Here is a 72,089-nt window from a genome sequence, read left to right as displayed (position 1 = left end):
ATATTTACATATATTCTAACAGTTATAAAAAAAGAAATATAAATAGTAATTAAAGAAGTATATCATAGTAGAACTAAATAAAAAATACAGAAATTTGAAAATGGTTTTACTATTCTTTTTCCAAAAAATATAAAATGGGAAAAGGGGTTTCTATTCATTAAATTTAAAAGCAAGAGAAATCCTTCCTATTTGTTAAAATGCATATTTAATAATGAAAAGTGAGACAAGAAAAAAGAACAAGAAAAAAGAACAAAAAAATTTCAAAGTGGGGTTTCGGATTTTTGTGGTTGATATTTGTTTAATAGAAGAAGAAGTATGATTTTGTGGTGGTTCTCTTTAATGAAAATTGTCGTTTTTATTCTTTTAAACAAACGTGTGTGTTTAAATTAGATGCAGAAACCAAATAAAAATTAAAAAAATGACGCATTAAATTATCATAGGAATCTATTTCATTATGTATAGGGTTAAATGCAAATTCATACACCAACTTTGACCTAATTTGCAATTACAACATAAACTTTGAAACTTGGCAATGTCAGTAACCAACTTTACACTTTTGGCAAATCGATACACCAAACTCAAAAAACACTAACGTGGACATTGTAATAAACCGCCATTTGTCGTTTTATGATTGGTCGGTGTACCAATTTGCCAAGAAATGAAAGTTGGTTACCGACATTGCCAAGTTTAAAAGTTTATGTTTTAATTGCAAATTAGGTCAAAGTTGGTGTATGAATTTGCATTTAACCCTTATGTATATGGATGGATGTGTAAGTATGAAATAAATGTAATAACCAAATCAAACCGATCATTTTTACTTGGTTTTGGCTTGATACTTTTATTTTGGTTTTCCAATTCATTTTTAGTTTTAACATAAAAATAATAGGCCAAAAATCACTTAAAAACCCTTCATATTGTAATTTTTTTTACTTATCCCCGACGTAGGAAAATTTTCAATTGTACCCTATTTTGGATTTTCAGGTTTTATCTTTACCCAATGAGTTAAACTTACCTCTTTTTATTTGAAAAAAAATTCAAATTAATCCTTCACTTTTAACATATATTCTAATTAAATGTTAATGTCTTCAATAGTATAAAAACGAGGAGCAGCTGCTGCTCCTCGTTTTCCAGAGGAGCAGATCTGCTCCTCAGCGAATATGTAAGTTTTTGCATAAATCGAATCGAAAGTTTAATCAAATCAACCAGTTCTATTTTCTTTTTTTGAAGAATTATAAATTCTTAAAATGTAATTTGATTTGATTTGATAAATAATTATTTGGAATCGAACCAGTGACTTGGTCTTTAGTTCTCTCCTACTATCCACATTTGAAACCAATTGAGCCAACCTGTGGTGGGTTGAGTAAGTTAGATTTTATTAATATTTTTAATATTAATTAGTAATTTAAACTTATTTATTGATAGTTTTTTTTTGTCAAAAATAGTCTACTCTAATTGTTAGCGGGGTTAGCGGGAGTTAATGTTAGACATAGGCACACTGCCCGTGAGTAATGAGGGTCGAACTCTCAACCTCATACACATATCATTAGAACTTTGAAAATAATTTTTTATAACCTAATAATTTTAAATTTAGAATAATTAATTCTTTTTATATTTTATATGAGTGAATTAAATTATTATTCTCAAAATATTAATGTTTTATAAACTATTTATAAATTCGATGTAGATGTTAACATAACTATTTAAATAGCCAAATAATTATTTTTTTAATTTTTAAAAATTTAGTTGATCTAAAAATATAAAAAACAAATAGTCAAACAATATATCATTCCGCCAAAACAATTCTACCCTCCCTGATTAAATTTTCTAGCTAAGCCATTTGTAGATACCTATTTTCCGGATATAAAAAATGTGATAAGGAACTGAAGCGTCCAATGATGATTTTCAGAAAAAATCGTCCGGATGACGAGCTTGTGGTATTCTTGTTTGAATTCAAGCTGGTTAGATCAGTGCGCACACAAGTAGCTTATAAATCCAAAGAAATGTGACTAATTGCATATGTTAGAAGTTAAGGGCGAATTTGCAACTTTGACAGATTAAATTGACCATACACAAGCCTTTAGAGTCCCAGAAACGACTTTTGATACTTCTGGGTATCAAAGTAGCCTTTCAACCCATGTTTGCATGCCAAATCTTAATTAATGCGAATTTAATTTATTAAAAATTTAGTATAGACATTCAACCTAATCTAAACTCTGATTTGCACAATCCTAACTCTAATTAGACTTCTAAGCTAATCACTATACTCACTTGTAGACATGTAACTCAACTCTAACTCTGTAAACCCTAGCCTAATCTCTATAAAAGGACCTTAGAACACACTAACCAAAGGGCCGGACTAGGAGCACGCATAACCAAAAAAAAATCATAATCAAACCCTAAAAATATTATGAACAGCCGAACCACCAAGTACACACACACCATTCGATCAAACAAGTTAGAGATGCTTCAATCAGTCAAGAACGCACTACTTCACATCAATCCTAAGTTGGACTCCACATCTGGATCGCCAGAAAACAAGCCAAGGAATCAAAACGATACTTTTGAGGACCCAATTCTTACTTCATCACTTTTGCCATGTTTAATTTTGAACTGCTAAATTTCATGTCTTAGATTGCATGTTTAGGTTGTTTTGCCAAACTGCCATGAACTGTGTTTTTGCCATAATTGCTATGCTTTTAAGATTTTGACATGATTGCCATGAAAATGACTTAGAAACATGTTTATAGGCTGTTTTAATATGTTTTAATCATCATATGTTAAAACTGTCCGATTATGATGCTTAGAACGCATGCTTAGAGCTTAAATTGCAATGATTGCTATGTTTGCCATGTACTTAGTTATTCTTCCATGATTACCATTAAATCAGCTTAGAAACAAATATTTAGGGTGTTTAATTCAGTTTTAAACATTGTATTTTGATTCCAGTACATTTGAGTATGTTTTTTTTACGTTTTAATCCGTTTTTTTAGTGTTTCTTTATGAAACCCGAACCAAAAAAAACCAACCCCACAAGAAACATATGGTGGCGCCGCCGCCGCCGCCATATGATGGTGCCACCGCCACTCCCAATAGCATCATCGTGGTCCTTTGTTCTTCGTTCCAGCTGCTTCCAGATCTTCCAAGTACGATCCAATTTTTAAGTTTGTGTTTCTAGGTTCGTTCAAACACGAAATTGGGCCCCTTTTGAGTCTATGGACATGTAATTAGTTGCAGGATTTGTTTTTAAGTTGTGATGGGTCAGAACCAATTTTGTTTGGGCCTAGAAGCCCAAATTTGTAACCTACAATGCCAATGAGGCCTGAAGCCCAAGCCCGCTAGAGACCAACACCTTCCAGAAGCTATTTTGGGTTCCTTTGAACTTGGAATCAACCCTATTTTGAACCAGTAGATCTGTATCAACGAGACGAAGAACTTCCGTGTTCTGACCAACTCTAGATTTTGATCATACAACTGCAAGACGATAGACGAGTGCCACACACTCCGGGTCTATAAGGTTAAAAAGAATTCTAACCTTGTATGTATATCAAATGCACATGTGTATGCTTGCATTATTTAAATGTAAAGCATGTCCAAATCAAAATATTAGCAGGCTAATGAACTTAATCACGTTAACTTATCATTAAATCCAGCAAGTATACAAAATCACTTGGAAATCATATAGTTGCCATGAAAATGTCATAGTGGTTATATAGGTGTAAACACCTATTTTGTGGACAGGTGAAAAATGATAAGGGACCGAAGCGTCCAATGATGATTTTCTGAGATGGGGAGAGTCAAACTCGAATTGCAGAACAACACGTTTTTTAATAATTAAAATATGAAGATCTGAGGAAGCTTTTCAGTCTCACGCTCATCCCTCGGCATAGAACCGCGATAATGCTCAAACGGCTAGGCATACTGGAGAGTGCACCCCTTTACCAGTGGTGCACACCCCAACATCTCATAGATATAATCGTCATGATGATCATACATCACCGGAATCACGGGTTTTCAAATCCTCAACACCAGAGCCACGGGTTCTCAGATCCTCAACACTAGGAATCAAATTTTGAAAATCTATAGAACACCAGAACTTGGATTTCAGATCCCAGAGGCCAGGACTACATTAATTTTCAGCCTCGGGGGAATAGGATCACCAACCATCCTAAGTGCAATCAGCATATTACACAATACTACCTCCTTAGTGGACAAAACAGAATACGTCCCCAATGGATTGTACTAAAGAAGCTTCACTAGAAGAATACACAAGAAAACCTCCTCAGTTGTCAAACCAGAATATATCCCCAGCGGATCCCATTAGAATACCTCCTTAGTGGATCAGAACGAGAAGAGCAGGATGCCCCAAAAGACGGGATCAAAATGATATTGTAGAAAGACATCAAAGTAATGGTAGAAAGACTCCAAGATATGGTAGAAAGACACTGAAACAACGGTAGAAAGACACTGAAGCAATGGTAGGAAAACACCATGATACAGTAGAAAGACACTGAAGCAGTGGTGCAAAAACACCATGATAATAGAAAGATATTGAAGAAATGATAGAAAGATAGTATAATATGGTAAAGACTCCAAGGTAACGGTAGGAAGACACCAAGATATGGTAGAAAGACGCCGAGATATGGTAGAAAGGCACCAAAACACTGTCACGACCCAATTCTCATGAGCCGAGACTGGCGCTAGGGAATGGGAGTGGTAGCTCCGAAACCCGTAGCAAGCCTTAAAACGAAAAATAATTATTTGCAAATGTCAAACGTCATGCATGACATACATAAACACGTGTCATGCAAAGCATATGCTAGGTATACATATCCTCTGGCAATCCCAATCATTCAAAACGCAGCAAGCATAAAGCATTTATACTTTAAAAATGTAAGGTAATATATACAGAAAACTATTTGATACAAAACATCTATCTATTACAGCTCTAGGAGTAAAGTACTGTTTCTTTACATACTTTCAAAAATAAAGACTTCTGGAAGTAGGATAGAAGTCTGTTGCTTCAAAAGCGTCTTTTACCTGAAAGGAAATCTGTGAGGGGTCAGCATATGGGAATATACTGAGCGAATTTGCATAGTTACTAATAAGCATTTAAATAAAACATAAAATCGATAATGTAAACGATTCGATCAAATGCAGCCGAGTAACTGATCCGGATGAAACCCTATTCCCCAAATATCTGTCGATATACGATAATAATCAAATCGATCGATCCAATTGGTAGGGTCCCGAGATAATTCAACCAAGTTCAACCTTTACCGTCACTTTATCCCAAGTTGCGGGTTCTGAGATAGTTCAACCGAGTTAAACCCACTGGATACAGGTCCCGAGATAGTTCAACCGAGTTAAACCTTGTATCCAATTCGATATATATTCCAACTTCGATACGATACGATATTCGATGTTCGATAATATGGGCCCATTTTATAATTTTTCTAATCAAAAATGGTGATCACAAAGTCCTATTACCGCCCAATAGGAAGGAACGTTTTATCGGATCTATACTGGTTTCAAATTCAGGTATGAATGCAATTTTTATATAAAAATTCACAATATAAACAAATGCGATGTAAACAAATGATATAAAGCATTTGCGATATAAAAACGATATACTTTTAAATACTTAAAAAGTAACAAACAACTCACTGAAAACGCTTATCCAAAAATACGCTGGGGCTTAGAAACGTCAAGCTTCCCGAACTCCTGGTCCAGCTGCTTCTTGCCTCGCCGGATCTAGAACAAATTTTTAAAACAGTTGACCTACATCAGAATCCGATTCTAAGATTGATTCTAGACTCGAGACACGACACGCTACACTCATTAACCGTCGTGCTTCTCACGTGATCATCCCAATAAACGGTATCAAACTCGTTTATGGATTAAATATCACTTTTAAATCAATTTTCATTTAACCTCGTTAGGTTAAATAATTCAAAATAATCGATAATTAATCGAATACTAATCGATTTCAAATCTCGATATGCGCGTACGATAAATTTTTTCGAAAACGGGTCGATCGGCGGATTCACTGTGCGTCCGCACAGTGTGACTGTGCGTCCAAGACTGTGCGCACGCACAGCTCGGCTGTGCGCACGCACAGCCACGGGCTTAGCCCGAGGGTCGATTCCGACGTGCTTCTAGGCGTAAAAACGCTCCAAACGCATCCAAAACGCTTAATCTAACATCTAAACATCCAAATTCAATCCTATAATCGATAAAATGATCAAATCGTTTTGTGGCCTAAAACTTTAACTCGATATAACTTTAATTTATCCATCCAAACGATAAAACCTCAAGCTTACCGTTATTCACCACTGAAATACGATCGTTTCGAGCTATAGAACATCGGAAACGGACGAGAAACGGAGATCGAGCGATAAACCGTAACTTAGCGTCGTGAGAATGAAAGAAATGAAAGATGAAGGAATGAAGTGTCTAGATCCTTCATCTAATTTGCACTTTGGTCCTTGAAATTTAATCCAAAACCTATCCGCGTCTAAATTTTAAACAGTCTCTGATTGACTCGAGACTTTTACCATAAATACTATAAAATATTTCGCGGACTTTAGTGAAATAAATTCCGTCATGGGATTTTTAATTTATTTTATATTAATTTCCGAAGTTATTTCTTTAATTCCCGTAAAATCGCTCAATAAAATTTATTCCAAATTCCCGATATAATTAAATTAAATTCTCCTTAATTTAATTTATCGGAAATCTCGACACGTGGCACGACTTAATTATCTTAAAATATTTTGGGTATTACATTTACCCCCCCCTTAAAATAAATTCGTCCTCAAATTTAAAACTTTAGCCACGTACCTTGAGTAAATAGATAAGGATACTTCTTCTTCATATCCTTCTCTGTTTTCCACGTGCACTCTTCTATGGACTGACTTCTCCAAAGAACTTTCACCATCAGAATTCTCTTTATCCGTAGTTGTCGTATCTGCGTGTCGACAATATCCACTGGTTGCTCTTCGTATGTTAGTTCCTCGCTCACATCTACCACTTGCAGTTGAATTATTCGAGAGGGGTCTGATACATATTTCTGAAGCATGGAAATATGGAAGACCGGATGAACTTGCGATATATCCGGTGGCAAGTCTAGTTTGTAGGCAACTGAGCCTATACGTTCTATGATCTGGTATGGTCTGACATACCTCGGAGCCAACTTGCCCTTCTTTCCGAAACGAAACACTCCCTTCATCGGCGATACTTTGAGGAAAATGTAATCTCCGATCTCTTCTGGTTCTGTCGGTGCTTGAAACAATTTTATACTCTATATCCTTCCTCTTGGGATCCGCGTAGTTCTTTTGTCGACTGGCAGCAGTATTCAATCGCTGCTTTATCAACAGTACTTTCTCTAACGTAATCTGGATGATCTCTGCTCCAGTTAGCTTCCGTTCACCAACTTCATCCCAACAGATAGAGGATTGACATTTACGCCCGCATAATGCTTCGTATGGAGCCATCTCAATGCTCGAGTGATAGCTGTTGTTGTAGGCGAACTCTACCAAAGGTAGATACGTATCCCAACTACCTCCGAAGTCTAATACACAAAGTTGAAGCATATCTTCTAACGTCTGGATCATTCGCTCAGACTGACCATCTGTCTGAGGATGAAACGCAGTGCTGAAATGTAATCGCGTTCCTAATGCTTCTTGTAGGCTCTTCCAGAAATGAGAGGTAAATACAGAACCTCTGCCAGACACGATTGATACTGGCACTCCGTGGAGGCTCACGATCTTGTTAATGTATTCTTGAGCTAACTTTGCTGCCGAATACGTCGTCTTGATAGGAATGAAGTGTGCTGACTTCGTCAAGCGATCTACGATTACCTAAATGGAATCAAAACCTTTCTGCATCTTGGGCAATCCGACTACGAAATCCATCGTGATTTGCTCCCATTTCCACTCTGGGATGGGTAATGGCTGAAGAAATCCATAGGGTAGCTGATGCTCCAACTTGACTTGCTGACAAGTCGGACATTTTGCCAAGAACTCTGCGATATCTTTCTTCATTCCACTCCACCAATACGTTGTCTTGATATCGTGGTACATCTTCGTGGAACCAGGATGAACGCTATACATCGTTCCATGCATCTCTTCCATAATCTTCTGTCTTAAACCGTCAATGTCTGGTACGCACATTCAATTGCCGTACTTCAGTATTCTGTTGACGATACCGAAATCTTGACTCTTTCCTTGCTGAACTTCCTCAATTAAATGCTTTAATTGAGGGTCATCTGTTTGCAATTCTTTAATTCGATCAATTAACGTCGATCGTATCGTTAACTGAGCCATTAGGTTTCTGAGAGATGAAATCTCGAACTCCACTCCTTGGCTAAACATCATATGAATCTCGTTAATTAATGGTCTCCGCCATGTCGTTGTAACATGCGCGAGACTTCATGCCGATTTCCTGCTTAATGCATCCGCCACAACGTTGGCTTTGCCTGGATGGTATTGTATTGTGCAGTCGTAGTCTTTTAGCAGCTCCATCCATCTTCGTTGTCTGAGGTTCAACTCTCGTTGATCGAAAATGTACTTCAAGCTTTTATGATCTGTAAAGATCTCGCACGTGGCGCCGTATAAATAATGCCTCCAAATTTTCAGCGCAAAAATCACCGCTGCAAGTTCCAGATCGTGCGTCGGATAATTCGTTTCGTGTTTCTTAAGTTGTCGAGCATACGCGATCACTCGACCATGTTGCATAAGGACGCATCCTAGTCCAACTCTTGATGCATCATAGTAGATTGTGAATCCATCAGTTCCTTCTGGTAACGCTAAGACCGGTGCCATCGTCAGACACTCTTTCAGTTTCAGAAAACTGAGCTCACACTAGTCCGTCCAGTTGAATTTAGCGTTCTTCTGAGTTAACTTTGTCAAAGGTACAACGATTTTTGAAAAGTCCTGTACGAATCGTCTGTAGTATCCTGCTAAACCAAGGAAACTTCGAACTTCTGTAACTGATTCAGGTCGTTTCCATTCTATCACGGCTTTGATCTTCTTTGGGTCAACCTTAATGCCGCTTTGTGATACCACATGACCCAAGAAAGCCACTTCTGTTAGCCAAAATTCACATTTCGAGAATTTGGCGTAAAGCTGATGCTCTCTTAGTGTTTGTAGTATTATCCGCAGATCCTGTACATGTTCTTCTTCTGTACGTGAATAGATCAAAATGTCGTCAATAAACACGATCATGAATTGATCTAAGTACGGTTTGAATATCCTATTCATCAAGTCCATGAAAGCTGCTGGCGCATTAGTCAATCCGAATGACATAACAAAAAACTCATAATGTCCGTATCGAGTTCAAAAAGCAGTCTTCTGAATGTCATCGTCACGAATCTTCAGCTGATGATAGGCTGACCTCAGATCGATCTTAGAAAAATACTTTGCTCCTTGTAAGTGATCGAATAAATCGTCGATTCTAGGTAATGGATACTTATTCTTAATCGTCAACTTATTCAGCTGTCGATAATCGATACATAGTCGAAGCAATCCATCCTTCTTTTTCACGAATAGCACTGGTGCACCCCACGGGGATACACTCGGTCTGATAAAGCCACGATCAAACAACTCTTCTAGTTGATCTTTGAGCTCTGCAGGTGCCATACGATAAGGAGGTATAGATATCGGCTTCGTGCCAGGAGCCAATTCGATACAAAACTCAATTTCACGATCTGGGGGTAATCCAGGTAATCCCTCTGAAAAAACGTCCGGATACTCAGATACTACGGGTACGTCGCTTAAGTTTACACTTTTCTTCTCTACGTCTCGTACTATCGCTAAGAATCCTTGACATCCCTTCTTTAACATACGATCAGCTTTAATAGCTGAGATAATACTCGTAGAAGATTCCGTCTTGTCACCCTAAATTGAGACTGCTTCAATTCCAGGTGTATTACACGTTACCGTCTTCTTTCGGCAATCCACATTGGCATAGTGTTGCGCTAGCCAATCCATTCCTAATATGACGTCAAAAGCTAATACCTCAAGTAAAATCAAGTCAACTAACAAATCTCGTCCTTGAACTCTCACATGACAAGACGGATAAATGATACTAACTTCCACACTCTCGCCAGCTGGGGTAGCTACGGATAAAGAATTCTTAAAATACGCTGGTTGTACCCATAACTTACTAGCAAAACTAGGCAAAACAAACGAATGCGTAGCGCCCGGATCAAACAAAATTAATGCGTCTCGAGAAGCGATAGGAAAGGTACCTTGCAACACAGCATTGGAAGCCTGAGCCTCCTTAGGATTCAGTGCAAAGACCCTGGCCTGACTCCCGCCAGCTTGCGAAGTCTGACCAGTACCACGACCTTCGCCGTTTCTTCCTCCTCGATTTGCGTAACCACGGCCTCTCTGGCCAGTGAAGGTACTTCCTGTCTAATCATATCCTGACGCTGCCTGATGCGCAGTCCTCTGCTGCTGATAGGAAGGCTGTGCCACTGTAATCATGGAGCCTTGAGGCATCTGCCTCGGACATTCTCTTGCAAAATGACCCCGTTGGCCACAGTTGAAACATGCCCCAGTAGAAATATGGCACGCGCCGTAGTGCCTCATATTACATGTCAAACAAATAGGAGCTCCACCTCCTAAACCTAGTAGATCTAGCACCAAATCCTATGCTAGTAGTTCCAGTTCGAGATCCATGTCGAGCTTTCTTACGTTCTCGCTGACGTTGTATCGGCCTTGAGTAACTCCCAACATATGACTGTGTTGGAGCGCTCTGCACGCTGCGAAACGTATCACTCCGTATATGTACAACGTTAGAAGGATCAGGAATTGTCCCAAACCGGATCAGAGAAACCTCCATCGGCCTGGCGCTATCAATCAGTTGCACTAAAGGTTTACTTATATCAGATGTCAAACTCACAAACTCGGCTCCTAAACCTTCTACAAACCTCGAGTTCACTCTGACTGGGTCTGCCGTCAGATCGAGTGCAAATCGACTCACTCTAGTGAACTCAGTCACAAACTCCTGCATGGAACGATTTCCTCTACTCAGGGTCAACCACTGGTTACGATAACTTTCCGTCACCGCAAACGGTAAGAAAAATTCTCTATAGCGATTCACGAATTCAGCCCAAGTCACAGAGTCCATTGTTGGCTGAATATGGCGTTGAAACCAATCTTTCGCAGGCCCTCACATTGACATTTCCACCATAATGATGGTCTGTTTCTCATTAGCTTGTAGGCGTCGAGCGTTACGCTCTACTTTTTCCAGGAAGTCTAGGGCATCGTCAGAGCCGTCGAACTTAGTTGTCTTAAGGCGCATATACGCCAAGACGATATCTCGATCAGTAAAAGCAACATTGCGTAGCTGTTGCTGCTGTAGTTGTTCACGAGGAATATTCTGCACCTCAGCCTGATTAGCTTGCATGGCCGCAATTCCTGTAAGGAACTGATTCAGGTCGAAACCCACAACATTAGGTTGCTGGGCTTGCGCCTGCACTCCAGGTGCCTGCGCCTGGGCCTTTTTGCCACCACCTCCTCCGTGAACAGAAGACTCATCTTGAGCTTCTGGATGAACATCATGTGCCCCTTTAATAACATTTCGTGCTATAGCGGCAGCTCGTTCTGCTTCTTGTCGTTTGTCAGACATCCTGACCAAGACAAACAGCGTTACTTAATCGCATAAACGCATATCATCGCAAATGTAATCATATATAACGCGTATCTAATCACATGCGATCACACACACTTACGACAGACTCACTAACTAGAGGGAAAGCTGAAAGTTTGAAAATCAACGAATATGTAACAAAGACAAGACTCGAGTCCTATGTGATGCAGTAGATTCCTAGGAAAATCAATCACACTTCTGACATAAGCAATGGTAACTGGACCATGCTCTGATACCAACATTGTCACGACCCAATTCTCATGAGCTGAGACCGGCGCTAGGGAATGGGAGTGGTAGCTCCGAAACCCGTAGCAAGCCTTAAAACGAAAAATAATTTTTCACAAATGTCAAACGTCATGCATGATATACATAAACACGTGTCATGCAAAGCATATGCCAGGTATACATATCCTCTGGCAATCCCAATCATTCAAAACACAGCAAGCATAAAGCATTTATACTTTAAAAACGTAAGCTAATATATACATAAAACTATTTGATACAAAACATATATCTACTGCAGCTCTAGGAGTAAAGTATTGTTTCTTTACATACTTTCAAAAATATAGACTTCTGGAAGTAGGATAGAAGTCTGTTGCTTCAAAAGCGTCGTTTACCTGAAAGGAAATCTGTGAGGGGTCAGTATATGGGAATATACTGAATGAGTTTGCATAGTTACTAATAAGCATTTAAATAAAACATAAAATCAATAATGTAAACGATTCGATCAAATGCAGCCGAGTAACTGATCCGGATGAAACCCTATTCCCCAAATATCTGTCGATATACGATAATAATCAATTCGATTGATCCAATTGGTAGGGTCCCGAGATAATTCAACCGAGTTCAACCTCTACCGTCACTTTATCCCAAGTTGTGGGTCCCGAGATAGTTCAACCGAGTTAAACCCACTGGATACAGGTCCTGAGATAGTTCAACCGAGTTAAACCTTGTATCCAATTCGATATATATTCCAACTTCGATACGATACGATATTCGATGTTCAATATTCGATAATATGGGCCCATTCTATAATTTCTCTAATCAAAACTGGTGATCACACGGTACTATTACCGCCCAATAGAAAGGCACGTTTCATCGGATCTCAGGTATGAATGCAATTGTCATATAAACATTCACAATATAAACAAATGCGATGTAAACAAATGATATAAAGCATTTGCGATATAAAAACGATATACTTTTAAATACTTAAAAAGTAACAAACAACACACTGAAAATGCTTATCCAAAAATACGTCAGGGCTTAGAAATGTCAAGCTTCCCGAACTCCTGGTCCAGCTGCTTCTTGCCTTGCCGGATCTAGAACAAGTTTTTAAAACAGTTGACTTACATCAAAATCCTATTTTAATATTGATTCTAGACTCGAGACACGACACGCTACACCCATTAACCGTCGTGCTTCTCACGTGATCATCCCAATAAACGGTATCAAACTCGTTTATGGATCAAATATCACTTTTAAATCAATTTTCATTAAACCTCTTTAGGTTAAATAATTTGAACTAATCGATAATTAATCGAATACTTATCGATTTCAAATCTCAATATACGCGTACGATAATTTTTTTCGAAAACGGGTCCATCGTCTGATTCACTGTGCGTCCGCACAGTGTGACTGTCCGTTCGCACAGTCTCTTGACTGTGCGTTCGCACAGTCTGGTTGTGCGCACGCACAGCCACGGGCTTAGCCCGGGAGTTGATTTCGATGTGCTTCTAGGCGTAAAAACGCACCAAATGCATCCAAAACGCTTAATCTAACATCTAAACATCCAAATTAAATCCTATAATCGATAAAACGATCAAATCGTTTCGTGGCCTAAAACTTTAACTCGATATAACTTTAAATTTATCCATCCAAACGATAAAACGTCAAGCTTACCGTGATTCGCCACTGAAGTTTCGAGCTATAGAACGTCGGAAACGGACGAGAAACGGAAATCGAGCGATAAACCGTAGCTTAGCGTGAGAATGAAAGAAATGAAAGATGAAGGAATGAAGTGTCTGGATCCTTCATCTGATGAAGGTATGAATATATACATATATATACGTATATATACGTATATATATGAATATGTATACGTATATATACGTATATGTATACGTATATGTATACGTATATATATACGTATATATATGTATATGTATAATGGCTAATTTGCACTTTGGTCCTTGAAACTTTTCAAAAGATTCAATTTAGTTCAAAACCTATCCGCGTCCAAATTTTAAACAGTCTCAGATTGATTCGAGACTTTTACCATAAATACTATAAAATATTTCGCGGACTTTAGCGAAATAAACTCCGTCACGGGATTTTTAATTTATTTTATATTAATTTCCGAAATTATTTCATTAATTCCCGTAAAATCGCACAATAAAATTTATTCCAAATTCCCAATATAATTAAATTAAATTCTCCTTAATTTAATTTATCGGAAATCTCGACACCTGGCACGACTTAATTATCTTAAAATATTTTGGGGTATTACAAATACCTAGAGTATGACATGGTTAAACTCTACATGCAAGACTCCCCACAAGCCCGGATTAATAAGAATTCCTTAGAAGACTTAACAGAAGGAAAAAAACACATAACATCATAATACAATACATCCCCAGAGGATCAGACTCTCTAGAAACCCGAATTAGAAAAACTCCCCAGTGGACCAAGACTCCCTAAAGCTCGAATCAATAAGAATTCCCAGGTGGATAAATCAGTAAATTTCCCCAGAGGATCAAACTAGAATGTATCCCCAGTGGATCAAAATAGAAAATGCAACCACCCTAGAGGATCAGAAAATAAATAATCCCCCGCAGAGAAACTAAAAGAGTTCCCTAGAGAATAAAATACAGAGCATAACTTCCTAGATGATCATATTAGAAACACAGCTACCCTAGAGGATCGAATCAGAAATACAACTGTCCTAGAGAACAGATTACTAGATCAAACCGGAAGACTTCCCCAGAAGACGGGATTAAAACGGCCAACGTGAAAGAGACATCGCCACGCCATCCAGTACTTGTAGAATGCAACTTCCATAATAGCATAACAGCGGTCTAACTACATATTAAACTCCGGACAAAGGAAAATCTAGTGTCAGGAAGACACCCTAGATATTATCTGCAATAGTTCAAATAAACTTCAGACACTTCCGCTAGTTGTGGAATAACTACAAAATTCAAGCACCTATGCAATAGGGTGGCCCTTGGGACGGCCAAGGGGATGTTATTCCCTCTACGAAACTAAGAGACTCCGAATATGATATTTTCCTGGAACCTAAGCAATAGGGTGGTCCTTCGGACAGCCAAGGGGATGATGTCCCTTCTGCAAACCTAAGAAGCACCGGACATGATAATTACTTGGAGTCTAAGCCATTGGATCACTCTTAGGAAGGCTGAGAGTTTATAGCTCCATTCCATGGGGCACACAATAGGCAATTCAGGCTCAATGGACGACCTTCAGGACAGTTGAGAAGACCTAATCCCGGTTAGATGCAAAGTAGACCAAAATAGGGGGCATGAAGTCAAATTCATGCATCACATAGAGTAATGCTCAGGCTAGGGCATTACTAAAACACCGGTGAGCGAGTACCTTCGATGGTGAGCAGTATCCTTATTGCTTGTCTAGCAGCAAGTTACTTCTTTAACAAGAATTGACCTACGGTGTCAATTCTCGTTAAAGAGGGGGAACATTATAGACACCTATTTTCTGGACAGGTAAAACATGATAAAGGACTAAAGAATCCAATGATGATTTCCAAATAAATTCATCCAGGTGACGAGCTATCAATTCGGTTTTTTGAATTAAAGTAGATGTGATCAGTGCATAACTGCAAACTTGAGGGATTAAAATATAATTAGCCGTAAATAGCCCATAACAGCCCAATGGAGTTGTAGGCTAAGTCTAAAAATATGACTAATTGCAATATCATAGAAGTTTATGGGTGATAACAAGCAAATAGACCGACCTCAACAAGACACAGTCCACAAATAAAACCGAATAAGATAAATAGACCGACCGAGACACGTCTACATCAAGCAACCAGTATAAAATCGAAGCAAGTCAAATCACATAAAGGTCAAGGCAAAGGCCTAAATCGGACTCACCGAATCAGTCATATCTCGGATACACCGAAGACAACCACTTTGAACACTCTGAACAAATCAGTCAGAACGTACTCTGACATTCCAGACAACTCCTACACAGACAAGGAGAATGAGGTCAGACTTGTCGGCCTAAACAAAGGGAAACAAAGACATAGTATAAAAGGCAAAAGAAAAGTAGGTAAAAAGGTTAATTCTCTTTTTCTCTCAACTCTTAGCTCACTTTCACTTCTTATTCTTTCTCTCACTAAAATACCTATTGACTAGATCGTCGGAGTGGTTTGCCAGAATCCCCTTCCGGCATCCTTCTTACGGTTGTGCTGCGCCTTTCAGGTACGGTATTGAAGCTTCCGCCGGATCAAAGTGTCGCCTCCGTTCCACGAGTTATCATTGGCGCCGTCTGTGGGAAAGAAAGTAAGAAAGTTTCCCCCTTTCTTTTCTACCGGAAAGAGATAGGATGAGCAGAGTAGAGGTAGATGATCCCGCCACCGGAGATAATAACACACTCAGCAATAGAACAGGAGAGGGGCTCAACGCTCCGCCACGAAGAGCCACGGGTGAAAGCTCGTTCTGCCCGGCCACAACATCAGGAGGAGGTATTCACCCGGGCACTACATCGGGGGTCACCACTCAATATCCATGGGGAATGCCGGGAAACATTCCCCCGGCATCATACTTCACTCCTATGCAGCAAACCGCTCAAAATTTTTCACTAAGACCGGGCGTAACCCCCATCAACCTCACATTCACTCCGAGCACCACCCCCACTCCCAGACCCACCACCACCACAGAAATTCAAAACCCCACACCAGCACAAATCCAAGAATACATCAAGTTTCATGCTCGGCAATTGGCTTTCCTTCAACAGGTACAACAAGCCCATGCTCGGCCAACGGCCGCAACCACATCTCAGGGCAACATTACCACCCCACCATACATACCGACTGCACCACCTCATCCACAAGAATTCTACCAAGGCCAGACAACACCCGAGGAAGCAAACCACGAGAAAAATCCACGAGAACAGAACCCAAAGGAAGGACAAGGAATACTAGCCGGGCACAAAGCTCCAGAGGGACCGAAGAAGACGCCCAAACGGGTGGAAATCAAAGAAAGCGTGCACAGCTCAGGAGCCGATTCACCAAAGAAAAAGAATTTGGAGCAAGAAATTACCGAGAGGGTCAGAGCTGAAATGGAAAAATTCAGGAGGAAAGAGCCGAGGAACACAAGCTTCTAAAACATTGGAAACCCACTGTTTACCGAGATACGGGATGAACCCTTCCCTTTAAACTACAAAACACCGCAGTTAGACGACTACAATGGAACAGGGGATCAGATCACACACTTGAGCTGCTTCCAAGTGGTCATGATGGTACAAAGCTTATCTGAAGCCGCCGTCTGCAAGCTCTTTCCAACAACCCTGAAAGGACCGGCTGTCATCTGGTATCAAAGCCTGAAAGAAGGCTCTATTCGGAGCTTTGACGAGTTAGCAAAAGCTTTCTGAACTCATTTTGCACCGAGTATACAGCGGAAGAAAAAGTCCAGTGACCTAAAACTTTGTTACTAGAAACCAGGAGAAATTTTGCAAAGCTATATCGGCAGATTCAATGCCGAAGCCGTCGAAGTAGGAAACTTGAATGATGATACCGTGATAGACGCAATGAAGGACAACACAACGATGATGGCCTTCAGAGATAACCTGATAACGAATCCCGTACAAACTTACTCCCAGCTCATGGACCGAGCCTGGAATTATATAAATTTGGACGAAGAACAACGACGAAAGGCCACACAAACGACAACACAGTTCCAAACACCAAGGCCTACTTTCAGTCAGACGGCTAGGCAAGACAGGTTCAGGCCAAGAAACCAACAACAAGTCGGTCCACAACGAACATAACCACAGCGACCAGTGAAAGTAGAAGACCAAGCCTTCATTCCACTCAATACACCGAGATCGCACATCCTAATGTGGATACAGAACAACAATGAGCCAGTAAGATACCCGCCAAAGCTTCAGTACGAGGGAGATAGGAAAAAATACTGCAAATTTCACGATGGCCATGGCCATGTCACCGATGAATGTGGAAGTCTGAAGAAGAAAATTGACCGATTGGTGCAAGTCGGTCGGTTAAAAGACTTTGTCGCACAAAGAAAAAATTATAACTCGGGAGGAAGTTACCGAGGCGAGCATAGTGGAAAAAGAGAAGAGGCACCACCGCCCAAAATACAAAATGTATCGGGGGTAATAAACACCATAGCGGGCGGTATGGCCGGCCCAGAATACAAACGAGGAAGACGCAAAAGGCAAAAAGTAGTGATGAATATATCGGTAGCTAAACCTCTACCCGAGGTTAGTTTCGACTCGGCCGATGGCGAAGGAATAGATTTTCCACACTAAGACCCCTTGGAAATCTTGGGACTAATCGAAATTTTTTGGGTAATGAGGCAATTGGTCGATGAAGGAAGCTCAGTTAACCTCATCACAAAGCAGGCATACCTCGGTATAGGGTGCTCCGTTCTAAATCTCAAACCAGTCAAAACTCCCCTAGTCGGCCTGGGAGGAACACCGGTACAAGCAGAAGGGGTTGCGGAACTAACGGTGGAATTAGGGAAAGAAAATGGCTCGCCAAAAGGAGGCCTGATCAGCATCACAAAGAAAATCAAAACACTATTTATGATTGTCGACATGCCACTTGTTTACAACGTCATACTCGGCAGACCAATGTTGTACAACACCGGGGCTGTCACATGCATCAAATACTTGTGAATGAAAATACCGACCGAAGAAGGAGTGGTGACGGTCAAAGGAATGCAAGACATAGCCAAACAATGCTACTTGGTATCAATGAAAGGAGTATCAGAAACCTTGGCTATTGAAACAATGGAGATACCAGACTCAGATGAGGGCAAGCTCGAACCACATGGAAAGTTAGAAAGGGTTAATCTGACAGGAATAACACCAAGATCGGTCCAAATAGGCGCAACACTGCCTAAACCAATAAAACAGGAGATAACCGACATGCTAATCAGGAACGAGGTCGAATTTGTTGACACCCCAGGCGAGATAGAAGGGGTTGACCCGACAATAATATCACATAAACTAAATGTTGATCCAAAGCACAAGCCAGTCAAACAAAAGAAAAGAGCCTTCGCAGTAGACAACAAATCGCCATCAGAGCCGAAGTAGACAAATTATTTCCAGCAGGTTTTATCAGAAGAGTGTATTACCCGGAATGGCTATCAAATGTCGTGCTCATAAAAAAGCCAAATGGGAAATGGAGATTGTGCATAGACTTCACAGATCTGAACCGAGCATGCCCCAAGGACAGCTACCCCTTGCCAAACATTGACCAACTGGTCGATTCAACCAGCGGTTACGAAGTCTACTCATTCATAGACGCGGCCCAAGGATATCACCAGATCCCAATGCACAAAGATGAGGAAGAGAAAACAAGCTTTGTAATCGACAACGGCACATACTGTTACAAACAAATGCCATTCAGATTAAAAAATGCAGGGGCAACTTATCAACGGCTAATGAATTTCGTATTCAAAGACTAGATCGGGCGTAACATGGAAGTTTATGTCGACGACATCATCGTCAAGTCCAAAAAGGTAGAAGATCATGCAAAAGACCTAGAATAAGTCTTCACCAAGCTTAAAAAGGCATTGAAGTAAACCCAGCAGGAAAATTCCTCGGTTACCTCATCTCTCAAAAAGGCATTGAAGTAAACCCGGAGAAAACAAAAGCAATTTTGGAAATGAAGGCGCCAAAATCAGCTAAAGAAGTTCAGAAGCTCAACGGAAGAATCACGGCTCTCGGTCGATTCGTGTCTAACTCGGCCAAAAGATGTCTCCCGTTCTTCAAAACATTAAGAAATGTGAAAAAATTCGAGTGAACCGAAAAATGCCAACAATCTTTTGAAGAGCTCAAGAAATTTCCTGAGTTCACCACCACTACTCGGAAGACCTGAAACCGGAGAAGTGCTATACCTATACCTAAGTGTCACTAATGAAACAGTGGCATCGGTACTAGTAAAGGAAGAGGCATCCGAGCAAAAGCCGGTATACTACACGAGCAAGGTGTTGAAAGGACCTGAGCTCAGATATAGCAAAATCGAGAAATTTGCATTAGCATTGGTCTTAACAGTCGAAAAACTAAAAAGATATTTTTGGGCTCACACAGTAATAGTCCGAACAAACCAACCTCTGAGAAAAGCGCTCGCAAGACCAGAAACATCAGGACGACTAATCAACTGGTCGGTCATGATAGGATCATACGACATCAAATACGAACCGAGAACAGCAATGAAAGCTCAAATCTTAGCCGACTTTGTAGCAGAAACAACAACCCGCGATCAACCTACCGAGGTAGACAAGGGCCTAGTCAGCTGGACGCTACAAGTAGACGGAGGATCAAACATGAGCGGAGCAGGAGCGGGCATGATACTAAGAGGACCACATAAGATCAAAATGCAAAACTCGATCCATCTAAATTTTCCAACAACCAACAATGCAGCGGAATACGAAGCTTTGATAAATGGATTAAGGATGGCAACGGTAGTCAAGACCAAGTACATCAAAATTCAGAGTGACTCTCAGCTGGTGGTTAACCAGGTACTTGGTCTATACGAGGTAAAAGATCAAGAGATGAAAAAATATGTAGACCGAGTGAAAGAGCTGCTCGCAAAAATTACCGAAGAGGGTGGAAAATGGGAGTTAGAACAAATACCCAAAGAGGAAAACACAGAAGCAGATACATTGGCAAAAGCCAGAGCAGCCAAAGAAACAATGCCGGGCATACCGTGCTCAGTTCAAAAGTTCAGCAGTATCTAGAATCCCGAAGCAACGTTCCTCATCAACCTATTGGACCAGTGAATGGAACACATCATATCTTACATTGAAAACGGGAGCCTGCCCGAAGATAACAAATAAGCAAAGAAAGTAAAACGCCGAGCACCACACTTCTCATACCGAGACGGGACTCTGTACAGAAAATCATTCTCACACCCCTTGTCCAGATGCCTCACGGTGGAGGAAGGGAAATATGTCTTAGCCGAGATAAACGAAGGTGTATGTGGAAGCCACATCTCACACCTGGCACTCTATCGTAAAGCCGTCTTACAAGGTTATTACTGGCCGACACTGGCACAAGACGTAGCAAACCTGGTACAAAAATGTGAGAAATGTCAGTACCACCAAAACGTACACCATCAACCAACGACCGAACAAAATCCAATAAAAGTCCTTGGCCATTCAGTATGTGGGGAATAGACATCGTTGGACCTTTTCCAACGACAAGTGGGCATAGAAAATTCCTAATAGTAGCAGTTGACTATTTCTCAAAATGGGTAGAAGCCGAAGCTGTATCCACTATAACAGAAGCACGAGTGCGAAGCTTTGTCCGAAGAGAAATCATCTGTCGTTTCGGAATCCCAAAGACCATCATAACCGACAATGGAAAGCAATTCGACAACAAAAACTTCAGAGAATTCTGCACTGAAAAAGGAATTGATCTAAGGTTCACATCGGTCACCCACCCACAGAGCAACAGGATGACCGAAGTAACCAACCGAACCATTGTCAATGGTTTAAAAAAGCAGCTAGACGAGGCAAAAGGTTGATGGGCCGATGAGCTACACAGTGTCCTATGGTCATACAGAACCACGCCAAAATCTGGCACAGGAAGGACCCCATATAGCTTAACCTACGGGTGCGAGGCAATGGTACCAGTAGAGATAGGTATGCCCACCATTAGAGTCCAATATTTCGATGAGGAACAAAATGAAGAAAGCACTAGACTCTGCCTCGACCTACTAGAAGAAAGAAGAGAGCAAGCCTTGCTACACATAGAAACATACAAACAGAGGATGGCAACATATCACAACAAGAGGGTCAAACCCCTAACGTTTGAAGTCGGAGACCTAGTACTACGAAGAGCCGACATAGCAAGAGGTAACGCAGGAGTATCCAAACTCGGAGCAAACTGGGAAGGACCTTACAAAGTAAAGAAAGTAGGGAAAGGAGGAGCCTATTATTTAACATATCTGTCAGGCCGAGACCTACCAAGAACCTGGAATGCCAGGGTTCTTACAAGATTCTATCAGTAGACAACATTCAGGTTAATCGAGTCAGTCAGGGGTTTTTTCACTTGCATTTTGGTCAAAGTCGGTTGTAGGCAAAAATGCAAGTTTTTCCCCTATCAATAAAAGAAAACAAAAAGAAAAAACAAAGTGTGCCAAGCCATAGCTTAAAACGACTTAAAACAATTGCTTTATCTGAACTAAGCCATAGCTTAAAACGACTTAAAGCAATTGCTTTATCCGAACTAAGCCATAGCTTAAAACGACTTAAAGCAATTGCTTTATCCGAACTAAGCCATAGCTTAAAACGACTTAAAGCAATTGCTTTATCCGAACTAAGCCATAGCTTTAAAACGACTTAAAGCAATTGCTTTATCCGAACTAAGCCATAGCTTTAAAACGACTTAAAGCAATGGCTTTATCCGAACTAAGCCATAGCTTAAAACGACTTAAAGCAATTACTTTATCCGAACTAAGACATAGCTTAAAAACGACTAAAGCAATTGCTTTATCCGAACTAAGCCATAGCTTAAAACGACTTAAAGTAATTGCTTTATCCGAACTAAGTCATAGCTTAAAACAACTTACAGCAATTGCTTTATCCGAACTAAGCCATAGCTTAAAACGACTTACAGCAATTGCTTTATCCGAACTAAAAATCCGAACAAAGAGATGAAATATCCCACAAACAATATCTACATTTTTAAACAAACACCGATGACAAAGTTGAACATATAAAAAGTAAAGAAAAGTACCAAACAAGGGAGATAAAACACACAAAAAACGATATATATATATATCACTTGTGAAAAATCCACAAACAAAATTACAAAAAAAAGAGAAGGAACAGTTCCTAATCTATTACAGCCTGCGTAACATCGTCAGGCAAATTCAAACCATTTCCTGACTTAGAACCACCACCCTCGCTAAGACCAGCCTCTTCATAGTGACTCACATCAAGCTGTCTGGGCATCATCGGAGCCGTAGGAAGGTGAACGCTCGGATCAGCAACAGATTGAGCGTTATCCCGGTTTATCTGCTCAAATTCTTTACTTAGCTCGGCCACCAACTCCTTCGCAGCATCAGATACTTCGGCCTTCTTCCGCATAAGCACTTCATACATGCTCGCCGCATCGAGATAAAGACAGTCGGGATCAACATCAGGCAACAGCAGGGGACCGACTCTCGCTCTCAGATCATCCTCCAACAAGTCAGCCAATTGACCGAACTCAGCAGCAGCCTCCGTCCGAACAGCTTTCACAGCCTTCTCAAGTTCTTCCGATGCAGCCTTCTTCTGCTCGGCCAAAAGCACATCATGCTGCTCCCTCTGCTTGATGAGATCCAACTCATGTTTTTGTTTGAGCTCAACTCGAGTCTCGGTCAGACTGGCCACTTCCTTCTTTAGCTCGGCAATCTGAGCATTATACTCCTTGATATGATTATCAAGCACAGATTGAACGTTTGCTCGAGCAATCTGCTCAGACTCCAGAGTAGCAGCAGCAGCCTCAGCTTTTTCCCGATCAGCGGGCGCCTGATTGACCAAATCATCCTGAACTGAACGAGCCCCGAGCAGATGGTTGATCAACTATCACAAATAAACCACGGTCAGAATCATAAAAAATACAGTACAATAAAAATATACAAAGACAAAGTCGTTTACCTGAAACGCCGAAGAACAACCCCCATCAATAAAGTCCCGAGGATGGACAATCTTCAGGCTATCCACGTCTTTAGGAAGAGAGCAAAGACGGGCCAACGAAAGGGTTGTAGGATAATTTTCAACAATATATGCCGACGTCTTCCTCTTCAAAAACCGAGCAATGACAGAAGAAGTCAAAGTCGGATCAGCACCAGTGTCAGTAGGGACTTCAACAGAATCCCCAACTTTACTCTTCCCCTTCCGAGACCGACCTTGGTCAGCCTGAGACACGCCAATATTAACAACTGGGATAGACCCTGTCTCAACCCCAGGACCAGCAGCCCCCATACCGGCATTCAAAGCCAAAACAACAGGCTCATTTCGCTCCTCCTCGCCAGACACATCTTGAAAGGCGTCGATCTCGGCCGACAAATGATCAGCACCCAGATCGGAGGGCCTCTTCCCAATAGTTTTCCCCCTTTTTCGTTTCTTCTCAGCGGGTTAGGGTATCGCCTCCGAGTTCACACCTTTATCACTCGGTTTAAGAACATCAGCCATCTTCGGCTGAGAGGCATCAACAGCTCGGGACGTCTACCCTTTATTGGGTCTAGCTCGCCTCCCGGCAGCAAAAGCAGCCATATCCATCGCTACACAAACACAAAAAAAAATAACACCGATCAGTAACATGACAACATAATCATACATAACAAATAAAACACACAAAAATAAAAACCGAAAACAACCTTTGCGATTGGGGTTAAACTTTACAATCCTCAACCGAGGAAGGACCTCCTCGGTACTTACAGGGCCGGTTTGTCCCAATAAAACCTGAAGACGGGCATATTCCTCTTCTTGGACCTTATCCCTCCTAATATAGGTATGCTCCGGGGAAACACAAGACCAGCAACAGGGTAACTCGGCAAACGCAGAAGGATGCCTGAGTCGGAACCAGTCTACCCTAAACCGCTTAAGGGAGGTGGTGACATTATCTACTATTCGCCTAGGTTCCGACTTAAGAATTTTAAAATATGCAAAGTCATATTCGCCATTAAAAACTAGACCATACATACTGGCGAACAATTTAACCGAGAAGGGAATTTTATTTCTTAAACAAAAAGCACAAACGGTAAAAAAGTGCCTAATACCGTTCGGATGAAATTGGCTTAAAGGCATGTTATACCACCAAAGAAGCGCAACAAGATCAGACTGAAAAGGAATCCTAACCCCGGAATGAAGGTGCTCTACACAGACAATCACATACTCCGGGTCAACGGGAGCGTTTATGGGTATACCCGGAGGAGACAACTCTAAAGTATAGCCATCCGGAATTTTAAGTTTTAACTCTAGGTAGTCTAAATAGTTCTGGGTGAGCTCGGGAAACATCGTTTCCAGCATCACTCTCCTAACAGCCGCAGTTTTGGACTTCCTAGGTCTAACTCGCTAGGCCGAGCATATGAGGTCCCTTCCGAACATATCAAGTCATCTAAATGATTTTCACCAACAATACCATCTTCGGTATTCTCGGCATGATCATTATCACTACTGCTAGGGTTCTCATCAGTATTAAGTCATAGGTCTTGCTCGAACATGTTCTGAGAATCTTCTTCACCCGACATTTATTCGCTAAATCCAAAAACAAAAAATCCAAAAGAATAAACCCTAAGTATACCAAATCAATAGACAAACAGAAAAAAGCAAAACACAAAAATCAAATGAAGGATCAAAGAAAAAAAAAGTTGAAGAACTTACGTTGATCTTGAGAAAATAACTTGAAGAAACTTGACAAAAAAGGGAAGAAATAAAAGAAGAACAGTAAGAACACCAAGAACAGCAAGAACACGAAGATTTGAGAGAGAAAAAACGAGAAAAAGGAAAATGGGAAAACAAACAAAATAAGACTTATATAGAAGCCGAACAAGGACAACTGAAGAGTCACCTCAATAAACGAGCCAAAATCAACAGACGCATCAATAAATGCGCTAGTTGGGGACAACGTCAGTTACGAAAACAGCAACTAAGTGACACGTGTAACGTGAAACGGTAGCAATAAATAAATGCAATAAAAGCAAAAAACAGGCTATCAAAATAAAAGGACATAGTCGGACATAAATATCCGACACACTAGGGGGGACTTGTGATAACAAGACAAATAGACCGACCTCAACAAGACACAGTCCACAAATAAAACCGAACAAGACAAATAGACCGACCGAGACACGTCTACATCAAGCAATCAGTATAAAACCAAAGCAAGTCAAATCACATAAAGGTCAAGGCAAAGGCCTAAATCGGACTCACCGAATCAGTCATATCTTGGATACACCGAAGACAACCACTTTGAACACTCTGAACAAATCTGTCAGAACGTACTCTGACATTCCAGACAACTCCTGCACAGACAAAGAGAATGAGGTCAGACTTGTCGGCCTAAACAAAGGGAAACAAAGGCTTAATATAAAAGGCAAAAGAAAAGTAGGTAAAAAGGTTAATTCTCTTTTTCTCTCAACTTTTAGCTCACTTTCACTTCTTATTCTTTCTCTCACTAAAATACCTATTGATTAGACCGTCGGAGTAGTTTGCCGGAATCCCCTTCCGGCATCCTTCTTACGGTTGTGCTGTGCCTTTCAGGTACGGTATTGAAGATTCCGCCGGATCAAAGTGTCGCCGCCGTTCCAAGAGTTATCAATGGGCTAATTTTCAAGTTTGACGGACTAAAATTGACCATACCCAAACCCTTAGGGCTCTAGGAACCATTTTTATACTTTTAGGCACCAAAAATGACTTTTAACCCTGTTTTACTTAGCCTATAAGAGAGAATCCAAATATAATTTAGTAAATAGGCACTTAACTCAATCCTAACACCTAAAATTGTATCACTTAATACTCTTTTAGAAGCTTGACATAACTAAACCTCTAGTAAACCCTAAACCTAATCGAACCTCTATAAATAGACCATTAAGATAGCCTAGCCTGAGGTGGCACCAGACAATAAGAAACACGCACAAACCCTAGAATTAAGAGGTCTTGGCCGAATTCTACACACCACACACACAAAATTAGTCAATACGAGTCTAGAAAACAAGATTAAAAACGCTTTAATTACTCAAGAACAAGCTACTACGCACTGGTCCGAAGCTGGATGCCACATCCGAATTGCTAGAAAATGAGCCAATTACTTAGAAGGGTACTTCCGAGGACCCAAAAATCAATCTTATCACTTTTAATGCCATTATAACCATGCTTGTTGTTTTTGGATGCATGACTAGTTTATTTTATTGATCTTTGCCATAAACTGCCTTTGTCGTGAATATAATGAAATTTCCATGAACATTTGTTTGTTAACATATTTAGGGCTGTCCTATTATGTTTTACACATAACATTTGAAAATTGAATTGATTCTGGTGCCTAGATCGCAAGCTAGATGTAAATTGTCATAGTATGTATTTTTGGTGTTCCTGATATTTTTGATTCAAAATACATTTAGAAAGCATGATTAGGATGATTAATGCATGTTCAATTGTTTTATTTCAATATCAGTATGATTAGAATGATTCGTTTGCATATTCCCGAGACCCCAACAGAAGCAGTCCCCGAACCTACCAGAATCGCCGCCGGCGCCGGTTCACTAGGGCTCCACCGTCACTCACAATGGCACAGTGTTCATCATCCCCCCCCTTCCCAGATTTTTCTTCCCAGATGCTTCCTGACTTGATCCGACCTATTTTTCGTGTTTCCGGGCTTGTTTGAGCTCGGAATTGGGGCCCGTGTGAGCGCACGTATATTGTATTTAATGTAGTATCATAATATATTATATAATGGACGAGTCCCTATGTAATTCGGGCCTCGAGGCCCAAAACTATAACCCATTAAGCCAACCGAGACTTGAAGCCCGCAGCTGACGTATCCAGCAACTTCCAGAAGCAATTTTGGGTTCACCCAAACTTGGAATCGACCCCAATTAAAACCAATGGAACCGCATCAACGAGATGAACAACATTTGTAGTATGCCTGAAAACCAATTCCAGCCACACTGACGATCAAAACACGGCGAGTGTCAAACACTCCGGTCTACAAGGTTTAAAAGTATCCCTAACCTTGTCTGTTTATCCAACTGCACATTATGGCGTAAGGATCGGGATTAGCAATGTCAGAATTTGAGTATATTTGATGAACTGGTTAAAATCGGCATGAACAAAAAATATCAAAAAGGATTTAAATGAGAAAATAAAGGAAATAGTGGAGTAGTGGCAAAGATGTAAATAATTAAGGAATGTAGAGGTAAATAGGTCAATTTAGGTGTGGGAGTGTGTGCCAAATTGACTTGATTAACAAGTCAAATAGGTTTGAATGTTAAATAGGGTAGACGATCATCTGTGAAGATAGACGATCGTCTGTAAGTAAGTCGGTTAGGCAGAATGTTTAGACGAGCTACTAGACGATCGTCATTCTAGTAGACGATCGTCAAAAATGGTTGACGATCGTCTTTCGGGTCTGTTATAAAAAATAAAACGAAAATTTTCATTTCTTATCATCTCTTCTCTCTCAACACTTCTAGAGAGAGAAGTAAACCTTATATCAGATTTCCAAAGCTTCAAACCTTATTTCAATTTATAAAACCTTAAAAATATGAAGACCAAACAAGAGATAAAGCTTTTCATGTGAAGATTAAAGCATGAAAATCAAGAATTTTGGTGATTTTGATCTTAAAACTTCAAGTGTTCATATCTTCCACAGTTATTTTTGGTTTACTTTAAATTTTGGAGGATAGCTTCAAGAGGTAGACTACTCCAAACCCTTTTGATCATTTGGTGTTTAAGTGAGTGATTTTAGAATTGTTGGTTAAGTAGGATTTTGGTGCAATTTTGAGGGTTTTGGTGATTAAGATGAAAGAAATGATTTGCATGTTTGATTCTATGATTTAAATTGAAGTAATTGATGAATATGCATGTTAATTAAGGGCTGTGATGGTGCAAGAAGGTGTTAAAGTTGCTCAATCTTCTATAGATAAAATTAGGGAGAGCGTAAAGTATGTTAGGGCTAGTAATGCGAGAAGGGTGAAATTTGCTGAGTGTATTTTGCAGTGTTCTTTAAGTTGTAGGCAAGTACGACAAGATGTACCAACTAGGTGGAATTCGACATATCTAATGATTGAGAGTGCTCTACTTTTTCAGCGTGCTTTTCAACATTTATTTTTAATTGATACTAAGTATACCTCCTGTCCTACAACAGAAGAGTGGCTTCAAGCTGAGAGAATAATGAAGCTTTTAAAACCCTTTTCTGAAATATCTACACTTTTTTCTGGAACTAAGTATCCGACTGCAAATTTATATTTTCATGGAGTGTGGAAGATTGAGTTGCGTTTATTGGAAGAATTAGGAAATGGTGAGGATGTAATTAGCAGAATGGCTACAAGAATGAAGATTAAATTTGATAAGTATTGGCATTCTTACAGTGAAATTTTATCGATAGCAATTATTTTAGATCCTCGCTATAAGTTGGATTTTGTGGAATTTTGTTTGTTTAAAATAGATGGTATCGAATCAAAAGATCGTGTGCTTCATATTCGTAACAGATTGTATTCTCTCTTTGAAGAGTATATGGTTTCATCTGCTAAAGATTCAACCTCTATTAGATCAAACAGAATTGTTACTTGTTTTACGGGGGATGATGTTGATGAGTTTGATAGTTTTGAAAGTGAAATTTTTGGCTCTGTTAAAGCCAAATCGCAATTGGATTTGTATTTTGAAGAACCTAGGCTTGATAGAAAACAGTTTGCAGATTTAGAGGTTCTTAATTATTGGAAAGATAATTCTTTTCGATATCCAGAACTTTCATTGTTGGCTCGTGACATTCTTAGTATTCCTATAACCACGGTTGCCTCAGAATCTGCTTTTAGTATTGGAGGACGGATTCTCGATAAATATCGGAGCTCTCTTCTGCCTCAAAATGCAGAAGCATTATTATGTGCTCGAGATTGGTTATATGGGGTACCTCTTATTGAAGAAGATCTCGAGAAAGAATCTCTGATTGAAGATTTTGAAGAATTATGCAATTCCATGTCTTGTTCATTCACAAAGGTTACTTAGGTATGTATTTTAATATCTTTCATTATATCTTTTAAATGAATCTGCTTCTATTGCTTTGTTTGGTCCAATTGTTGAATCTGCTTGTATTGCTTTGTTGCACCTTATCAATTTATGGAGCAATTGAATCTGCTTCTTGCTTTGTTGCACCTTATCAATTTATGGAGCAATTGAATCTGCTTCTTTTGCTTTGTTTGGTCTTATTGTTGTACATGTTTTTATTGCTTTGTTACACGTTATCAATTTATGGAGCAATTGAATCTGCTTCTATTGCTTTGTTTGATCCTATTGTTGTACAATGGGCAGAAAATTGACTCGGTTGATGGAAATTGTTTAAGTTGAGCATATATAGGCTGCGAAATGCATGTATAAATTTGGTTTAATATATAGGCTAGCATTAATGTTAATTGTTGTTTTTGAAGTGCAGGGCAATGGTGATATCTGAAGGCCATCCTCCAAGTGTACTAACAAAGATGAACTCAATTATCCAAAGGTCGTCCTCCAAGCAACGTTTAAACTTCGGTTGGAAACGGACTCGGTTGATGGAAACAAGGGCAGCACAATACATTTTTCATCTAGTTTTGATTTGGTAGTACTTGTATGGAACATACTGTACAACAGATGCTTTGCACAAATGATTTTGACCTAATTTGAATTTGAGTAAGATGATAAACTTGTAATTTGATTAATGATTTGAACAAATGATTCAGACTATATTTTGTTAATTTATTTATTTTTTCTTTAATGTTACTAGTGAAATAAGTAGAATTTGAATATTTTTTTCAGAAAAATGTTTTTTTTTCCCGGAAAATATTTGTTGGAAAATATTTTTTCAGAAAATATTTGTTGGAAAATATCTTTTCCAGGAATAAAAACGTTTTTGTCGGAATTTTTTTCGGAAAATATTTTTTTTCGGAAAGTATTTTTTTTCCGAAACATATTCTCTCTAAAAGTTTCTCTCTAAAATTCATTAATTCTCACAAGATGTACAATTAAAATGTAACATAATTTAAATTTTGAAAAGTCAATTTTTAACATTATACATATAAAGTGGGTTAATGGGTGGGTTAGGGTCATATAGGATTACAAGGGTATGGGTACCCATATAAAATTAAAACGGGTCATAAATGGGTAGATTACCCATTTATGACCCTACCCATTTAAACTCAACCCATACCCACCCAAACCCACCCATTTGCCACCTCTACATATAATAGAAAAGATAGGTGAAATTAGTAGATGATTACAATAATAATCAATAATAGATATTTTAATAATTAATTATATACCTCTTTTTAGCATTTAGCATTAGAAAGCAAATTACAATTTTATGCTAAATACAGCATCTTGCTATTTTTATGTGTTAAATTTAGCATAAAATATAAAATTGCATTGTAAATGCTCTTAAGAAGTAGCTGGTGTAATATTTTATTATTAAACAATTACATTATTATCGACGTTTTATATTATGAGTCACGTGCAAAACATATAAAGTAAAATTAATATTTATATAATAACAGTAATTGATGAAAACCGTATTCCAAAATAAGTATAATAAAGTCGAGTCGTACCGGATCCACTCATCCGAGTGAATATAAGGACTCGCCCAAGGTGAAACCCCAATGATAACACATTCGAGTCTAAGAGACCTCATCGTGACTAAAGGCTGAAGAGAGGATTCGCCTGAATTCCCAGCAAGACCGAATGGAATAATATCTAAGTACAAAGCGCGTCGCTAGAGATCTGATTACACGGAAATGGAATAATATATAGCTAGAAGACCAGATATGCGGAATCACTTTTTTAATCGGAAACAAACTCCTATCTGGGAAGATAAGCCTGTTTAGGAAGACACTTCTAAATAGGATTCTTATGGAATAAGGAATATTTTTACGACTTATTGCAATTTAACCAAACTTTTTAATTTTTGTAATAATAGTCAAATTGTTTTTTTTTATTGCGATAATAGATAAATTGGTGACCAAATTTACAACGAAAAAATTCAAGTTTCACTATTATTACAATAAAAAAAATATAATATAGCTATTATTATAAAAATTAAAAAATTTAGTTTAAATTGCAACATATCATTAAAATTTGACTTTTTATAAAATAAGTATTCTATATAATCATATACTAGCCCTTTTCAATTCCTCTTGTGTTTTTCTTCTTTTTCCAAACAATCATCTCCCAGCATATAATTTTATGCACCTGCACGTTTCCAAACAAATAGTACGTTGCAACAAAACAAAAGTGTTAAGCGTCCCCGTTACAGCCCTTTAGAAAGACGAAGATACAAAACTTCCCTCGTGCCACATTTTGTGGACACCAAGTATTCTATTTCTTTTTCTTACTCTTTTTACATTAATAAATAAATGAATAACTAGTGAAATGAATAAAATCTCTAAAACTAAAATAAAAACAAAATACTTTATAAATCAAACAGAATCTTTTCCTTTTTAATCCTTTTGGTTTTAATATATTTTTTTTCCATTTAAAAAGAAACAAATGCCTTCTACACATGAATTAACAAAACACTAATTACTGCAGTTCCTTTTTAATTTATTCTCTATTAAAAATAATTTTATAACATATATATATATATATATATAGTAATAATTATTAATTTTAGGAATTAAAACAAGATGAAAAAAAATTCATATAAATTGACATAAAAAATACAATATAGACTTTTTAAACATGACATGTGAAAGTTAGATATATTACTTCTTAAAAAAAACGGAGAAAATATTACTCCCTCATGTATATATATTTGTCTCATTTAACTTTAACACAAGGATTAAGAAAGTCGTTATTATTTTTTAATTTATAGACACTTTTACTATGTTAACCCTACCTTAAAATTTGTGGACATTTATTATTATATTTTTTATTTGTATGATTGCATTTTTTTAATAAATTAATAAAAAATAATTTAAAAAAAATAGTAATAAATGCTCTCTTGATATACTGACATGACATATATATGGACCAAAATAATTTTACAATTGCGACAAATGAAGGAGTACTTTTATTTATTCACTTACATCTTTTAATACTAAATTTACTTTAAATGGAATATACATAATTAATATATTAATTTTTTTATTCATTCACATTTTTTAATGTCAATTTTATTTTAAATGGAATATACATAATTAATATATTAGTTATATATGTTTTATTTAAATTAGTAGTTATAAATAAAAAATATATATAATTTATTAATAACATCGTACTAATTAGAATTATATGATAAAAATATAAATATTAATAGATTTAATTGCTTAAAAAATCACTAAAGCGTGTTTTGCAATTTTAACATGATTTTTCAATTTTAATATTATTGAACATCAATTTTGAATTTTACAAAACATCGTGCATTTTTTTAAGAAAATGCCGCCGTAACATTGTTTACTTTGGCGTTTACATCAATATTTTTTGATAAAAAATATTTGATATTTAAATCTGCAAAAATATAGTTTTAAAATAAATTATTAAAATTAAAAACTCATGTTGAAATTAAAACACATGCTAAAATTTGTGATTTTTAAGCAATACAAATATCAAGATTGGAGTGCGTAGAGAGATGATAGAAAGAAAAATGAGAGGCTTAGATTAATGGATTGGGTATTTATTTTGTTTTGGAAAATTATGGCGTGAGAATAAATAATAGTCACTAAAAACTAACTAGGGTTTGATTTGAAACTTGACCACACGCCGTTGCTTCATTTCAACGACTCACAATTATTTGGTTTAATAAATAATAACCGCTCTTTAAAAATCATTCAATTTCTTTTATCTTTTTTCTATTATCATCTCTGTTAGCTGAAGAAACAAAAATAAATCTCAGCTCGCTCTTTTATTTTCCGTGTAATAGCAATCTGGCTACAGACAGGTAACTTTTAAATCTCTTTTTTTCTTTGATTTATTTTCATTCGGTTTGATTGATGTTTTATTATATTTGTTTTCAATTTTGTTGTCATTCAATTCAAGAAACGAATTGCAGTCCAAAGATTGGAATTTGTATAAAACTTTTTTTTCGATTTGGTTGAAGCTGTGTTTCTTAGCTGTGTGTTGTTCGTTCTATTTTCTTGAATCGATTAATTCCATGGGTTTGAAGAAGAAACTCGCTGTTAATTTATTATTCCTTTTCGATTGTGAACCATTTCTTTGTCATTTTTTTCTGTTTAAATTTGTATTTACGGTATAACCTCTATAATTTTGAATTTGATCAAGGCAAAACCATCCCGAGGACCTGTACTTTGCAAATTTGTTCACTTTCAGGTCCCTCAACTTGTCCAATTTCAATTTGCACGCCCTGTTGTTGGGATTGTAAAGAGAAAAACTTTATAAGTAGAAGGACTGAAAAAAAAGGCATAAAAATTTAAAAAAAAATTAGATTTTTGGGGTATTTTTCTAAACCGCCCCTAAATGTGTTAGGGGCAGTTGTTTACCTGTTGGGGTGGTTAAAACTGCCCCTACAACTACAAATTTACACATTTGCACCATATTTTAAATAGCCGAACGTAAAAAAATCGACCCTCCTAAGCTGGAGTCCTGTTCCGCCACTAGATATGAGCTTTCGGAAGAAAAATGGTAAAGCACAGGAGCCTCGGGATAGGTTTAGCCTTTGATAGATTCATGTATTGATTTTGAAATTTTATGGTTCTGACTTGACTAATGAACCAAATTAACATTTGATGGTAATTATGTAACACATCTTTGCATTACCCTTTGATTAATTTTTCTTAAAAGTTATTTTATTTGTGCTTTGCTTTTTCAACTCTATCATGGCTATTGAAAAAGCTATAATATGTTGCAAATTAACTAAGTTATGAGCATTTAATATCTTCCTTTTATTTTGTAGCATTGTTTGTCATTTTTGTTTTTATTGTTTAACAATTGAACTGATTGTTTACCACTTTTGTTAATCAGGCTAGCATCTCTTTTACATTTTAAAGGTTGGGTTTTCCTGATTAGCAAAGATTTTGGTTCACTCTGGCCGCTGCAATAAATTCCAAGTGTTCTCGCACCTCTAGGCGGGTGTGGGGTGGCGATAGCAATAGAGTGAGTTTGCTTTCTGTTTTAAGAAGATCTAGGTCATCTCATGTTTGGAGGTTGTGCCGTGTTTCTGAGGGTTTGTCGCTTGATTATGGCTAAGGTCTCCTTTTCCTAGATCCCAACAAGTTTTAGTGTAGTTGAAGATCTACAATATTAATTGATGCTCGGAGTAGAAATAGTTTTTGATCCTTCTTAAATTTTCTTGTATAAAAGTTTGCGTGAATGTAGTCTGTATTTTCCGCAATGGTTACATTTTCGTGCTTCAGTGCTCACATCAATTCTCACAAATCAAAGGTGAGTGGTGGACCGGCAAGCTTTTGAACTAGTTTTGTTGATCTTAAGACGTTCCATGCCCTTTCTAACTTAACAAGATTTTGTTTTTTGTCATTTTAGAAAGCTGTTGAACCTTCTCTTGAAGCAATGCATAAAACTTTGCAAGACACATCACATGGTCAATCTTCTATGGCTTCACCTAAATCTGCAAGATTAGATTCATTGCTGTTGATCACACAAGCTAATACTGAAAATAGTGGTGGTACCAAGGATTTCACAAGCTCTGTGTTTGTCGAACGAGGCTGGAAACAAGAGGAAGTTAAAGGAAAATTGAACTGTGAGAATAACTCAGGAATTCATCAGAAAGTCCTAAAGAAAAGTCAGTCTTTAGGAAATGCATTATGCCTTGAAGGAACTGTTCTTTGTGACAATGATATTGATGATGAAATACACCATGAATTTTCTAGTGATTCTCTTGATCAGAATGGGTCGGTGGGACCATATGCTACTAATGGTCCAAGAGATAGCCCAGTTAGTCAGCAGGAAGACGCTCCAAGGTCAGAGTCTGTTCAAGTTAGTTCTGATGTTTTCAACAATAAATCCATTTTCTCAATCAGAGATCCTCAGCAGTCCGAGAAGGAAGACCCTGAAAATTCCGAAATTATGTTATCGGGTGAAGGTGCCAATGAATCATGTGACCATACACCTCGCACACCTCCAACAATTCCGAAATCAAGGTCTTTGCCTAGTATTTGCATGTCCTTGCCTTCGCCTGACGGAAATTCTTATAACTATATGGTACCTAAGTCAAGATCTTCTGAGGACCTGCATGTTCTGTACATGAGGCGGAAAGAGGGTTCATTTCATGAGGCTGGGAGGAGAGCCATACATGAACATGAACCAAACAATAATGTTTGTGAAATTGGGAAAAATAACTTTGATAATTGTCTTGATGATAATTATGATTCATACAATTATTCGGCTTCAGCAAAAGACTGGATAGTACCTGTTACAGATGAGGTAACAGAAATGAAACACCTCCAAGGAGAATCCTCCATCCAGCAGGGTGATGGATTACAGGGCAAGGATTTTAAAATTAAGCGGATTCAGGAGTGGGTCACTGATCTTCAACATTGCAGTGCACCGGAAGAAACAGATGAAGTCTCAAATAGTGTTCACCTAATGAATAGCGTTTCCCCTGCCATCAATGGTTTGACTGCTACTAAGATGAATAGCAATTTTTCTCCTGGCATGGAGGCTGTAAAAAGATATATCTCTTCTTTGAGTGCCTTTTCTACTACTGTTCAGCTGTCAAATCACGGGTTGGTGGTGATTCCATTTCTTGGTGCATTTATAAGCTTGAAGGTGCTTAATCTATCTGGAAATTCCATAGGTCTGTATCTCTCACCATGTTTTTATTGTATTGTCCTCTAGTCGAATGCATTTTGAACATGAGATAATTAAATTGCCACACCTTCATTCTAATTTCTTACTTTGTTCTTTCTCCAGTGAGAATAACTGCTGGTTCCCTTCCTCGCGGACTTCATATGTTAAATCTGTCAAAAAATAAACTCTCTAATATTGAGGGTTTACGTGAACTCACTCGGCTTCGTGTGCTGGACTTGAGCTATAACCGGATATTCAGAATTGGCCATGGTATGTCACATCCTGGTAGTTAGCTTTTTCTATTTTGGTTTTGCATTATCTTAATTCTGTTTAATTTGTCTATTTTAGGTTTTTAGAACTCAATTGCTTCATGCACTGTGCTTCTGCTGTCAATTACAATTATTCCCTACGTCTCATTAGGAAGTCCCTTTGTTGGTTTTTACACATATTAAGAAGACATAAAACATAAACCTTTTTCTTGTTTTGCCCTCATTAGTTGTGCTTTAGAATTAGACATATCCTTAATTGTCTTCTAAATGTGTTTTTCTATTAAGATAAAACAAAGGGTAAATATGAGAAATTATGCTAATAAGGTACAATGGGACATAAAAAAAATGACGAATGGATTTCTTAAACAGGATGGTGGGAGTATTATTCTAGTCTCTCTCACTTCAGTTCTTAAGCAACTATTTTGTTTTTTTCATGTCAGCATTCTGCACTTGTCGTGATGTTTTATCTGTCATATAAGCTGAATGTATCAATTATTCCCCGATCTGCACTGCTAGAATTACTTTTCTTATCAATGCTTCAAATCATCTGGATATAGTTAAAGTTTTGCTTCCTTATAGAGTTGGTCATTTGGAGATCATGGGTGTTGATAAAATTGCTATATTGAAAGCAAGGATTTTAATATAGAGAAATGAGAAACTGTGGGTTGAAGATGGGGAACTGTTGGGATTTGGTTGAACCAGACTAAAGAATGTTAGAAAATGAAGAGGAAGGGCCAGTGATGAGGAAAGGTCATAAAACACATAGTTACATGCAACAACTTAAGGAAAACTAATGATTGTGAATATGCTAATTCCATCTAATACGATTAAAATTAGTCATTTCACGTGTTTGTAGAAATTTGAGCTATGGAAATTGGGTCATTCGTTTTGTTGTTTCTCATCCTTTGTATGCTTGAATTCTCCCAACTGACATGCTGAACATGGCTAATCTTGCAACATTTTGTTTTTGTTCAATTTTGAAGGACTGGCTTCTTGTTCTTCACTGAAAGAGTTGTATCTGGCGGGAAATAAAATAAGCGAGGTTGAGGGTCTCCATCGGCTGTTAAAGCTAACAGTATTAGATCTGCGTTTCAACAAAATCTCTACAGCCAAATGTCTGGGCCAACTTGCAGCCAATTACATATCCTTACAAGCTATCAGCTTGGAAGGGAATCCAGCTCAGAGAAATGTTGGAGATGAACAAATCAAGAAATATCTACAAAGCCTTCTTCCTCATCTTGTTTACTTCAATCGGCAACCAACTAAGGTGAGCACATTGAAAGATGCTGCGGACCGGTCACTAAGGTTAGGGATCAATGCACATCAGTTTGACCGTGGCCTAAGATCAGAAAACAAAGTTGGACGAAAGGCGAGTCATGGTGTAGGTGGCACTAAGCCAACATCTTCATCAACTCATTCTCGTAAAAATCAGGCTCTTGTCTCGGCAAATCCATCCAAGGGTAGGCATGCCCGTCTGCCACCCAGTGGAACTAAAGTAACTGGCAGCCATCGACAGCATTATATTGATATCGGTAGCAAACTGGTTAACTTCGGATCAGCGTTGTCAATGCGCAGGAGTCGTAGTGAGGGCACTTTGGGAGGCCTGTGAGAATTTGGAGCTGTGATTAGACATTTGGTTGCATATTGTATCAGTTGTATTTCGTTTTCATCATGTCATTTGTTATGTTGTGGTCGTCCTATGTGAATAAAAATAGCACCTGTCTAGGTCTGTGTTGTCCATCATGTTATGCAACAGTGATGCTATGTGAATAAACAGCACATGGCTAGGTATGTGTTGCAGTTCTTCTTATTAAAGAAGCAACTTGTATTTGAATCTAGCCGTTTTCATGAACAGATGTTTAAAATTTATCACTCACTTGCAAGGTTCTCTCTTTTATGCGACTAAACTCGTTGCTAGAAATTCTGATGGGCATATTATTGGTCGTTTTGATGCTACATTCAGGCATATTAGGGATCCAGGTATTCTTGAATTTTTAGCATTACGTGAATCGCTAAACTGGATTTTACTTCGTCGATGGAATCGGGTAATTGTTGAAGGGATGCTCTTCAAGTTTCACCAGTTATCAACTCGAGAATTATTTCCAATTATAAGACTTGGAGAATCTGTCAAAATATTTGGCGTCTCATTTCCGCTATTCCTCATCGCTCGGTGATCCATGTTAGCAGAAGGTTTAATATAGAGGCGCACATTTAGCTAGATAAGAAGCACGAAAACTTAGACAAAGTTGCGTTTCCCGTTTCGGAAACGTTTTAAAAATCGGAAACTCTTGGACACCCGTACGAAACGTTTCGGACCGTTTCCGTAAATAATAAAAATTAAAAATTTGTAAAAAAATTAAAATTATTACCCACAAATAAAAAAATCTAACTAGTTACCCATAAATTTTACATTCGCATAGCCCACAATACATCAAATATACTTATTTGTGTTGAATTATAATATATATTTTTATATATTTATAAAATTTTAAATATTTAGTATCTTAAAATGAGTTATTTTGTTAATTATCATAAATATTTAGATAATATTTTTATAAATATATCCCTATATTTTTGTTATTTGCATGTTTCCCCCACGTTTCGTGTCTTTCATTTTGAAAAACTTTCGTTTCCCCGTGTCCGTTTCGTATCGTTTCCGTTTCCCGTTTCTGTTTCCGTGCTACCTAGACTTGTATTTAGAGTCTTTATAGTTTTTATAGTCTCTGTATAACTCTTTTTTCATCTATCTATCTATCTATCTATCTATCTCTTGAGAAAAAAAACTCAGTTCATTTTCTTTGAATTTATCTGTTCTACCTACTGAAATTCAAGAGCTTACAGTTTCTCCAACGCATACTAAAAAAGGTTTTTTTATTCAAATAACCAACATTCAGGCTTGATTTACTTTTATACTGACTCATGTTTGACATTTCAAAACTATCATACAAAAAAGAATTTATTACTTTTATACCATTCATATAAATAGAACCTTAATAACACAAACCCTCATAATTACAATTATTTTCTCTCTCCTCAGAATTCTCTCTCCTTTCTCTCTCAACTCACCTTTAACACACTCAGATTGTCGTTCCGCCTTCGTTTCGCCGCCATCTTTATTTTATCTTTTTGATTTTAAATCTGAAATTTTTTATTCTTTTTTTATCATTTTCAAATCTGTAATATGTTTATTTTTACCGTTTTTCACCATTAAACATGTATAAAGAGTATCTTTAAAGAATATAATACTCATTTCATGTTATGTAGAATAATTTTATGATTTCATGGAATAAAATTCTATTTTTTTTTTGCATTTTTCTTATGTTTTGTTGTATTTCTGCGTTTTTTTATTTTGCAGAACGATTTGTTGATGATGATTGATTGCTGAATTATTGTAACGTTACAGTGTTGTTGATTTTATGTTGACTTTATGTTAATATTATGTTGATATCAACTGATCTTTTTTTTTATTTTAACATTGACAAATAAGATAATATTGTATGTGAAATAAAATAAAAAATTAAATTAAATTAAATTAAGACTAGATAATGATATGGTAACATCGGGAAAGAAGATAAATAATGATGTTGAATTATTATAATGTTACAATGTTTATTGTGTTGATTTTCGGTTGATATTTTGTTGATTTTAGTATTGGTGAAGAAGACAATAATGATGTTAAATTATTGTAATGTTATAATGTTGATCTAATGTTGACATTGTGCTGATATTATGTTGATATTAATTAGTTGATTTTAACATTAACGAAAAAGAACACATTATATGTGAAATAAAATAAAAAAATTAAAATTAAATTGAAATGACGTTGAAAATATAAAAATTAGTGTAAAAAAAGATTGAAAACTTTAAATTAGTTAATTTATTACATATGTTAATTTTGTGTTGATATTAAAACTGAAGAAAAACATCAACAGTAAAAAAAAAGTCAAAACTAAACAAAAATAAAAAAAATTCAAAATTTAAATATGTTGAAATATGAGAAATATGAGAAATGTTGAAATATGAGAGTTAATATAAAAATAAAATTTTTTTTTCAAAAAATAATATAAAAAGAAAAGAAAGTTAGTATGAAATGTAAAGATTTAGAAGAGGTAGTAAAAAAGTAAATGTTGAAAAAAAAACAGTATTTCATACAAAAAGCCCTATTAAAAAGGCAAATTTATTTTTTAGATACATAAAAATATTTCAAAATATAACTTGGATAATTTGATCTATTAATTTTGTAAATTTAAACAAATATATTCAAATCTCAAATTATATCTATTTTTAAAATTAATAGATATGATAATTTGATCTCTAATTTTAATTTATCAATGATTATTTGAATTTAAAATAAGAATTATGTGCTCAAATTTTTTTTAAATTGAGGGATAAATATATTTGTCGTAAAAATTGATTGACCATTATTCGCCTAGAAATTATCCGGACTTGAATCTTTGAATTTGTAATTGGGATCGGTTTGAGGTTTGATGTTTTAACGAACTTATGAAGATATTCACAAGGCTTCTTTGGTTAAAAATACTTAACCACGTAATTTAAATGATAATAATCTGGGAGTTAATGAACTCAAGAGAGATTAATACCAAAACTACTCTTAAATTAAAATAATCCGGAGATTGCGGGATAAAAAGCATTGGACTTGGTTTTTAATTGATTGATTTGTTGATACAAAAATAATAAAGCTCTGAGTTATATATAGCTCTACAAAATCAAGTCTCATAATATAATTATAACTAATATTCTTAAAGAGAAACACTCCTAATGAGTTGCAAATTCATAATAACAATAAAAACTAATCTAAAAAAGGCTTTCAATTGGGCTTAATTTCCTTGGTAAACCCATACGATGCTCTGACCCATAATATTTTTGATCTGGTGTAAACAATGTCCCCAACAAGCCTGAAATGCTCTTTTTGGGCTTGTTCCCTTCAAAGGCCCATATCCAATGCTCTCGGGTCCACCTATTTGGCCCAGATCTTGGTGTATCAAAATTTTAAAGGAGTGCGCAATTATAAACTGTTCGGTACCCCTTCTAGTGCCACATCATCTCTAGCTGTTTCCCACTATGACACGTACTAATGTCATGAAATTTTTGGCTTCCATCAATCTTGCACTTTTAAGAAAAATAGCAAGTCAATTTCTCATTACCTAACTTTTCTGCAATTTACAAGATTTTCTCTGCTCTCTGCAATCTCAAGCTCTTTGCAATTCCTACTCCTGGTAAGCACTTCGCTCTTTATTTCTTCTTGATCACCCCCTTTTAATTCGCTTAATCAGGGGGATATTGTTTCAGATAACATGGCTGCTCCCAACAACCTGGCTGAACAAGTAACTGCCAAGATCGACGAGGTCCGGTCCAATGCTCCGAATACTGAATTCAAGGTAATTACTGACGCAAGCGATAACCAAATTTGTGTCAGCCCTATTATCACCTCCCCCAGCCATCTCTGTGATCTAGCCTCCCTTTTCCATGAAGCAGCTCCTTCTAGATTCTCCTTACCTCATCAATCATCTGTCTGAGTCGGCACCACTTTCAGGAACTGGCCGATCAAACATGCTGGGTTCTCCAAATGGGTGAACAGACTGACCCCCAACTTTTGTCAAGCAAGGATCGACGTCGGCATCTTCGATCTTATTGAATTATGCAAGGCGAGTAGACCCATAGCCAAGAACTACATTATGGGGGCATCACTATATTGGTCGAGCGTCATCAACTGCTTCTGCTTCAAATCCGGACCAATGACCATCACTCTGCTCGACCTGGCACTTATGCTCAATGTCCCAATCAACGACGATCGGATCAACCCAAATCTTTATGCCGATACCCCAGAATTTGTTCTAACCAAGGCGCAGAAAAGCTATGGCTCCTTCATGAAGTTATTTATGGGCGAGGATCCATACAAGCCAGATCACAAGGAACATGTTGCATTCCTGGCATTTTTTATCGCCAAATATGTGTTGTGCACCTCCTCTTTCCGAGTGACTCAAGATTGTTTCCTCCTAGCTGCAGCACTCGCCGAAGGACGCCGATGCAATCTGGGCGAATTCATTTTGGCTTACCTGTACCGTTCTTTGGGCGATATACTCCTCTAAAAGACCTGCGAGTCTTCAAATGTCCAGGAGGTCCACTTTGGATAGTTCAACTCTGGCTCGCCCTTTACTTCCCGGAGTTGTTCGAAGTCGGTCCTCCAATGAAAGCCGATCTTTGTGGTTTTCAATTAGTTTCGGCTGCAACTCGCCTCCCACACATACTTGACGTACTCCAAGTGTTCAACAATCATGCAATCAGATCGCCTGAACTGATCTGCCCAGCACTTCAACTCACTTATCCACCATCCTGGTTATTCGCTGGATGGGATGTCGAGAATATGGAAGAGGCGATACAAGCTGATCCAAGACTGAAGCTTGGTGGTCCATACTGGGGAAGTGCCCTGAAATCAAGAAATTTAATCGCCGGTTTAGATTATGACCGCAATGGGGTCGAACCATATTGCCCGAACTATGTTTCTTGCCAGTTCGGCTCCTGTCAAGGAATTCCTTGTCCTTTATTGATCGCCTTCAATAATCGCGGGACCCATAGAACTTCAATTGAGAATTATTCCGAACTTCAATACATCACTCGTCTAAACAGATCCTATCTCCCCCCTTTGTCCGAACTGTCTCGCCCAAGTGTCAGCCCTTCCTGTACCCTGGAATTCACCAATTGGTGGACTTCCATCGTCTAAACATCTTTTGACCTGTCGCCTAAAGAAATTCTTTCACTTCATAATTTTGATTTGCCTCCTTTAAACAGAAAACCTACTCATGCCGATTTATTTCTTTTGCAGGCCCCAAAATGTCAAACTTTCACAGGTATTCTCGGTTATCATTTCAAAATTTTTCGTTTCGAACGTTTTTATAAATTTAAATCTGACCCTTTAGATCGCCCAGGAATGAATCTTAAAATGCAAGAACATAGGAGAATAGCTCGTTCTAATTTTTACAAAGATATAGTCACATGTCCTACCAACTCTTTTCAGAACGAGTTCGACCCAAATTTAAGTACAAGTCACCATATATCCCTAAATGTAAATTTACTTCGGCCGCCCCAATTAAGAAACCTAAGAAAAAGAAACCCAAAGTAGACTTAACTGAATTGGGTGTAACTTATACTGGCATCCGATGCCCACCTTACGAAGAAACCATAGACGAATTGGTGCGCATCGGTTACCAGAGGATCCCAGGTACTGGCGAATAATTCTTATTCTTTATACACCAAAAAATGTCTTTGTTTTAACACTTTTATTTCTTTTCAGTCGGCATTCCTCACTTCGAGAAGGAAAATAATTGGGACAACGATCACGGGGAGGAAAACCCAGCGGCGAAGAAGGCAAAAAAGAAAAGGCACGCTAAGACTTTTGCTAAGGAACGAAAGGCGAAAAAAGGCCGATCTGAACCTAAAGGAAAGTATAAAAATGGCCGGCCGAAAGAAAAGGCTCTTCACTGTTTGACCCATCTCCAGCAGCCACTCCTTCTCAAAGCTGCCATTCATCGTCGAAGGGCGATACTCAGATGTAATACCCCAAAATATTTAAGTATTTAATTGGACCACGTGTCCAGTGTTAAGTCGCTAGAGTAGCGATATCAGAAAGATTTCCGAGAGATTAGGATAAATATTAAATTTTAGCAGGACGGACTCGAAAGGATTATTGCGAGGAATTTAATATTATATTTCAATTCTAAAGTTGGAATTGGAATTAGAAAAGAAAAATGTTAAGAAAGTCGCAAAATAAAGTACAGGGACTAAAATGGTAATTTAACCATATAAAATCCGAAAGGATATTATTTCGCCAAGGTCCGCGAAATGTTTTATAGTATATATGGTAAAAGTTTTGGGTCAATCGGAGACCTTTTAAAATTTGGACGCGGATGCGTTTTGGGCTAAATTGTCACTTTTGAGAAATTTAAGGGCTAAAGTGTAAATTAGCCAATTAAGCTTCGAGATTAGTAATCAAAAGATTTTGACGGAAAATAATAATATTGAGTTAATATTATTTATATGAATATAAATAATACGTAAGCAATCGAGTTAAAAGAATAATTTAACCATTTGGTTAAATTAGAAAGTTTAAAAGAGAAATGGTTTAAGTTAAAGAAATGAAGGATCAAAATGGACAATTAGCCAAAATATATATAATAACTTTCCTTAAGAGTAAGGAAAGGAAGTGATGATCAGAGGAAGCGAAAGTTACAGAAGCTTTCGACGATCGATTACGATCCGTCGCCGTTTCGCCGTTTCTCGCTCAAATCGCGAGTTCTTTATATCGATTCGTTCAGAATTCGATTCTCTATCATCGCTAAGCTTCAAATCAAGGTAAGCTTGACGTTTTTATTATGAGAATTGACAAATAAGGGTTATTTCGTTTTAACGAATTAAACGAATCGTAATCGCGTTTCTATTGGCGTTTTTGATGATATTTGAGATGGTTATTAATAGAAATCGTGCTAGAATCGACTCTGGATGTTTAAGCACGTCGGAATTGGCCCGGGGAATGAACCCCGGGGCTGCACATTGGCAGCCGTATGCTGCACGAACGTGCAGTACACGTTCGTGTAGCATACTGCACGAACGTGCAGTACACGTTCGTGTAGAAGACTGCACGAACGTGTAGCACACGTTCGTGTAGGACACTACACGAACGTGGAGCACACGAACGTGCAGCGTACTGCACGAACGTGCAGTCCTTCGCCGAGTGAGGAATCCTGATTTGGGCTTTCTGGGCCCTGACGCGACGCAGAAACTCGATTTCAAACAATTTCAAGTCGTGAAATCAATCGTGATTCGATTGAATATCAAAACATAAACTAGGACGTTTAAAAGAGAAGTGTGATTAAGAGATTATCAAAGTTAAGAATCGTATTTGAAGTACGATTATGTTAACCTAAGTTTATAACTAGAGATTTTGATACTAAGTCGACGTTTATGGATTAAACGTATAGGTAACTCGATTAAGTAACTGACGTACCGACAAGCTATCAAGCCAGTTAGCAGGAGTGGATACGTGATTGGACAACGCATGGAGCTTACGCTTACGGGATTATAATAATGCAGTTTTGGATAGCGGTCACTGTGAGTGGCAATTTACTTTCGCGTATTATTAGTATAAAAGTTATCTTCATATATATACGTATATTGTTTATACGCATCGCATTACCTATAATTGATTGAAATGTTATATGTTTACCTAATTTCTATATACGAGAACTAGTATGCGATCCGAAGAAACTAGCTACCTATTGGGTGTCAATAGGCTGTGTGATCACCAGTACCGAGTCGGTCTAGTATGTTTGCATATGAGTGATGAATTGACATAACTCAGCTGGAAGCTGATGATGAATATGATATTTACGATTGGGTTATGATTTAGATACGCAGAGTGAACTCGGCTACGGTGTAGCCTGGAAGTCCCCGTATCTAGTGGCTGGGCCATCAGCGAGTTGGACTCGCAATTGATATTTACGATTGGGTTGAATGATATATGATTATTCGAGAGATGTGTCGCATGCTAGGATATTAGTTTCGTACGGATCAAATACATGTTTATATGTTTTATAACATTGTTCTCTTAAGATGCGATGTTATATTTTTATAATACTGTTAGTAAATGTCAACTCACTCAGTATTTCCCAAAATACTGACTCCCTCACAGTGTTTTATTTCAGGTGACCGGAGTCGGATCAGACAGACCATCTCCTTTGTGTCGGCAGCCTTTTGGCTTACACAAAGTATGAGTTTTATAGAGCTGCAGTAGTCAATAGGTGTCAGTATAAGATTTATGATTTAATTCCAAACGGTATTGGAAAAATAAACTCTGATATAGTTTTATAAATAAGTTGTTTATAAAGATGATGTTTTATCCATTTGAATTGTGTACCAATTGCCTTAAGAGGAATTGGTTATGTTTGTGATCAGAAACAGGGCGGTGCTGGATATGAGATATCGCTCGGTAAGACCCTGGTTTCTAAGAATGTGTTCGCGAATGTTTTCAGAAAAGAAATACGATGTTTTAATAAATGTATTATATATAGTAATATGTTTTAATCGCGAAAAAATTTATAACGGTTTTAGGCTTGCTACGGGTTTCGGAGCAACCACTCCCATTCCCTAGCGCCGGTCTCGGCTCAATAATTTGGGTCGTGACAATTGTGGTATCAGAGCAGTTGGTCCAGTTACCTCTGCTAATAAGAGTTTTGTCAGTTAAGTGACCTAGGAACTACTGCAGCTATAGAGTTGAGTTCTGTCTGATCCAAGTAGTTTGCATTGTTGTTTTGTGATAAGTATGATTTATTGGTATGTGAAGTGCTTGTTTGTTTGTTGTGACATACGTATATGAGATACACGCGTATATTTTGTTTTCGATAAGGTATGCATACGTGATATGCATGTTTAGATGGAACCTCGAGAAGGTGAAATTCTACGATGAGGCAGTTCATCTTTTGAGTTGTTTAGGCAAAATACTATAGAAATAGTCGATTGAAACGCCAGGAGGGAATAGCGAAGAAGTATAAAGTTACAGAAGTTGAAGAACTTTCCAGATACAGAGTTTTAAGGTTTAGAGAGCTTACAAAACATAAACTTTATAACTTTCTAAAGTTGTTTTGTTTAAACGATTTTGAAAGCATAATTGTGCCTAGACCCGATATAGAAATGTATGATTGCCACGACATTGATAGAAATGCATCACTACATACATAATTAATAAAGAGAATGATAAATGAAGACATGCATTAATAGTACATGCATCACATGCATTATGCTCAGACGAAAAGGTGAGCTGTGGCAACTCTTTGGGGATGAGAGACGTCATCACCCTAGTGCACAATTTTGCTAAGATTTGAATGAAATTTTGATTTAAATTTCGAAACGAGATGTTTTATGTGAAAGAGTCTTTAAAAGAGTTTTGTTTTTATGTAAGTATACCTAGACCAGAACTCTGTGACGGAAGTGAAGTGCTCGCGAGAAAGCTACAATCGAGGCCACGAAACGAATGAATACGTATAATTGCGAGAACATAGGAGTTATGCTTCTAGAATACGAACTTAGTTTCGAGTTAACGAGCTAGAATATAGCTAAAAATCGCAAATGTATTGGAAAGTGATGCGTACCAGATTAGTGGTAAGCTAGAAAGTAAGTATCTCTTTGACAGGTCGTCAAAGATATTAAACTACGATATAAGGGAAGAAGTATATAAGAAGGATGAAGTCTATATACGAGAAGCGAATGGTAAAATGTATGTGAGTAGCAAACTGTAACTAATCGAACGATGAACTGGGATGTTCCTATCTTTAAACGAAGTGACTAGAGCATCATGCTACCACACCATAGAAGTAAGAAAGAGGATAGTTAAGCATAGAAATAGACTCACAGTTTGCACCTTGAAGATAGAAGATTACCCTTATGAAAGGATAATGTGAATATTGCGTAATATTAGAAAGTCGTTAGGTTTAATAAGATCGTGACAACTCTTTATTGAACCGTTGGATCAAGTTGTCACTGAAATACGATGTCCCTAAGACGGTGACCTGAGTGTTAACCATTACGATCGACAACCCGAGAACGTGAAGTAGATTTCATAAGAATATCGATAATGGATATATGTCGATAAAGTGACGAGCCAAGTAGACGAGTGACCAGAATATGAAGTACGGAGCATGGAATTGGATCAATTAAGTATAGCTAACATCAAGTCCGCATAGAATGTAGTGATTGGAGAAGCATGATAAGAAAGATCAAGAGATAAACGACAAGAGTTACAATAAATGGATTAGGAGTTGGAACTTCCACCACAAAGTTACGATTATAAAGTGGATGAAAAGATTAGGACAAGTATAAGTGTGAATGATGTGCGCGAAGCACGGGATCTTAAGTTTTAAGTTTGACTAATAAGGAGTAGAGTGCATGGTGCGATTGATGTGGAAGATTAATAGTAGTCCCTGAATGGTTAGGATGCAATATATAGCATCGAACGTATTTGACACATAGATGAACCTTCGTGCATCGAGGTAAGTAAAAGGATGTGAAGAAGAGACTCGATAACAAACTTGAGTTACATATATTGGATCAGTCGAAATATAACATGAGTGATGAAAGTAAGATACTCGTACACATCGAGCGGATAAAGGATAAAAAGTATTGTCGATCAAGATGTCAATGGAAAGTTGAACCCATGAATAGTTATGACGAACAATTAAAGCAATGAAAGGTATAAATGTAATGGATGCTTGTGAAGTGCTGAGCCTTAGACTTCAAGTTAGATCAAATAAAGAGTAATGTGATCAATATAGGAGATTGATTACGATCCTTACAGGATTGAAATGTGTTAGATACGATCAAACTTATTTGATATATTTCCAGAAAAAGATCCTAGGAAAAAGGACTTCAGGGAAAAAGAATTATTAGATGAGTCCGATGTTGAGGAATATCGAAGTGACCATTGCTAGTTCAGTATACGGAATTATCGCAATCTGAAGAAAGATGCAGAGATAGCTCGTGGTCATGCACAAGTGGCTCTGAATCAGGTTAAGAGGCAAATGTGATCCTTATCACAAGGAATGCTACCAGTGGAACTGTATTCCACTGACTTTCTGCGTATGGTCGAGGGAATGTCAAAGGTACAGGAAGTGTATGATAAAGTATAAGGATACAAAAGTAGATTATGGATAATAAGAAATCAGTTAAGGTAATTAGAATTAAGACAAGTATGGATAACCTGCGTATAACACAAGGAACTCGATAAGAATAATCGAGGAAAAAGGAAAGAGAAAAGTCATGTGGAAAAATTGACAAGAAGCTTAAAGAAACGGAACTCTATGTAGTCGCGTATAAATAGAAACAAAGAAGGATAAAGAAGATAGAGACATATGATCGAAATCACTGACAGTTAAGATGTCAGTAAGGGTACAATAGGACGATAAGTAAGTAATGGAGAATGTACTACGTCGATAATTCAGGTAAAAGAATTGCAACCCGTTATTTAACTGATAACTGACGTTCAGAGTGCCGAAACAAGAAATATCAGGAATACGAGATGCGATAGGAGTAATACCCGCATATGATCGGCTTTACAGACGGCCATGATAATAGTACAAATACGATAAGATGATATATATATATACCATTGAGAACACATGACATCGAGAAATTCAGACGAAGAAGGCCACGACTCTCTATTAATGATCGATGTTGTGGATATTAAAAACAAGTAGTACACGATGTACAAAAGGCGTTGAGAAGGAAAACAAAGAATGTAATAGAAGATAATCAAGAAACACGATAAGAGCGTGAATAGAGGATGCAAGAAGAATACTATAGGATCATAGTATCGAGACTGTCAATTTATTAGTTAACAAAGGATAAGAAGTCAAAGAAAGTACGGAGAAGTACGTCTGCAGCATGAACAAAAGTAGAAATAACGAGTGAAGTAACAAGATCATGGATAGTAATGAGAAGTAAGCTTAACGCTACATGATAGTAAAAGGAAATGATTTGGAAGCTAAGAGCCAATTAAGATTAATAATTGGAAGGAAGGAATAGATAAGAAAGAGTTAAATTATGATGAATAAAAAGATCAAATATGGAGAAAGTAACGATGTCATCAGAGGACAATGAGATGTAAACGTATAAATAGAAGAAGATTAAGATCCTCATTTAAAGATTATAAGCAAAGAAAGCTTATTAGAACATTGGTCACACGTTGTCTTATTAAAATAAGAATTCAGCGACAATATGACGATCCTATCTGGCTGAAAACCAGATTGATAAAATGGATTGATGTAATGTAAGAAGATACAAGGAGTTTCAAAGAATAGTATGTCATTCTTAAGAAAAAGAAAATAGATCAGTGGATATGCAAACGAATAGAGAAAAATATGAAATATCAAGATACAAGAAGAAGGTTAAGTAAGCCTTACAAGAAAAGTAAACAAAGACCCTATAAGGATACGTCTTATTACTAAAGAATTCACCTCATAGATAACCATGATTAACGAAGATAACGAAAGAATCTAAGAGTACGAACTATTGGATCATCTACATCATTCGATTACGAATGAGTAATCTTAAGAGTGGAGATTATCGTTACTAGTAATCGGACATTACTAGAACAAACAAGTATTGAATATCAGTATTAAACTGAGAATTCAATTACAAAGATAAAAGCTCATAGTATTGAATGTCAAACAAAGGACAAACACAACAATTGTGTTGTAAAATTAAGAGAAGCAATCAAAGGTAAAAAGTTATAGTACATAAGAAAATGGCTAAAAACACTATGAAAGATCGTCAATGACGATTAACATTAATCTGTAAGAAGTACAGAAATGGAGGGATGAATGAAGTACAAAAGGTTAAGGGTTTAAGTTAAGTCAAGGAGTTATATGAAAATTCGAGGACGAATTTTTATAAGGGGGGAAGAATGTAATACCCCAAAATATTTAAGTATTTAATTGGACCACGTGTCCAGTGTTAAGTCGCTAGAGTAGCGATATCAGAAAGATTTCCGAGAGATTAGGATAAATATTAAATTTTAGCAGGACGGACTCGAAAGGATTATTGCGAGGAATTTAATATTATATTTCAATTCTAAAGTTGGAATTGGAATTAGAAAAGAAAAATGTTAAGAAAGTCGCAAAATAAAGTACAGGGACTAAAATGGTAATTTAACCATATAAAATCCGAAAGGATATTATTTCGCCAAGGTCCGCGAAATGTTTTATAGTATATATGGTAAAAGTTTTGGGTCAATCGGAGACCTTTTAAAATTTGGACGCGGATGCGTTTTGGGCTAAATTGTCACTTTTGAGAAATTTAAGGGCTAAAGTGTAAATTAGCCAATTAAGCTTCGAGATTAGTAATCAAAAGATTTTGACGGAAAATAATAATATTGAGTTAATATTATTTATATGAATATAAATAATACGTAAGCAATCGAGTTAAAAGAATAATTTAACCATTTGGTTAAATTAGAAAGTTTAAAAGAGAAATGGTTTAAGTTAAAGAAATGAAGGATCAAAATGGACAATTAGCCAAAATATATATAATAACTTTCCTTAAGAGTAAGGAAAGGAAGTGATGATCAGAGGAAGCGAAAGTTACAGAAGCTTTCGACGATCGATTACGATCCGTCGCCGTTTCGCCGTTTCTCGCTCAAATCGCGAGTTCTTTATATCGATTCGTTCAGAATTCGATTCTCTATCATCGCTAAGCTTCAAATCAAGGTAAGCTTGACGTTTTTATTATGAGAATTGACAAATAAGGGTTATTTCGTTTTAACGAATTAAACGAATCGTAATCGCGTTTCTATTGGCGTTTTTGATGATATTTGAGATGGTTATTAATAGAAATCGTGCTAGAATCGACTCTGGATGTTTAAGCACGTCGGAATTGGCCCGGGGAATGAACCCCGGGGCTGCACATTGGCAGCCGTATGCTGCACGAACGTGCAGTACACGTTCGTGTAGCATACTGCACGAACGTGCAGTACACGTTCGTGTAGAAGACTGCACGAACGTGTAGCACACGTTCGTGTAGGACACTACACGAACGTGGAGCACACGAACGTGCAGCGTACTGCACGAACGTGCAGTCCTTCGCCGAGTGAGGAATCCTGATTTGGGCTTTCTGGGCCCTGACGCGACGCAGAAACTCGATTTCAAACAATTTCAAGTCGTGAAATCAATCGTGATTCGACTGAATATCAAAACATAAACTAGGACGTTTAAAAGAGAAGTGTGATTAAGAGATTATCAAAGTTAAGAATCGTATTTGAAGTACGATTATGTTAACCTAAGTTTATAACTAGAGATTTTGATACTAAGTCGACGTTTATGGATTAAACGTATAGGTAACTCGATTAAGTAACTGACGTACCGACAAGCTATCAAGCCAGTTAGCGGGAGTGGATACGTGATTGGACAACGCATGGAGCTTACGCTTACGGGATTATAATAATGCAGTTTTGGATAGCGGTCACTGTGAGTGGCAATTTACTTTCGCGTATTATTAGTATAAAAGTTATCTTCATATATATACGTATATTGTTTATACGCATCGCATTACCTATAATTGATTGAAATGTTATATGTTTACCTAATTTCTATATACGAGAACTAGTATGCGATCCGAAGAAACTAGCTACCTATTGGGTGTCAATAGGCTGTGTGATCACCAGTACCGAGTCGGTCTAGTATGTTTGCATATGAGTGATGAATTGACATAACTCAGCTGGAAGCTGATGATGAATATGATATTTACGATTGGGTTATGATTTAGATACGCAGAGTGAACTCGGCTACGGTGTAGCCTGGAAGTCCCCGTATCTAGTGGCTGGGCCACCAGCGAGTTGGACTCGCAATTGATATTTACGATTGGGTTGAATGATATATGATTATTCGAGAGATGTGTCGCATGCTAGGATATTAGTTTCGTACGGATCAAATACATGTTTATATGTTTTATAACATTGTTCTCTTAAGATGCGATGTTATATTTTTATAATACTGTTAGTAAATGTCAACTCACTCAGTATTTCCCAAAATACTGACTCCCTCACAGTGTTTTATTTCAGGTGACCGGAGTCGGATCAGACAGACCATCTCCTTTGTGTCGGCAGCCTTTTGGCTTACACAAAGTATGAGTTTTATAGAGCTGCAGTAGTCAATAGGTGTCAGTATAAGATTTATGATTTAATTCCAAACGGTATTGGAAAAATAAACTCTGATATAGTTTTATAAATAAGTTGTTTATAAAGATGATGTTTTATCCATTTGAATTGTGTACCAATTGCCTTAAGAGGAATTGGTTATGTTTGTGATCAGAAACAGGGCGGTGCTGGATATGAGATATCGCTCGGTAAGACCCTGGTTTCTAAGAATGTGTTCGCGAATGTTTTCAGAAAAGAAATACGATGTTTTAATAAATGTATTATATATAGTAATATGTTTTAATCGCGAAAAAATTTATAACGGTTTTAGGCTTGCTACGGGTTTCGGAGCAACCACTCCCATTCCCTAGCGCCGGTCTCGGCTCAATAATTTGGGTCGTGACATCAGATAGGGGGCAATACCCAGAACATGGGCGATTCCCAAACAACTGAGGGTGAAGGCAACACGCAAACTTCCTTGGCCACTAGCTCCCAAACTCCAAATGCTTCAGAGATTATGAGGAGGATGGAAACCCCTCAACTGTTGTCGCCCCTAGCTCCGGAGTACCTTAATTTCAACTTGAAATCTAAAGCTCCAACTTCCAAGGTATGTCTTTCAAAGCCCCTTGTTTAAACTTTTCGCCTAGCAGCTGATTTTTTATTGTGGGCAAACATGGCATATCCCCTTAACTTCGGCGATGTAGCAGCCAAAGCAGCGGCCTTCCTCGACCCTGTTAGTGAAAATGATGACCCTGCCATCATCTCTACTGGTGATGTTTTAACGGAGGCGAGCAATTGCCCTTCTGCCAACTGGGAAGATCACCTTGATGTGATGGCACAATGGAGAAGGTATATCCCTTTTCAAGTCACCCGAGAGCGTCGGTAAATTAAAAAGGGCGGCGACAGCTCTGGCCGAGGCTCTTGCTGAGAATTTAAACGACGAAGCTCGCTCTACTGTGGCACAACTATCAGCTTCAATCCCATCTTTCCAAAGAATGTACCATGATTCGTTATCAATTCAAGCTGAGCATGACAAGCTGACTCGGCGTGAGCTCAAAGCGAAAGAGAAGCTAGATTCTCTTAAGGCTACTGTGAAGTCGGCAGTCACCACTTTACAAAACCGCCGAACACGTGCAAAAGAGCTAGAGGAGAAGATCACTGTCATGCAGCTTGAGCTTGAATCAGAGCAAAAGAGAATTGGTGACTTGGAAGTTTCGCTGGATAAAGAGATGGTGGAGGGCATAGAAATCTAGAAGATCCGGAATCTTCTCAAAGGAGACCTCGCCAAAATCAAATCAAAGACTGAAACGGCGAAGATAGGGTACAATCAAGTCCGGAGCGAATTGGGCACCTGTTTTCACCATTTTTAATTTTCCTTGTAATGGCTTTAAGTTTGGAACAATATTTACAACACCCAACTATTCCTGTTATATTTGATCGGCCTGGTGGCCAGATCCTTTAATGTTTTGCAACATTTAATAGTTCTGTTCGATTTTAATCAGCCAAGGGGCTGAAATTTGGATGTTTATTGCTTGCATCGCTTATTTTTTACCAATATTCTTATTGGTCTAAAAAGTCCAGTATTAATTTCATTGTTTAGCTTTAAACCATATATAAAAAATGTTACATTAATAAGTTGAGAAAAACGGAGAACCCATTGAAAAAAACTCAAATGTAACAAGATATGGCCGAAAACACAACACGTATCTCTAGAATTACATATATCGGCCTTGACGAAACCACTTATCGGTCAGATATGTCTGATAAATGTCTAGTGAGCGAATTACTCTTCGTTAGCTCCAAACAAACGTCGGTCTATGTTCTCCCAACAACTAGGAACATATTTCTTTAAAAATGACCGTTAATCGCCCTTTCATGTTCTTCCCCGTCAATATTTGCTAAGACATAAGCGCCATTAGTTAACTTAGTGGTCACGATAAATGATCCCTCCCAATTCGGACTCCATTTGCCAAATCGCCTATCTTTGTGACCAATGGGAAAAATCGCCTTCCACACCAAGTCGCCCACGACAAACGAATTTGGTTTCACTCGCTTGTTGTATGCTCGCTCGACCCTTCTTTTCTGAGCTTCAAGATGGTCCAATGCTGTTAATCTTTCTTCATCTAAATCAAGGGGTTCTATCACCATCTTCTCGAAGTAATCGTCTCTAGACAATTTATTCTGATATTGGCGGCGAGTAGACATAACAGACAACTCCATTGGCAGCATCGCATCATGCCCATATACCATCCTAAAAGGTGAAGTCCCCGTTGCAGACTTTTGACTGGTTCTATTCGCCCAAACAACTTCTAATGGCAAAACGTGCCATTGCCTTGGGTTTTCCTCAATCTTTTTCTGAATGATGAGTTTGATGGACTTATTGGTCGCCTCCTCGGCCTGCCCGTTGGCTTGCGCGTAGTACGGTGTTGAGTGTAACATTTTGATCTTCATTTGAGAGGCCCATTCCACCATATCACCCCCTGTGAACATCATCCCTTGATCAGTAGTGATCGACTCAGGTAACCCATGCCGATGCACGATATACTCTTTAAAAAACTTTATCACAACCTCTTGTGTGGGCGATTTCAATGGTTTCGCCTCGACCCATTTAGTGAAGTAACATATGGCAATTATCACAAATGTATGGCCATCTGATGAATCAGGATATATTTTCCTTATGAGATCAACTGCCCACCCTCAAAATGGCCATGGCATAACAATGGAATGAAGTTCTTCGGCGGGTGCATGCTGTATCGGTCAACATTTTTGACAAGCTTCATATCCCTTCGCATATCTGAGTTCCATCTTCGGCTAGTAGAACCCATATTTATGAATTAGCCATCTCATTCTTGGCCCCGCCGGATAAGCACCTACTATTCCTTCGTGTACCTCGGCCATTGCTAACATTGCCTCCTTAGGGTCGATGCATCTAAAGAGCAAACCTTCAAAGCCCTTCTTGGATAGCTCGCCGGCCAGGACAATATAGTTCAGGGCTAAGGTTCTTAGTCTCCTGTTCGTTTGATCCGGTTTCTCAAACCATCTCAGGATTTCGGTCCTCCAATCTTGGGTTACATCTAATTGATACACAGAGCAGCTTTTTTCATCAACGGTGATGCCCCTAGTGTGAAGATTCGGCGTCTCTCTCTCGATAGCATCAAATTGAAGGTTCACCTTAAAACTACTACCATGTTGAGCTAAGTCGTTGACATTACAATTGTCAGCTCTTTCTGTGTATTCTAACCTTCTATCCTGGGAACCCTCTATTAAGTGTTTCTCCTTATTGCAATATCTTACCAAGAGCTCGGATTCGCACTTGAATTCTCCGATTACTTGCTTGATAACCAACAAAGAATCTCCCCATACATGGATCGCCATTGCCCCTAGTTCGGCCAATATCTCAAGGCCGAATATTAGAGCTTTGTACTCCGCTTGATTATTGGTACACTCGAAATGGAGTTTAAATGACAATTGGTAAGATGCCCCCAAGGGCGATACGACATGTACTCCGGCTCCTGCCCCCTAGCTGGTCCTAGATTTTTCATACCACATTCTCCATGTGGTTATGCCGACACAACTAACTATTTCTTCCTTAAGAGCGATACCGGGGTGATCGGATAAAAAATCGGCTAGGACTTACCCTTTTACTGCTCTTTGAGGAACATAAACCAGGGTGAATTCTGACATAGCAATCGCCCACTTCCCAATCTGATTCCTTAATTATGATTTTGACAAGATATACTTAATAATATCGGTCTGGGATAAAACATAGACCACCACTGGAAACATGTAATATCTGAGTTTACAGCAAGTGAAGTACAGACAAAGACACATCTTCTCTATATCGGTATAACGGATTTCTGTATCAGTCAAACCGCGACTCAGATAGTCCGCTCTTTCGACCCCTCCATCTTCTTGGACGAGCATACATCCCAAAGATTCATTGACCGCCGATAATAAAGCAACAACGGTTTATTTGACTTGGGAGGAGTCATGACCGGGGGTTTCGCCAGGTATACCTTCAGCTCATTGAACACTTTTTGCTGCTCGCTCGTCCAGATGAACTAATCGGTCTCTTTTCCTCTTAGTAAGGCACTCCAACTATGAAGTCGCCCTGCTGTATTTGCAATAAATCGCCTGAGAAAATTTATTTGATCGATTAGTCTCTGAAGCTGCTTCTTCGTTTTTGGTGGTTCGACATTGATGATCGCCTTGGCCTTGTTTTTATCTATCTCTACTCCCCGCTGGTGAACCAAGAAACCCAAAAAATTCCCAGCCGAAACTCCGAACGCGCATTTGAGCGAGTTCATTTTTAGCCTGTTGGTTCTTATACGATCGAACCCTTTTCGTAAATCGGCCAGGTGTAGTTCCTCAGTATTTGACTTGACTACAACATCATCAATGTATACCTCAAGACTATCTAACCCCCTAAACATCTTGTTCATCGCCCTCTGGTAGATGGCACCAGCATTCTTTAGGCTGAAAGGCATGACAACCCATTCGTAAGCTCCGATCGGCCCTGGGCATCGGAATGCTGTTTTGGACACGTCATCTTTGCTAATCAGTACTTGGTTATAACCTGAGTGCACGTCGAGGAAACTAAGCACCGTGTGCCCTTCCGCCCTGTCTATTAGCATATCGGCCATTGGCATAGGGTATTCATCTTTGGGAGTAGCCAGGTTCAGGTTCCGAAAGTCCACACAAACCCTCAACTTTCCGTTCTTTTTTATTACTGGGACGATATTGGAAAACCATTCGGTGTACTGCGCTTCTCGGATAAATTTAGCATCTTCCAACATCCTGATCTCATCTTGGATAAATGCGTCCACCTCTCTTGACATTCGCCTAGGTGGTTGCCGATATGGTCTGAAACCGCTTTTTAACGGAAGCTTATGCTCTGCAATCTTCGGGTAAAGGTCTCATATCCAATCCTGGAATTTCGTCGTATGACCAGGCGAAACTATCTTGATACTCTTCAATGAGAGCGATCAGATGTGCCTTGAACTCTCCGCTGAGGCCAGTATTGATATATATGGGCCTAGGCGATTCGTTTGAGCCCAAGTTTATCTCCATCAGTTCGTCTTGTACTTGGGCGGGGTCATCCTCCATTTCGCCTATTGCCAGCTGCAAGTCCTCAATCTTTAACGTTCCAGTGGGATGTTGTTAATGATCCTCATAAATGCATTCGGCGGATGCAATCTCGTAGGCGAGATGCCTGATTTTCTGCTTTAGTTCATTATGGTGTACAATCATTTTAAAGAATTGATGATTGTGGATCGGCATTTTCCCCCAAGGGTAATCGATACTGGCCGATCCAATTTGACCAACAAATAAGGTACACTTGTCTGCCCGTTAGAGCTGAGAGATTGTATGTTTCTGACCTCTTCGTCATACAAACGTGCCTCTAAAATATTATGGTCTTCGCCGAAGGGATTAGGATCGCCCTGTACAACCTCGGCCTCACCATCTTCCCGCTAGATGAATAACATTTAATGCATAGTGGACGGTATGCACATGCTAGAGTGTATCCAATCTCGGCCGAGCAATATGTTGTAATTGCTTCGGGGACTATGAAGAAACCTTCTTTGGTCTCTACTCGCGCAACTTTGATTCGGAGAGCGATATATCCCTCGGCCGGTGTTTCGCCTCCAGCGAAATTCGTCATATAAACGTCAGTTGGGTCCAACTGATCCCGGTTTATACCGAGCTTTTTGGGCATCTTTGCTGGGAGTATATTCACCCCTGCACCGTTATCTATCAGCACTCTATTCACTGTTACTCCATTCAAATCGGCCTTCATATACAATGGCCGAAAATGGCGAGTTATTCTCGTCGGGGGTTTACTAAGTGATACCACAGCCGTGCTATCGGCACTATCGTCCTCTGGGACGATCACATCTCCTTGCAGGGTCGCCTTTTGCCCTTGCTTACTTCTGTAGGAGTCAGGGAGTGTAACCACTTTCACCCGGAACTCGTCTCTGACAACCGGAACCCATGCCTTAAGTACCTCTTTCTTGTGCGAGACGACTACTTCTCGGTCTCTGGGTACCTTTGCCTTCAATTGACCATCCTGATAGGAGACGAGGACATCCTTATAAGATCGCCGTTTGTCATCCTTCCTTTGTCTCAGACTTCTTTGGGACTTCTGTATCATGGGTCATGCCGATCGCCCCTTCGCTTTCCATAACTTTTTTTGGAACCCATATTTTCCGTACTTTAGGTATTCTGTGCTCGTGCGGCTCGACAGCAGCCTTTTCAATTTGCACCCTATTCCCCAATCTCTTAGCCATAGGTCTGTTTACCCGTTCAGGCTTGATTATCAATCGGTTCTTTATGGGAACAGTTGATTCATTTGCGCCATGATTAGCCCTTGATTCCTACCTCAACCTCTGCATTCGCCTTTTTTAGGTTTTCGTCATACGAGGGGTCTCCTCCATTGGCCGAAAAATACTTTTGAACACGGTTGTCTTAAACTCCCATTGTGGCTGATGCTTCTACCACTACTCCAGTAGGCTTGATTATCAATCGGTTGTTTATGGGAACAGTTGATTCATTTGCGCCATGATTAGCCCTTGATTCCTGCCTCAACCTCTGCATTCGCCTTTTTTAGGTTTTCGTCATACGAGGGGTCTCCTCCATTGGCAGAAAAATCCTTTTGAACACGGTTGTCTTAAACTCCCATTGTGGCTGATGCTTCTGCCACTACTCAGTAGGCGACTTGGGCTTGAATGTCTTGGGATGTTCTCTCACTTTCTCGGCCCTCTTGGTGGCGAAACAAGTGTTGCATGATGGACATGTGATTTCTGCTGGGGGTGAACTGTTACGTTTCCTCTTTTGTTGTTTGGGTCACCCCTTTTCCGCTCGCCAATTTAACCCATCCTTGTCGACCTTGAGTTTGGGCTTTCTGGGGCTCCACCTGCTTTGGATCTGCCCCTGTTCCAAGAAACTGTCAAAATGGGGGCGAACTGTGTTGATGGAAACGTATTTTGCTTCGGCCTCCTTCTTAGCAGGGAACAAGAGCTTTCCCTCATTTATCGCCTTCTGGATCACGTTCCTGAAGTTTACACAGTTGTACGTACTGTGCCTCCAAGACTTATGATATTTACAGTAATCCTTTCTGACCATTTCTTCTGGTGGTGGGATCACGTGGCCTTCACTAAGGGCGATCTGTCCATCCTTGAACAAAGCATCAAAGATTTCGTCGGCTTTGGTCAAGTCAAAGGAATACTCCTTCTGTACTACCGCGGTTTTATTCTCCTTGACGGAACCCGGTTTTCTCACGGCCGAACATTCCAATGGCTTGGTGCCTAAAAATTCGGCCATGTTTATCTCGTCTTCCGAGCTGCTATCCTCGCTGTTCGAAAATCACTGCTATATCTAACTGATCCTTGTAGTAAGTCCCTTTGGAGGCTCCTCGCCTCTGCTCTTTCTCCTGGAGAAGCCTTTCATAGCTCGTCACCCTATTCGTCAATTTAAATAGGTCACGGAATCGGTGCCCTTCGAAGTGCTCCCTCATGGCGAAGCTCATTCCTCTAACCACCATTGGGACGCAATCGGCCTCAGACATCTTCGTTGAACATCTTGTTCTCAGATTTCTGAATCGGCCGATGTATTTCTCTGCTGATTCACTTGGTAGCTGCGATATACGAGCAAAATCGACGAGGGTGACATCAGGAGGTGCCCTGTAAAACCCCTCGTGGAAGAGGATTTCCAAATCCTTCCAGGTCTCTACCGAGTTTGACGTTAACCTTGAGTACCAGGTGAAAGGCATTTTCGTTAATGAACTTGCAAACAGCCTGAGTTTTCTGAAGTCATGCGCTGCTGCTTCGCTACATTGGGCCGGGAAACGGGCGACACGCTCGACCGTCGATTGTCCTTGCTCTTCTCTATAGAAAAGGCTAAATTCAAGAACCTTGTACCCCCTTGGGAAAGGGAAATTTGTTAATCCAATCTAGATAAGGCTTCATATACGAAGGGTGAGGCATCAGTTTGAAGTCTACTCTGAGCTTTTCCAACATGTTCAAGAGTTGCCCCTGATCATATATGTTCGGCTCGCCTCCTTCTGTGGCCGAACGTTCGCCCACATTTAACTCATGTGTGTTGGCCTCAGATGCAACCCCTTGTGGTCTGGATTCCCCTTGGGGAGCTGATGTACTTGCCCCCAAGTGATCGGCTCTTCCTGCCGATTCGGCTTCTTGTCAAGTCAAGAGTTTGACTGATCCGTAAGTATACCCCAACTTACTAGGTTACTGCATCTGTTCGGCTGAACTACCCGGATATCCGAAACGATTTGGTGTCTGGTTTTGTTCGGCCCTCCTGTAACTCTGTTCGGCAAAAGATTGCCTGAAAAAGAGTCTGCCCAAGTTCTCCATCGCCTTGCTGAGGCCATCCAAATTATTCTGTATCTTCCTCTGGACCGATGCCTGATCGGACATGATATTTTTCATCACCTCCGACATCTGATGCATCGCACCATCAAACATTTGTTTGTTCTCTTAGGCAATCTCACCCCTTATAGCCGAGAAGTCGGCCTGTGATAAGGAAGGGCGCGTGAGTAATCCATAGAGTATCGGTCACATCATCATTCTTGTCCGACGGGAGGTTTCCATCAGTGACCGAAGGATTCAGCCCTTTGCTTGATTGATTAACCTACTGTTTGTCTTTGGCCATAATTTCTGATATATCTGAATCAAAATCGTCCACTCCGTCGCCTTGCTTCAACTGTTGTCGGCGTATAGACCGAGCGTGCCTGGAATCGTCCTTAAAGTCCGTTTTTGGGCTAACCATAAACTGATATCCCTAGTGGAGTCGCCAAAAGATGTTCGCCTAGAAATTATCCAGACTCGAATCTTTGAATTTGTAATCGGGATCATTTGAGGTTTGATGCTTTAACGAACTTATGAAGATATTCACAGGGCTTTTTTGGTTAAAAATACTTAACCACGTAATCTAGATGATAATAATCTAAGAGTTAATGAATTCAAGCGAGATTAATACCGAAACTACTCCTAAATTAAAACAATCCGGAGATTGCGGGATAAAAAGCACTGGACTTGGTTTTTGATTGATTGATTTGTTGATACAAAAATAATGAAGCTCTGAGCTATATATAGCTCTATAGAATCAAGTCTCCTAATCTAATTATAGTATTTTTAAAGAGAAACACTCCTAATGAGTTGTAGATTCATAGTAACAATAAAAGCTAATTTAAAAAAGGCTTTCAATTTGGCTTAATTTCCTTGATAAGTCCATACAATACTCTTACCATGATATTTTTGGACCGATGCAAACAACCATAATGTCCAAACTATATTTTATGAATATATCTTTGCCTATTTAAATAGGCTTACACTATTCATACAAACCAGCTTTTGGTTAATTTTATTTTTTTCTAATTACAATTTTGTACTATTAACTTTTAAAATATTCATTTTAGTCCAATATCTAATTAAATAATAGTCATATTTTTAACAATTTATCTCAAAATATTTTATTTAATAAATATATAATAAATAAACAATAATATTTTTCAATAAATTTTACATTAAATATAAGCAATAAAATATTTAGTTAAATAATAAAATTACATTGAATTAAACATTAAAAAATGTTAATAAACATTACAATTAAACTAACTATATAACAAAATATTAAACTATTATTAGATAATTAAACATTATATACTAATTTTAAAATAATTTAATATTTTGGCAAACCACTCCTAAATGCGCCAATATCATACAAGTATTGGCTAAAATTATCCTATTGTGGTGCTATTTATTCTTCTTGCTCTCTTATTCAAACTTTTTATTCTTGTTCTAGCATGAATTTTTAGATTAAACATAGTATTCAAATCTTTGAATAATGTTCTTTTTCTCTTTTCAGAAGACAAATTGTTCGCTTTGTATTTTCATCAGTTGTTGCCAGTCTAAATTAGACTTTTCAAGCAACTCTATAATTTTATCATTTTATTCTTTAATGTTAACAATACTAAAAAAATTCTTCAACCATTTTTCTTTTTAATTTAACTTTTCTAACTCTAATGGCCCGTAAACTAGGTAGCACGGAAACGGAAACAGGAAACGGAAACGATACGAAACGGACACGGGGAAACGAAATTTTTTCAAAATGAAGGACACGAAACGTGGGGGAAACGTGCAAATAACAAAAATATTATCTAAATATTTATGATAATTAACAAAATAATTTATTTTAATACACTAAATATTTAAAATTTTATAAATATATAAAAAAATAATATAATTCAACACAAATAAGTATATTTGATGCATTGTGGGCAATGCGAATGTAAAATTTATGGGTAACTAGTTATATTTTTTTATTTGTGGATAATAATTTTATTTTTTTTACAAATTTTTAATTTTTATTATTTACGGAAACGGCCCGAAACGTTTCGTAGGGGTGTCCAAGAGTTTCTGGTTTCCAAAACGTTTCCGAAACAGGAAACGTAACTTTGTCGAAGTTTTCGTGCTTCTTAGGCCGTAAAGATCCACCAACATCATAATTTTTTAAATTATCTAAAAATTGTGATTCTTCCGGAGATCCCGATATTTGAGAGTTAAAAAGAGAATATTCAGATCCAGATGAAATTTATTAAAACATTGTAATCGATGAGCTTGTCTTATACTGTTATTGTTATTTTTAAAATATTCAAAATCTTTTATAATGTATCACACGGATCAAATTTAAAGCTTTTTTAAGAGATATTACATTAGTAGAGTTTTTTTTCGCTGCAAAAATTATTATATAAATAATGTCAAGTTGAATATAGAAATCTAAAATTAATTATAAATAATAAACGTCAAATGCTTACAATATCTTCACTTGATCATTTGCATTCATATTGTCAACTTGTTTGATGCACTGGTTCAATTTTCGGATTGCTTTTTTGATAGTGTGAACTCGAGCTTGCAGAAAGCGTTGGCTATGCTCTTTCCAACCATAATTTATTTCACTGTTGTACCTGTTCCACACTTAGTGACCAAAATTTATCCAAAGATCGGTATATATCGATCTTGAGAAATTTTCATGTAAACCCGACATAGATACACACCCTCGTGAACATTATAGCTAGAAGCTTGATCAGGCATGTTTGTAAGCATTTGAAGTTATTCATAGTTTATGAAATAATGTATATAATAAAGTAATGCATAACTCTTATTTTATGTTTCACCTCTACCCCGAGGCACTAAATTAATCTCTTTTCATTTAGAAAAAAGTTTTAAATAATTCTTATTTTTGAACATTTTTAAAGATGAAGTATTTCTTTGTATTTTTTTAATAGGAAAAAGTATAAAATAATCTTTATATTTAGTTGTTTTCAATAAATCATCTTTTTTAAAAAAATTTGGGGTAGAGGTGAAACATAAACACATACGTCAGGGTATAAATGAATTTTTTTCTACATCAGGGTATAAACGAAAAAAAAGTTTAAGGTGGGTGGTTTTTAAATAATTAAGCCTTTATATTAAGGCCAAATGTTGTAAAAAGGCCAAATTTTTTACAAAAGTTTCACAAAAGTCCTGATCTTTCAATTTTGTCGATTTTGGCCAAAAAATGATGATTTGGTTTCACAAAAGTCCTGACCTTTCAATTTTGTCGATTTTGGCCAAAAATGAATTATTTGGTTTCACGAAAGTTCTGACCTTTCAATATTTGACATGCCACATAGGCGTCACATAGGCTAATTGAAATCAAATTGAGAGTTGGCCACAATTGAAACCAAATAATTTGTTTTTGGCCAAAATCGACAAAATTGAAAGATCAGGACTTTTGTGAAATTTTTATAAAAGGTTTGGCCTTTTTGCAATATTTGGCCTTATATTAATATCACAAACTAACAAGTACATCTGAGATTAATCATATATTAATCATATCTAACCGTGGATCATTTTCTTTAAGTTTCAACTATTCAATTAAATTATACAAAAATTTTGTTGTTATACATTTTTCAGTGTTCAACATCACCTTAATACATGTCTCGATTTTCAACAAGTACATCTTGTGTAATTCATATCTAACCATTAGATTGATTTCTTTTAATTCCAATAGTTAGATTTTATTCATATAAAAATCTTATACATGTTTCAATTTTAAACATCATTTTTTTACATGTCTCAATTTTCAAACAAGTACATCTTGTAATATTCATATTCAACCATTGGATTAGTTTCTTTAATTTTCAACCATTCGGTTAAATTGTATAAAAAAATTATGTCTTAATTTTAAATATCATCTTATACTTGTCTCAAATTCCAACACCACCTTATACATGTCTCAAATGTCATACAATATTTGTTCGGTTTGAACGAATATACACTTTTAGTAATGAGAAACAATTTTATTTTTAAATATACTATTAACTAAAATGTTAAAATTTTTTATCTGACATGAATGCAACAATATAAGATCTAGGTACGTCCACCTATAATACACGTCACAACCACCTAAATCTTGAATATTTTGATCTAACACAAACGCTTCAATAGTTTAAAGGGCTTTTTATATGTTTTACGGGATTTCTTAGCCCAATAACTTTTATACGGGTCAACATTTTTCTTTACTTTTCATACAGCCTTTTATTACTTTCTTGACCTAAATTTTTAAATTCTTCTTTTTTTTACGAACTTCTTTCTTAGCTCTGATATTGGCAGTTTCTTTTTCGTTTTTCTCTGAAAGTAGTGGTTTCTTTTTTTCTTCTCCCCACGATTTCTTCTTCTGATAGTCGTCGCCCTTCATCAAGTCTTAGTGCCGCTCCACTGCCGCCTTTGTTGTGCCGCCGCCGTTCTCTTATTTTTGTGTTTTCTTTTTCAGATATGAATCGGAGTTTATTGTCGGAAGGAAGAATAGATATCAAATTTTTTTAACGATTTTAAAAAGTTTTTTAAAGGCATATGATCAGATTTTGAGACAAAAAGATTCACCGTTCTTCTTCTTCTTCTTTTTCATTTTCAGATCTAGAAATTGTTTTATTAATTGTTTTTAAGTCACAATAATTTTTTTACCATTAAACATGTGTAAAGATTATCTTTAAAGAATGTAATACTAATTTTTATGTATATAAAATAATTTTATGATTTTATGGAATGAAAATATGTTATTTCTGCAGTTTTACTATGTTTGGTTATATTTCTGCGTTTTTTTAATTCTGCAGCACGATTTGTTGATGATGGTAGATTGATAAAATTATTGTAATGTTTCAGTGTTGTTGATTTTATGTTAATTTTATGTTGATAATCAGTTGATATTTATTGATTTTAACATTGACAAATAAGATAATGATGTCCGTGAAATAAACTAAAAAAATAAAAATTTAATTGAGATTAGATAATGATATGTTAGCATTGGAAAAGAAGACAAATAAAGATGTTGAATTATTGTAATGTTACAATGTTGAAATTGTGTTGATTTTCGGTTAATATTTTATTGATTTTAACATTGGTGAAAAAGACAATAATGATATTGAATTATTATAATGTTACAATATTGATCTTGTGTTGATATTGTATTGATGTTATGTTGATATCAACATATGTAATAAACTAATTGATTTAATTTTTTCAATCTTTTTTATACTAATTTTTATTTTTTCAACATTTTTTCAATTTAATTTTAATTTTTTATTTTATTTTCACATATAATGTGTTCTTTTTTGTTAATGATAAAATCAACTAAATATCAACATAATATTAACACAATATCAACATAAGATCAACATTGTAACACTATAATAATTTAACATCATTATTTTCTTTTTCACCAATGTTAAAATCAACAAAATATCAACCGAAAATTAACACAATATCAACACTATATCATTACAATAATTCAACTTCATTATTTGTCTTCTTCCATGATGCTACCGTATCATTATCTAGTCTCAATTTAATTTAATTTAATTTTTTAGTTTATTTCACAGACAATATTATTTTATTTGCCAATGTTAAAATAAAAAAAATCAGTTGATATCAACATAATATCAACATAAAGTCAACATAAAATCAACAACACTGTGATATTACAATAATTCAGCAATCAATCATCATAAACAAATCGTTCTGCATAATTAAAAAAAACGCAGAAACACAAGAAAAATGCAGAAATAACAGAATTTTATTTCATAAAATCACAAAATTATTATACATAACATGAAATGAGTATTAGATTCTCTAAAGATACTCTTTTATACATGTTTAATGGTGAAAAAACAGTAAAAAAATTAACAAATTACAGATCTGAAAATGAAAAAAAAAGAACAAAAAAATTCAGATCTGAAATCAAAACGATAAAAGAAAGATGACGGCGAGATGAAGACGAAACGGCGGAGGTGGAACGGCGGAGGTGAAACGACGGAGGTGGAACAGTGGAAGAGAAACGATGGAAATGGAACGGCGGAGACGGATTGGTGCGAAAAACAAAAGGTGAGTTGAGAGAGAGAAAGGAGAGAGAAATTTGAGGAGAGAGAAAATTATTTGGTTTATGAGGGTTTGACTTGGAGTAGTATATATATTTGTTCCGTATAAAAGTAATAATATCCGGCGTGGATGATAGTTTTCATATTGAAAATTCTTACCCGTATAAAAGTAATATTTTTGCAAATGTTAGATGTTTATGTAAAAAGCCCTAGTTTAAATCGAACCGCCTAAAATTCATATCAAATCCACCTAAGGCCATCTCCAACTCAAATCACTAAATTTTTGTCAACAAATATTAATTAGGTGATTTGTCATCAACTTCATTCCAACCCACAGTCACCTTTTCCTACATCAAAAAGAATATTCTTTTTATTTTTAATATTTTAATCATTTTTTAAACTTTAATATTTATACACTTTTATCAATTACACCCATAAACTTATTTTTGTTACATACTAGTTCAGTTATTTTGTTACATGTCATAGTATATTTCGTTGGGTGGAGATTTTTACACTCCACTATTTTATAATAGCACTCCACTATCATATTTATTACTTATATATGATTGACTTGCCCTATATTATAATCTAACGTTTTAAACCATTCTTAGTTGCATTATTATTATTATTATTATTATTATTATTATTATTATTATTATATTTTTTTTGGATTGACATTTTGTACAAGTGTTCGATGACTAATTTTAAATTGCAGAAAAATTTATTAGTTTTTTATTAGTTTTTATTTTTGATCTCATTTACTTATTTTTTATAAAAAAATTAAAAACAATTTTAATAAAGCTGATTTTGAGAAAGAAATTCTAATGAAAAAAATTAAAAAAATTTATAATTAAATAAATTAAAAGAAATTAATCACTTGATAATTTTTGATTGTTTATAATGGAAGGAAAATTCGCTCAATTGAATAAAAAAGATGAACAGGAAAAAATAATATTGTTCAAAAATTTTACATGAATAAAATTAAATATTGTTGATTCAATTAAGCGAACGCGAGTTTTGACTGTAATTGAAATTTAATTTTTTAATTTTTTCTATATTTAAAAAAATTATAATTATAATTATTAAAATTAAAATTAATAAAAATGTCAAAGTTTGGATTTTTAGGTTATATATCTTTTTTTAGGTTGTATCATATTATATATTTTATTAATTTATTCGTAGTCTGTAAATTTTTAAAATATAATGTTTAAAAGATTTTATTTAATTTTGAAGTAATATAATTGTAATTTTTATATTGAAATAAATTGATCAACAACTAGGCATCAAATAGAATTAAGACGTTTTGAGAAAAAAAAATAGCAGTAAAACTAGAATAATGTCTAAGTGAAAACTTAAAGGAAATAAACATTTTCAATGAAGGTTAATAAAGTCTTTTAATATGAAAATGGAGTTCAATTATAAAGGGTTGGAGTGCAAAAATCTCCGCCCTATTTCGTGTCTAGGCTATCGTCTAATTTATGTTACCGTATCGTAAAATTATTTAGGTAATGTTTTTATGTTTTCGTCTCGTTAAATTAATAATGTAATACTTTTAAATTATTATCTCATAAAATTATTTATATATTATTTTTATGTTAATTTTAATAATTAATGATAAAATAAACGATTTAAATATTTTAATATTCTCATGTGTAAAATTATTCTATAATATTAAAAATAAATAGTATTCATACATATTTAAGTTTTTAATTATAAATGCGTTGAATTAAATAAAAACAAACTACAAGTATCAAGATCATACTTTGATCAAATATTAAAATAATGAATAGTGATTTGATGACTCTAAATAGGGAGTGACCTATTTTGATGAGGGAGAGAGCACTCTTGATTAGGTGACTCCTTGAAGTTCACTTGTCACCTAATTTAAATTAGATGACAAGGGTTGGAGATGCCCTAACATCCATAATAAGAATTTTTTTTTTTGATACAAATGCTATGATTCATGAATGAAAAGATTATGGAACTAATGATAACATTTTGTTTTTTTCAGTCACACAAAGTTGAAACTCTCACGAAATTACACCCGAATTGGCCAAACCTAGTATAGTAAGTAGGTATTGGTCCGATGACGAAATATCTAATTTACTATTTAATACTTGAGTACTTGTAATGCATCTGAAAAACTTAATCATCATGTACTTTTGAAATCAAAACCTACTTCAAAACACACGAGATACCCAAAGTAACCTACTATGATGTTCGAACTACTTGTATCATTCACATCTCGTTCTCAGATATGAATACACATAACATAAGCTCCTGAATACCCATTTTTTTTATCGAAACCTCGACCTTCAAAAATTCAGCTGTAAGTTTCGCGATTCGCTCAAATGACATCCAATGTTCTTATGAGTTTCAGTAGTTTAACTATACGGAATGTAACTCATCAACACCAAATCTACCGTCAAGTTCATCTAGTGATGACTCGAATACAACAATATTAAATCCACCAAACTTTACCGCCAAACTCCGACCGATTACCAAAACTTGACCAAAATCCAACAATTAACTCTGGTGGTCAGTGGCGGCTGTTCGGCAATGATCGTTAATGGATTTTTTAAATGCAATATTTTTGAAAGTATTTTTCTTTGCATTACTAGTTTTTAAATTGAGATCTTTTGCTATATTTTGTAATTATTTCTAAAAAATAGGGTAGGTTTGTAAAAATCCCTAGTTTCAACATGATTTTCTAAAGTTTAAATACATAGTTTATATAAAAAATAGTATATATATTTATATGTATAGCATTTATTAATAGATAAATAATACATGAATTATCATAGCACTTACATTTTAAATTTTAAATAAATTAATAAACAAATGTCCACAAAATTAAATAGATAGCTAATACATATTTTTAATATCAGACAAATAAATAAAAGTGTACAGCAGCTTGCCTTTACAAGTAATAACAACATGACCACAGTTATGCTATGAAAAAGCTTCCACAACGACAACACCAGCAAGTACCAACTTTACCATATATACATCTGATGCTCCTTCTTCCAATCACCACTTCAACCTGCAATTAATAATTTGCTTATTGTTCATTATAAGTAGGAAACTAGGACACAATTGCACTTCCGCGTTCTCCGTTTAAGGCAATCAAAGACCAGCATATTCAAATTCAAAGACAACAAATTAGTCGGTCGACTCATCTTCCAACTTTTGATCTACTATATGAGCAAGTTTTTAACCCTCGCTCTCTATTTGTCTGCATGTATGCATCGACAATACGAGCAAATGGATTAAAGTTGTGATGTAAATGACAAACAAGAATCTGAAAGCTATCAATTTAAGTATTCCACATATAGAATATTTTTCACAGCCAGTGAAGGCATAACATACTACCTTGAAATTAGAAAGGCCTGACGTTAAATGTCAAGAACATAAATACAGGATTACAAGAAAACTAAATCGACACTATTTTCTCAACGAAGATTTTAAAGTTTTACTATAACCAAACTGATCGGTAAACAGGACCTACAAGCCGTAACAATCCATAAGTAACACATACCAATTCAGATTGCCGCAACATAAAACTAGACTACTCCATCATCATAGATATGACAGAAATCCATTTGTTTCTGTCTTCTATATGAAAAAGGTAGTATTCAATCCTGTGTAAACAGAGTCGTCCACAAAACTGAATCAAATAAAACCAATTATTTGAGCAAAAATTATATTATTTTACATTTCTCCTTATTTTCGTTCCCCCATATTCAATAAGCTCAAACATAGAAAAAAACTACAGAGAAACTTCTGTTCCAAATTTTTGATGGATTTTGTTGTTGTACAGACATAATTAATTGATCACCATCAAACTAAATTGATAATAGATCACCAAGTTTTTATTCTGAACAGTTCACCTTATGGTTCAATAATATTGTATGTAGTATATATTATGTTGAAAGAACATAATTCTAGAAACTGAGCTTTCCAAACTTAAGAATTGACCAAATAAAATTCAGTTGAAATGAAAATCTTATACATCCAGACTTTTCACAGTACAAACATTAAATCTGACCACCCAACAACTATACATAACCATGATAATGAATTCAAAGAAGCCAGCTGAATATCAGGCAATCACCGATACGAACATTAAACAACATAAACACAAAAATCTCGCCGAAACGCTACATGTATGAGATTAAATCAACTGATCACTTTAAATTTAAACTAACGTAAAACACCAGATATTACTTTCAGGCACACCCAACAACTTAAACTCCCAGCTACTAACATCACCAATCAATCACATAATCCAATACTAACCAACCTAAACAGACAATTTTTTTAAAAAAGTTATGCTCATGCAAACATAGCAGTTGCTCGGTAGCACGGACACAGGGAAACGG

At 37.0% G+C, this 72,089-nt stretch overlaps 5 protein-coding genes across 5 annotated transcripts in view; 3 read left to right on the top strand and 2 right to left on the bottom strand.

Annotated features, from left to right (window-relative positions):
* The first annotated feature begins 17,148 nt into the window (after positions 1-17,148).
* LOC126657025 (uncharacterized) lies at positions 17,149-18,180 on the top strand. The gene is made up of 3 exons (XM_050351644.1): positions 17,149-17,264; positions 17,382-17,658; positions 17,761-18,180. Exons 1-3 carry the CDS (start codon positions 17,149-17,151, stop codon positions 18,178-18,180), a joined length of 813 nt encoding a protein of 270 aa, XP_050207601.1.
* A 10,289-nt stretch (positions 18,181-28,469) lies between these two features.
* LOC126657024 (zinc finger BED domain-containing protein RICESLEEPER 2-like) lies at positions 28,470-29,591 on the top strand. Its single transcript, XM_050351643.1, has one exon. It carries the CDS (start codon positions 28,470-28,472, stop codon positions 29,589-29,591), a length of 1,122 nt encoding a protein of 373 aa, XP_050207600.1.
* A 3,757-nt stretch (positions 29,592-33,348) lies between these two features.
* On the top strand, positions 33,349-38,456 carry LOC126655348 (uncharacterized). Its single transcript, XM_050349483.1, has 5 exons — positions 33,349-33,486; positions 34,527-34,946; positions 35,046-36,318; positions 36,435-36,581; positions 37,564-38,456. The coding sequence occupies exons 2-5, from the start codon at positions 34,896-34,898 to the stop codon at positions 38,187-38,189; spliced, it is 2,097 nt and encodes a 698-aa protein (XP_050205440.1). The 5' UTR covers positions 33,349-33,486; positions 34,527-34,895; the 3' UTR covers positions 38,190-38,456.
* Positions 38,457-60,618: 22,162 nt separating this feature from the next.
* LOC126657023 (uncharacterized) lies at positions 60,619-61,741 on the bottom strand. The gene is made up of 3 exons (XM_050351641.1): positions 61,546-61,741; positions 61,245-61,452; positions 60,619-61,195 (listed from the first exon to the last, which is right to left on the bottom strand). The coding sequence occupies exons 1-3, from the start codon at positions 61,739-61,741 to the stop codon at positions 60,619-60,621; spliced, it is 981 nt and encodes a 326-aa protein (XP_050207598.1).
* Positions 61,742-70,514: 8,773 nt separating this feature from the next.
* The window catches only part of LOC126656587 (universal stress protein PHOS32-like), a 2,703-nt gene continuing 1,128 nt past the window's right edge, over positions 70,515-72,089 (bottom strand). Inside the window, exon 2 of the mRNA XM_050351183.2 lies at positions 70,515-70,750. The gene's annotated coding sequence lies outside the window, so the exon portion shown is untranslated. The remainder of the gene's footprint in view (positions 70,751-72,089) is intronic.

Source organism: Mercurialis annua, linkage group LG7 (assembly GCF_937616625.2).
Source record: "Mercurialis annua linkage group LG7, ddMerAnnu1.2, whole genome shotgun sequence".
Taxonomy (NCBI): domain Eukaryota; kingdom Viridiplantae; phylum Streptophyta; class Magnoliopsida; order Malpighiales; family Euphorbiaceae; genus Mercurialis; species Mercurialis annua.
Note: the sequence above shows the minus strand (reverse complement) of the source record. Positions and strands in the feature narration are given on the sequence as shown.

Coding starts and splice junctions, on each gene's coding strand:
- LOC126657023 (XM_050351641.1), bottom strand. CDS start 61,741: ATGCATCAGATGTCGGAGGTGATGAAAAATATCATGTCCGATCAGGCA. Junction 61,453..61,545: donor AAATCGTTTCGGATATCCGG/GTAGTTCAGCCG, acceptor CCGAATCGGCAG/GAAGAGCCGATCACTTGGGG. Junction 61,196..61,244: donor AAACTGATGCCTCACCCTTC/GTATATGAAGCC, acceptor CCCTTTCCCAAG/GGGGTACAAGGTTCTTGAAT.
- LOC126657025 (XM_050351644.1), top strand. CDS start 17,149: ATGGTACAAAGCTTATCTGAAGCCGCCGTCTGCAAGCTCTTTCCAACA. Junction 17,265..17,381: donor TCTATTCGGAGCTTTGACGA/GTTAGCAAAAGC, acceptor CTATATCGGCAG/ATTCAATGCCGAAGCCGTCG. Junction 17,659..17,760: donor GGCCAAGAAACCAACAACAA/GTCGGTCCACAA, acceptor ATGTGGATACAG/AACAACAATGAGCCAGTAAG.
- LOC126657024 (XM_050351643.1), top strand. CDS start 28,470: ATGGTGCAAGAAGGTGTTAAAGTTGCTCAATCTTCTATAGATAAAATT.
- LOC126655348 (XM_050349483.1), top strand. CDS start 34,896: ATGGTTACATTTTCGTGCTTCAGTGCTCACATCAATTCTCACAAATCA. Junction 34,947..35,045: donor TCAATTCTCACAAATCAAAG/GTGAGTGGTGGA, acceptor TTGTCATTTTAG/AAAGCTGTTGAACCTTCTCT. Junction 36,582..37,563: donor GATATTCAGAATTGGCCATG/GTATGTCACATC, acceptor TCAATTTTGAAG/GACTGGCTTCTTGTTCTTCA.